This window comes from Pezoporus flaviventris, unplaced genomic scaffold (genome assembly GCF_033815535.1).
Source record: "Pezoporus flaviventris isolate CSIRO_AGI_PZ_B2104156 unplaced genomic scaffold, CSIRO_AGI_Pfla_v1 ptg000015l, whole genome shotgun sequence".
Taxonomy (NCBI): Eukaryota; Metazoa; Chordata; class Aves; order Psittaciformes; family Psittacidae; genus Pezoporus; species Pezoporus flaviventris.
In genome coordinates this window covers 44,822,940-44,880,385 of record NW_026892563.1, presented here as the reverse complement: position 1 = coordinate 44,880,385, position 57,446 = coordinate 44,822,940, and the positions used below count along the sequence as shown (strand labels likewise).

Sequence of the window (57,446 nt, the reverse complement as noted above, 5' to 3'; positions counted from 1 at the left end):
AGGGCTAGAATAGGTGATAAGAACTGCATATTCTTTATTTCCTTCCTCCTCCCCTATTGTAGCTTAGTTACAGCCTGAAAACTTGATGTCAGGTGTGTTTTAAATGGCAGTAGCTATATGTGAGCTAGAGGAGGGGAGTCAAAGCAAACAGGTAAGTCAGACAAACACTTTCTTGCAGCTCAAATTCCAGCATGATCTTCTTTGTCCTGTGAACCTAGCATCGTGCTTCCGAAGTGGAAAGCATCAAACACCTCCAAGGAGTTACACACTTAACTGATGCTCAAATTCATATATGTTTACTGGAGACAGATGCAAGCACCTGCCCAGTCCAAATATGATCGGAGCATCCTCTACAAATGCCTTTCTCTTGCTGCTCTCTGCAGTTGTATCTTGCAGTAGCCGTAAGTGATACCAATACCCTCTTTAGTGGCTAAGTTACTGTTCCACTCACAGAACTGCAGAACAGAGAAGACACCAGGATTATTGGCTTTGGGGCAGCACAGCTTGAAAGCAGACAAGCAGATAGGGACAGTAGGGCATAGGGGAACGAGCTAGATTAGTATGCTGGACAACGCTCACGGCACAGCAGTTGCTCAACTACCAGAAAGATTTCCAAGTGCCATTGGAAAAGGAGACTTTTAAGGGGAGAAGTGAGATGAACTTGCAATCGTTTCAGATCTATGTAAAGAAAGGTTGCAGCTTAAAGCTGCTCTACCAAAGGCATTGACAAGATGTTAACATAGGCCTGCATGTGGGGACAGAGCCAAGCTAAAGGCAATGACTAGATTAAATGTTCTGGTTTGGGAGTGATTCTATTTTAACTGTTTGCCAGACATCCATAGGGAATCTCCAGAGGCATGTAGAATTTTTCACATTCTTTGAATGAGAAGCAACAGTGGAAAGGAAGCCTGAAGTGAAAGAATTGCACTTAAGGAATGAGTCCTCGTGGTCTGAGTGTTCTCATGTTGAAATTGGTGGGAGTAATGAGATGCTTGGTGCCTTATCTCCCATGGAATTCATTGCTACCACTCACCTTGGGATCTGCTGCTTCTTGTGCCCGCCTGGATTGCATGGTTGCACCATGGAGTTAGAAAATGTTTTAGATGAGAAGTGCAAAGATTTCACAACAGAAATTAGGAAATCTATGGTCCAGGCTGGATAACACTGAGTTGTTCTATTGGAAATCAGCAGTACCATTAATGGTGCTGAGCACTGCACCTAGAGGCACTGTACCTAGAACCATACTGGGGCACTTGACTGTTTTAAATGGGACTTGTGTGAAGGAAGTGTCAAATGATGCTACATGAGCACGGGTGGAATTGTGTATCAGCGCAATTCAGTAAAATGATCTGCTTTCAGCTATTTACACCTATGTAATTAAAGAATCACTTTACAGTGTGGGTCAAGCAAATTGAACATTGTTGTAGTAGTAACATTGGAAAGAAACTGAGACACTCTCCCTCAATCATAGCTTTTAGACTATAAATAAGAGAAAAACCATACCTTTGATACACTGATTGAACAGTAGTGGACATTCATTTGCAATACCGAGCACTGCTGTTAAACTGTTGGGATTTGTATTTTTAAAGAGAATTCAGGTAACACGTGGGACCTTGTCACAGGAGTGACTGTTGCAGTGATGTTGCTGGCAGTAATCATTGGCTTTGTCTGCTTCTTGCACAAGGTGTGTACAATCACTAGGGGATTCAGGTTTAGAGGTACTATGAAGCTTAAATCCAGACCTTGACTGTTGAATTAAAACATGAGTTTGATTTTCCTGGGATAAAGCGTACAAGAAAGAATCAAAATGTAGAACTGTGAGTCTCAGCATAAATAAACTGTCCTCATTCTTGTTATTTTCTGTGTCCACAAGGTCCCATTTGGTCCTGAACACAATAGTATGTTGGTTATAACAATGTTAACGTGCCCTTCCCTTGACCAGGTGCTCTCCTGTGCTCTATATAGACTTAAAAATTGGTCACTCTTCACAAATACTTTCTGATAACTCGCTTTAAAACAACCAAGCTGGTTTGTGTTCTTTTAATCAAACAAAGGAACCCCCGAATAAGCCAAACAAAATCCTTCAAACCAAAACAGAAAGTGCCCAAGCAATGCACATACCTAGTCTTCATTAGGGCCCAGATTACTGTGTCAATTACATCCAATGGCAAAGCTCACCAAAACTTCAGTGTGAAAAGTTATACTAATTTATATTATATATAATATATACTAATATATAATTATATATATAATATATACTAATATAACAACTAAGGAGACTGTTACAACCATATAGTCCCTGATCTCAATACTGTTTGCAGCTCTTGAATTTACTGGAGCACAGCATCTTCAAGTGGATGCATTTTATTCTTGTGCATTTGTAACAGGCTGGCTCTGTCTTAGAATGTTCTGTCTCCTGCATTTGTGGTGAGCATCCTTAACAAATGAACTTAGCTCTTAGTCCTTAGGATCCATCTTTCTGTGTCTGACAATATAGTCCTATCCATGGGGAGATACACCTTCAAACTCCCTGGGCCTGAAGATTTTGGCACAGCCCGAGTTTGTTAAAGCTTCAGGAGATGTTTTATGATGGTTACCATCATAAGGGTCAATAAGAACACACCAGAAAGACAACTCTAAAAGTACTAGGTCTCAGTCTTTTCTCATTTTTCTCTCACTTACAGGTTCACTTGCACGCTTCTTATTAGTCATTTTAATGCTATCTTGCATTGGAGATGATAATGTACTTTTGAGATGCAGTTGTTTAAGGAATTTAAACAAGATTCATTTATCTTGGGACCTGTTGAGACCTTTGACACATCACAATCAGAGGAAGCGGAACAGTTTACAGGTTAACTCGGCTCCAGTTACATTGATGGAGGACTACATGGAAGAAACAGGAATGTTTCTGCACTGTTATGTGGGGGTTAAAACTTAAACAGGGGAAGTTTAGATTGGATATAAGGAGGAAATTCTTTCCTGTAAGGGTGCCGAGGCACTGGAATGGGTTGCCCAGGGAGGTTGTGAATGCTCCGTCCCTGGCAGTGTTCAAGGCCAGGTTGGACGAGGCCTTGGGTGATAGGGTTTAGTGTGAGGTGTCCCTGCCCATGGCAGGGGGGTTGGAACTGGATGATCTTAAGGTCCTTTCCAACCCGAACTATTCTATGGTTCTGTGTTTGTTTTACTCAGATAATGTTAAAATGGAAAATACTGACTGGATAGCGACTGTGTCTTGTTCTGTTCCCATACAGGATTCAGTTTACACATTAGTAGTTCTTACAAGCATTTTTTATCTTCCTAGAAACACAAAAGGAGTCTTATGAGCACCTTGACATAGTGGGAGAAAATCCCTCTCTGCACACACAAATGCGATTGTCTGAGCAACGGTAGCAAGCAACTGAACTGGTAGAAAGAAGAAATAAACATAAGTCAATTGACACTAGAATGTGAGGAGTCAGCACGGAACATGAGAACTTGGGTATCCTAAAGGGGCAGCAAAGAACTTCCCATAGAAAAAGAATCAGTTTTGTGGGATTTTCTCCCCCCCGTATGAGGGAAGGAGAAGGGTTCCTGTTTTGCACTTCATTAAGTATCTTAATGTCAAGCAGAGACAACGTACCTGTTCAAAATATCTAAGAGAACACCCTGTTCCTGAGTCACAGGCAGTCCTGATGGAACATGTCTCTCCACAGCATCTCCTGTCTATCTCTCCTGCAGCTGGCGAACAAAAGTGCTTTGGAAGCCGTGGAAGCCTCTAAACTGTTCATAAGCAAAAGGTGACTTTCTGCTCTCCTACAAAACTCGTACAGACTGCGACTGGCAGGACAGAGGGAAGCTGGGTTATCCCAGGTTTAATGCTGTGCCCTGCCCTGCCCAGCTTTAATCTGTGCTGCTTTAACAGTCTGCATGCGAAATACATAAGCGCTGTGAAGCATGACTGGATTTGCCCTTGGTTTTGATTTTGTCAGAGATCTGCCAATTAGTATTTGTTCCAACATAATGAAGTGGGCTGTTGGCAAGATGTAATCCTTTATTGATCCCTGGGGCTTGGCAAAACAGAAACATAAATAAATGAATGGAATACACTATGCAGTCTCTTTGGATTTTCACTTGACGTTTATTTCTGTAAGTGCTTATTTATCTCTACATCTGTTTTCAGTTGTGCCCGATTATATCGAGCATCTTCTCATATCTGTCAGCTTGGACTGCATTTACTCCTCTTCATGAACCTGAAATGAAATGGAGATAGCATACAACAGTTAAAAATGGAAGCATTGAGGGGGTGTTAGAGTAAGTTCACAAATAAATGACAAAAGCTTCTCTTCAGTAATTCTTCTGAGTTTGTATCTGAAATAGACTAGCACCAACCGAGCCAACCTTTGCCATCGTGCTTCAGCTAATAATACTGGTTTCTTGTCCTCATGCTAGAGCACACATCCCTTTGATAGCAGATGACTTCTATACAGCTCTGTTTCAATAGGTGGTGGTGGTTGTTCCGAATCACTCCCACCTCCCAGTGTTTCCAGGAGCATGGGCTCTAGTGGCAGTAGCCAAGGTATTTCTAATGCCAGAGAATTCAAGCAGTCTCTCCAGCACCTTTCTCTCCCCAGTGGAGATGCGTCATGACTTTTGGGACAGCACTCACTGCCCAAAAGTGTTTTCTGGCAGCTACAGCCATTACTAGCATCAGACTAATAAAAGCAGGCAATAAAAACCTTTCTACAGCTTCTGCATAACTGAGGCAGAAAGAGGGTACTAGTAAGTACTCAGTGTTAAACAGCACGCAGTATTAGACAAAAATGAATTACTGTCATGGTTCACCTATTCCAGTATCCATATTATTTATATGGAATCATACAAAGAAGAATATGTGGGAATTCTTTACTCTTAAAAGCTGTGAAACTTCTTTTTGAGCTTCAACGACAGCACGGCTTTCATCGTGCATGGATGTGTGAGAGGTCAGATCTTCACGCAGTGTTAATGTACCTCTGCTCTAGTCAGCGGAGCCACAATCATTTAAATCAGTCGAAGGTGACTTTATTAGTCCAATATAAAAGCAGAAACTGGACCGTTTCCTCCCACAGAATAGTGGGTACAGAAGAGAGGAGGAAGGTGCTGGGATCAAGTGGGATAAAAATACAAAAATGATACAAAAAGGTGGTTTTTTTCCCCCTCTTCCTTGACTCAGGAACTGTCAACCCCATAAAACTTAAGACGTTAAGCATGGCAGGTTGCTTCAGTTGCAAACGAAATAGGTAAAGCACTGACCCAGCTTTACTTTCTATCACTCCAACAAGGCAAGCACAGATAAGCAAAGGTTTGTTTTCAGTTCCAGACCAAGTTCTTAGGCACCTTTTAGTCTCATCACTATTTTTGTACTACCATTCTGCTCAAGTGCGAAACACCACAAATGCATTTCTAAGTACTAATGACTTCCCAGCACCTAAGTGACTAATCACTGATATTTTCTTCTCATCCAGCTCTTCAAATCAATGCAAGTTCAGTGAAAGAGCCATGTTCAAATATCTGGCAATCTGCTAGCGCAGTAATCCCCAGCCTGTATCACATACATAGAAAGCCACATCATCGGAGAGAGAAAGAGATGGAGCTTTTAAATATCCCTTGGGAAAAAGGAGAAAAAAAGAAAGAAAAAAGAGAAAACCACCCAAACTAAGCCAAAATCACCAGTTTTAAAACTTCTGGTTGCTGAACACAGAGATTAAATGACAACATCAAGAGGGCAGAGAGCATTTTGCCTAAGCATCAGGTTGTTGTCCTGAATGTTAGGCTTACCTTCATGTTAAAACAACAGGTAGACTGACACTCAAAAACGTAGCAAACAACAATTAATTCTAGTCCATGTAACAGATCTTCCTGCATACTTAGCATCCATTCTTGCGTGTTAAACACTCACATATACCCATAGAGCATAACCATACCTTTTTCATGCCGATATCTCGTGACTTGCTCCTCAGCTTATTAACTTGAGATTCGGCTATTTCAGCCCTTTCTTCAGCATCATCCAGGTCATGTTGCTGTTTTCTGTACTTGGAAAGGTACAGATTGGCTTGAGCTTCCTGGTGAGAGAAAACAGTGCAGCTGATTTCCTCCTGTCCATGCCAAACAAAGCTTTTCATTTCAAGTGGGTGAGAAGTGCTCAGTGTGAGGAGGTAACAGCCCTATGGGAACCATTTGCCTCCTGGAGAGCCGAGATTGTTGTTTTACAGAGCCCATGTTTCCAATGGCACTCTCCATGGTAAGTGAGCTGGGAGGCTCTCAACATCCCTTCTGAGGGACTAGGAGCAGAAAGTCTTCCCTGTTCCCTGCCTTCCCTTGCAAATGATACTGCAATTTTAAGATAAAATCAAATACCGTTTCTTAAATATAATCCACACACAAGCTATATACTTTATTTTATATATATATTATAAATACATTTGTACAGACAGGGTTTATATGGATATAAATACAAATATTAATACACTTGTGAGAAGTGTATTTGTACTCAAAGCTTCTATGCATTGAAGACTGTGGATTTAGAACAACAGATTTCTCACAGATAAAAAGGCCCAAATAGCTACTTACAGCTTCCTCTGCTTGGTGCTTGTAGCTCTTCACTTTTAATTGGAGCTTGTCAATCAGATCCTGCATCCTGGCCAGATTCTTCTTATCTTCTTCTGACTGTATCAAAACACCATGGGGTTGAGAGTGTAAAAAGGCCTAAAGCATCTCCCACAGTGCAATAGGTATGGGTGCTGTACATACTGTTCTAGAAGTGTATAGTTCAAAGTACAAACAAGCCATATTGTTTGATCACCCTATGTATAGGTGAGAGAAAAATTTCTATAGGACGATTGAAGACGTCAGTAAAGCTCAGGGCCAAAAGAGTGCCCTCTCCATTTATATGTATGTAAGTATAGATACATAAATACAGGTATATATGTGCGTGCTCTTTCAGAGGTATACACATACATAAGCGCAGAGTTCCTCGCTCAGGAGTGAGAAGCACTCTTGTCACTGTAAAGCAAGTCATTATTTAATGAAACAGACTTATGGGCAGGCCCAAAAATGTGTAATTTGCATATTTTAAAGTCCGTTTTGGAGGCATTTCTGGTAAAAGGGGACAGGTTTAAGCTGTCACACTCCATAAGCAGAAGGACTGGCTAATTCTGCCCGTGCACTGTATCCCAAGAGAACAACCGTCAGCCTCTGCATACGGTAGTCAAACAACAGTTAGGAGGCTCAATAATCTCCTACAGCAGATGGATGGGATTATCTTCTTAAGAACACTGTTGAAAGCAAAAGGATCAGTGCTCTGTGCTGAAGACCTTTTCCGAAAGGCAGGCAGCAACAGCAGCTGTTGGCAAACCTGCAGGAGGCTGGAGACTAGACCTTGCTGCTCAGCCATAGGTGACAGCCCTGGGACTGGGCAACCCTACACTGAATGATGCATTACAGTCAGCTGAATCCTCCTGGCTCTTTTTAGCAACATCAGCACAGCTGAAAGACAGCTGGGCTCTTTCTTCACTCACAGTGAAAATAATAGTCATCTAAGCCTGCTCCATATTAATACTGTGCTAAAACTGTCCAAATCCCAGCAATAGAGGCTTCCTAACACCAGCTATGAATGAATCAGGAATTATGAATGAATTAGGAATGAGTCAGGCAAGATGATGGTAGCCCTAGGGAGATGTTGCTCCTACCCCTGAAGCTTCCTGCAATCAGAAAGCTCTGGTAATGCTATCCTCCATCCTTCACTGAAACACTGAGGTAACTTTAGACACTGCCTGGGAGACCACATTTGTTTCCAGTGTCCTAGTGGTTACTACAGCTCCTGGCATACCTGGTAAGTCAGCTCTTTGATGCGTCTCTCAAACTTGCGGGCTCCCTTTTGGGCATCCGAATTGCGACGGAGCTCAGTCTCCAGTTCATTCTCCAGCTCACGAACCTGCCAAACCAGAAACCCCCTTGCCATTTTGCTGTATACATATAAAGGAGCACATATTGGGTCACAGTTCAAGAAAAGCTCATTTTCTCAGCATCGGCATAGAGTCAAATTTCTGAAACAGATCAAAACAGCTTTCCATTCTGCTTTTATAAATGCATTTAAGCTGCATCGGCAGCCAAAGGAGTAGACTTTGTGAAGGCCAAAGTAATTGAAATGAAGCAAGTACTGGAGAGGCTTTTGCTGTTGATGCTGGGATTTTTTTGGTGGTGGTGGTGTTTTTAATCAAGGGCTTGGTCGTCTGCTCTGCTACAACAGTTTAATGTGGCTGGATGAGGCAGGGGAAGCATGCCTCCAAGAACTGCTCACCTGAATTTTGGGGAACAGGAAACCATTCATAGTTTGGCCTCTATGAACTTAATCAGGCTGCCCCAGGGTACCTGACTGGTCCCAGGTCTGTAAGCAGGAGAAAGTGATCTGAAGTTGGACCACAAACTTACCCTGGATTCCAGTTTCTGGATCTGCTTCTTGCCACCTTTCAGGGCTATTTGTTCTGCTTCATCCAGTCGCTTCTGGAGGTCTTTAATGGTTTGCTCCATGTTCTTCTTCATTCTCTCCAAGTGAGCACTAGTATCCTGCTCCTTTTTAAGCTCCTCAGCCATCATTGCTGCCTGAAAAACAACCACGTTTTACAGCAGCTTTCCTATGCTCCTGGATTATGTCTCAGAAGAAATGATGGAAGATCCATCTTTGGTTATTCCTATTTGGATCGTTCACTGTACCCAAAGCTCAGAGCATATGTGGTGTGTGTATATCTTACCTGGCCAGAGAAAATGCAAGGACAGCCTTGGAGGCCTTTTTTTACCAGCATTAGAATATGCTGTGATTTAAGATTACCCCCTCCCTTTCTTTTTCTCTGCTTCTTTTGGTATGCGTGCTATATCGTGTCCTCATTTATAATGCTACAAGTAAGCTTGTGCCATTCACTGCAGACGTTTTTCCTAGAACTTACTCAAAATCTTGGTACTTGGAGCTCTTGAAAAGTAGTAGCTTAAAATAACTGTGAGACAACTTTCCCTGCACAGCCATAGATGAGAGCTGCCTGAGCAGCTGTAACAAGAACGCAGTTTCTGCAGCCTGTGCTGGGATAGAAAGCTCGGTGTCAACATCTTGCATAGTACCTGACCATTCTGTGAGACAGGTAACAAGGGTGCCTATTAGCTCATTCCTGCTTTGATGTTTGTGCCTGCCACCAAGAGCCGTTTACAGATTGGTACCCATCACTGAGCAGTCAGCAGAAGACAGCAGTCATTGCAATCCAAGCTGGAACTGAATCAATGACAACCAGCATCTTCTCTGCCAGGCAGTAACATTGCCTTCAGCTGACAAGCAATAAAGGCTACGGTACGGCTTTGTCCAGGAATTCCAGACACATAACTCACAGAAACCTCCAGTTTTAGCTTTGCTTTTATCTGTTGGTATGATGTGATACATCAGCTGAACTCTCAGGACATGGATTTCTCTAGGCCTGTGGGAAATGAAAGAATACCTGCCCAAATTATATCTTCCCTAGAGGAAGAATGCACTGTGTTTTCTCCTGGGACCGTAGGCCTCATGTTTTCCCAATAGACACCTAGTTCTAAGATACCTCTTTGGGATTTAGTAGCTTTGTTCCGTGCATCAGATTCTGTGTACACCAGCGCTAGGCCAGACTGAACTGGTTTAGCACATCCGGGTGTATGAGTTATCCGAGTCAAAGACCCTGAGACTCTGAGGATCAGTGGAAACTGCATTCCTGAGAAAATAAAACCCAACCAACCAAAACAGCTCCCTCAAAAAAGCCCAAAACAACGACAAGCACACACAGCAAACCAACCCAAACCAAAGCAACCTGAAAACCAAAACCTAAACATCAGGAAAAGGCACATCCTCTCTTGGCAGCTCTATTCTGTAGTTTCATCAGTTACCTCCAAATACCTGTGGGGTGCTTTGGATGCAAGTTTTGTAGCAAGCACAGAAATGGCAACCTAGGAATTACTTTCTTGGCTGTCCTAAGACCTTGCAGGACTGAAAAGAAGTGAGCAAGGAATCAGTCTACTCACATCTGTGATCGCTTTCTTTGCTTTTTCCTCTGCGTTCCTGCACTCCTGGATCGATTCCTCCACTTCATTCTGCATCTGGGAAATGTCACCCTCCAGCTTCTTCTTTTGATTGATCAGGCTTGTGTTCTTTTATTAGGTTTTCCCCAAAGGAACAGTGGAAAAGGAGGAAAAGTGATGATTAGAGACGTAACTCCTCTAAATACCATAGCACACCAAGGCTGACTGATTTTTGCAACTCCTGGATTACAGAGAGCAGTACTTGGGAAGGGAGACCCAGGTACGTGGCAAGGGCTGGCCTTGATGAGCATATGTAGTTTCAGACTGAGGAAATGTTAAAAATGCTCTCCAAGCTGTAAATATTTAGGTTTTGGTTCAAATAAAATAAATAAGCCGTGGGCTGAAACAGAAGAATTAATAAGGCAGTTTCTTTTGGGGAAACTAATGATCCATAATCAGTTAGTCAATGAGGCGATTGAAAGAGAAGCCCCATGTCATCAATGGGCTGGAGGAAACATTGCAAAAGGTTGCCAGCCTGTAGCTCATTTTCGTTTCTTTCTGACCATGATGAAGAGAAGCTTTAGTTTTGTAGCAAAAAATGTTGTTAAGTCATAGAATAGTTAGGGTTGGAACGGACCTTAAGATCATCCAGTTCCAACCCCCCTGCCATGGGCAGGGACACCTCACACTAAACCATGGCACCCAAGGCTTCATCCAACTTAGCCCTGAACACCGCCAGGGATGGAGCATTCACAACCTCCCTGGGCAACCCATTCCAGTGCCTCAGCACCCTCACAGGAAAGAATTTCCTCCTTATATCCAATCTAAACTTCCCCTGTTTAAGTTTTAACCCATTACCCCTTGTCCTGTCATTCCCCTGCATGGCCGTGTAAAAACTGCAGTGCCCATCTTGATCTACCCATCCAAGCCCAAAGGCCCCTCTTAACAAAGACCTCGGACACAGACGGGTGTGGGGGGGTAGTTTCTTGCCCTGCACAATACAACTGTTGTTAGAACCCAGCCTCTGCAGTCCCTCATTGCCAGATCCCAACTGCACCAACACAGTGCCTGTGTCACTCCCTCAAAGGAACGCCCCACCGTCCCAGGCATGGCTTGACTAAAGCAGGAAGCTGGTTTCACAGCATGGAAGAAGGAAGAAAATTTACTCTGGTTATCTTCCAGCACTGCTTTTTCTGGAAACCATTTTAAGCAGTTGGCTGATTCATCAATTCCAGCTACCTTGAAGGGAGGGAGGTGGCGTATCTACAGAGTGACTTACCTCCTCTCCCTCAGTCTCAGCCTGAAGGAGGGCAAGGTATGTCTGACCTGTGACAGCCCTGGACAAACTGTCAGTGATTCGCTGACAAGGCTCAGTTCAAACCCAGTGAGCACAGAAAAAAGCCAACCTGAGTGTGAAGCAGGTTCACACGTTCAGTGGCTTCCAGCAGTTCGTGCTCTGCCAGCTTCCTCGCGCGCTCAGTCTGGTCCAGCAAAGCCCTCAGCTCGTCCAGCTCTGACTGGAGAAGGTTGTTCCTTCTGTCAGAGACCGCCAGCTGCTCCTTCAGGTCTTCATTCACGTGCCCCGAGTCATCCAGCTGCACCTGAAGCTCCTATAACAAAGCAGATGTTTGGTTTCTTACCAGCGCATTTCCACTGCAAGCCGCTGTGCTTACATAGGAAGACCCCAGCTTGCAGAGGTTGCACAGGGCACACCTTGAGAATTTCAGTGCTGCTTAATTGGAGAAGGGCTTCCTCCACACTGGAAGCTGGATAGCATCTGTGATATGTGGGGCAAGGTGGGAAAAAGCCAGTGTGCTCAAACCCATCAGAGCTCGCAGTTCTGCCCGAGGCAGTGCTAGCTGCTTCGGTGTGGGAGAGGCGATGACAGAGGAGGTGCCTTAGCAAAGCATTTTCTTAAGCTATTACAAAGCTGAAGCAAACACCAAAGCTGAATACGCACCCTCCCTGTACTGCAGCCAACTGACACGCTCCACTTCTAAAGGACTTGAAGGCTCACACGAAAAATCACAGATTTTCAGTTCCTCGTGGTGTAGCTTTCTGTCTCTGCAGGAGGCTGTAGCCAGCAATGGTTTTGTAACTGGATCTCATCCAGCTTGTATGCAACTCTTGGAAGAAATCCTATTTTCCCTATTCCCTTATGCCAGACATAATCAATAAGGACTTTCCCTGCACATCCTTGGGAGTAGTTTCTCTCTTAATTACCATCACCGTTGCTGTTTGCTCTGTGCTAACGAAACCTGGCCTACACCTGCCATTTACTACTTGGGACTGGTAGTTGTCAGAGTACCTTTATTTGTGTCTGCAAGCCACGGGCTGACTTTGTTGCTTCTGCAGCATGCCTGTTAGCATGGCTGAGCTGGATTTCCATCTCGTTGAGGTCCCCTTCCATCTTCTTCTTGAGCCGGATGGCCTCATTTCTGCTCCTGGCCTCAGAATCAAGGGTGGACTGCAGGGAATCTATGGCGCGTTGCTGGTTTCTCCTGGAAAGGACATGAAGGGCAAATGGAGCAATTTTCCTCTCTGTGCAGGAAGGTAGAACTACATACACACAACAGTACTGCACTTGCTGAAAGTGTCTCAGGTAGCATAGGTTTCTAATGCCTCACTGCTCTCTAACTGGCTAGTGTGCTTCACACCCTCAGCTAGCTCCTGGTCTGTGAGCACCTGTATCATCCTTCTCCCATGTTTCCTTTGTCAACAAGGGAGCAAGGAGTTCTCTCAGCTCTCTTTTAAACTCAGGCAAGCAGAGGTTTGACCATAGCAAGAAGCACTTGAAGCATGGATGTTTACTGAATCAAGTTTTACATCTCAGCCTTTTTATGAAGGCGTTAGTGGAGGGGATTAATCAAAGTGAAGGTAGGCAGCTACATTCTAAGCTAGTTACTCTGAGTGCTCTTTATAGTAAATGGCATGTGTAGGCTACAATTTATTGTGTCTTAAAGTACGCTTGGGAAAAAAGCCATTTCTTACGTTACTTATAAGGGGAAGAATTCAGGAACAGAAACCTGTGTTACAGACATCTAAAGTTGGAAGAGATTAAGCCTACCCAATTAACAGGCTTGTCCCCATGCGAAAGGCAGCTTAGTGTCAATTTTAAGATGGCAAAACAAATACAGACAGGTGCTTAATTTTCTTGACTCTATGACAGTCAAGTCCCACGATGAAAGTTTTGCTTCTTACAAGCAGAGAGAACTCAAAGCACAGAACATGACTCACACAGGGAAACATTTATCTCGCTCTGGCCAAGTTGTGCTGAAAGCGTAGGAGTTCTGGGAAATTACAGAGGCAACAAGGAAAACCTTGAGGGCCTTATTGCTTCAGCAAGATACTGAACTGTGCCCTAGACTCCCAGGGAGCAACACAGCACAGCTGCTGAACAGCTTAGCAGCAAAACAACTTGTAACGACACTGAAGCAAAAAGCACTTATTAGGAGAGCTTGTCCTGAGACCTCTGTAATCCAGACATCAGCAAGACATCAGAAGATAGCATCTTCTGATGGGGATAGTATCTTCTGAAAGGGATGAAACATTCTTGGCTTTGAAGCAATTGACATATCAACCCTTGTATATACCCTGGCCAAGGTGGGTCTTGGACTTCCCCTTTCCATACCCTTTAACCTGTCTACAATGACACGCTGCTTGGATTGACAGCGTTGCAACACTGACTAATTCAAAAGCAGAGTTTTCTGAGGGACTGCGCACATACGCTGCTGAAAATCAGATTACCACTTGTGCTGGGTGGGAGGGGAGAGACAAAAGACATCGCCTTCCTCTCATCTAATTGCTTTCCATTTTTCCTGTTTATCCCTTTCACCCACAAGCTCCTCTCCTTTTATAATTCATACGTTCTGTAGCTCTGCAGTTCTCCCTGCTTACCTAAATGGTGTACACATAATGGCAAGCTCCTCACGTCCTCCCACAATCAGTGTAGCTATAACTGCATAAATTAACTGTGTTCAGATAGCAGGTTTGAGCATTGCTGAGGCAGTGCTGCTTGCACTGGCATAACTACCTATGGTCCGTTTGAATGGTTCGGGTCTTGAGACTGTTTCTGGTCTTTTGAGACTTTCCCCTTAAAGCCCACACTGTTTCCTGCACAGTACCTTATATTTTCCATTTCTTCCTCCTTTTCTGTCAGTTTCCTTTCAAACTCTGCTTTAAGCTGAGAAAGTTCAAGCTGAAACCGAAGGGTCTTACTTTCTTCATGCTCCAAAGCTCCCTGAAATAGAAAGCACCAAGAGCTTGCACACCAGGAGTTGGGCTCTGGTTGGTTTTGTTTTTCAAATGACAAACTGCTGCACAAAGATGATCCCTTCGCACTTTTCTTCCCGTTCCCAACAGCACTATTTCTTCATTGCCTCTCTCTAGGGAAGGACATGAACAACTTACATGGCAAAACAATGCATTTATTTGCTTTCTAATGTAACTTGGCAGTTGGAAAACTGAGCAGCAAGCTCCTCAGAGGACAAATTGTTAAAGAATCCATGGTTCACAGAAACAAAACCAAAACCCACCTTAGGCCCTGCCTACATGGTTTTGATATCAACAGATGTTCTCTGTTTCACACCCCTGTACGGGCACCCTCGTGGGCCTCTAAGAGATAGGCAAAAGCTACACCAAGATGGTAGCTGGGAGGGTGAAGGGGATCCACACATCCCCCAGAGCACAAAGCTCTCTCCAAATCATGAAGTGTTGAAAGCCTCCCAGTTATACAATCTTATTGGGCAATGTGACTTGAAGGAAAGAAATAACAGACATCAGCTCTATGTGACAGAGTGCAAAAATACTCTGTCTGCTCTTTCCATTTAACATGAAGACAAGTCTATGAAACAGGAGAGGCTTGTTCCTACATCTCTGTTCCTACATTTCAAGAACTAAGCTAATAGCCCCTAGTGAAATAACAGAGCCTCTGACTTCCAGGTCTTACATAACCAGCCTCAGTGGCATTCTGCCTCCTTACTGCTCGCATCAAACTGGGAAGGAAAGCACAGAATTGAACACCATGTATTTTGGAAGTGCTCTCTGAAGGGCAGAATTGCACAGGATTCCCTCAAGAGATGAAGGGAACAGAATGGATCTTCTGAAGACAAAGCTGTACAAAACCCTTGCCAACTCCAGTCGTCATGCAGCAGCTATAGGTCAGTCAAACCCACACTTCATGCCTAGGAGCCACAACGTATTAGTGGGAACAGCACACAGAAGTACTGTGTCACCAGCGGTGACTGCCAGGGACCCCAGTCCACAAGGAAGGGGGAAAACCTGCATTAAACCCTTTCTTTCACAATTCAGATAAGATACATCACCACTTTACTTTTGTTAGTTCCTAATATCACTAGCTTTAGGAAGCCATTCCACACAGCCCAGGAAAGTAAAGTGTGCCACTTCAATCCCTCAGGAACTGATGTGTTCTTTCCTGGAAAAAGATATTGATAGAGTATATAAACACTCTCCACATCTCAGAGCTGTGGAAGAAAGGCAAGCTTTTTCCTCTGCTCTGATCATGAGACCTGTTTATTTGGCTGTGAAATTCCTGCAAAGTATAAAGCATCCTGTAACAGACAAAAGAGGTTGCACAGCATGTAAGGTATTAATGGATCCCTGTCACTGGGTGATGCTTGTTTTAGCAGATATTATTTAGAGTACAATTCCAGATAAATGCAGCCTTCACTAAAAATCTCTTGCTGTGTGCTGTATTGCTTTCAGCCTGCAACACCTACTCCCCTTCTTAGCTTTGCAATGTAGCAGACTGCCAAAAAGCTGACGGGTGGATAACCAGGATTGCCAGTTGACTTGTCCTGTATTGTGGTTTACTTGTTGAAAACTGGGATGAGGCATCCCTCTTGGGTACGTGCAGACTTGTCACTATAGAAATTAATGCAGAGATGCTACATGTCTTTATGAAACTCCTACAGGGAGTCAAAGATTTTCCAAGTGGCCTGTTTTCATTTGGTTTGGGACTGCCACCATTTCTTTTAAGGAGGCTGCAGTACCCAATGCAATATTTATGACCTTATAAAACTTAAAAGTCATCAGGAGGTTTGGTTTCTTCTTCTCTAAAACCAGGAGATGGTGAATTTGCTGTTGGAAACCAGACACTAAAAATATCTGATAAAACAGTATAAGACCATAATTCTCAGCAGTTCCTCCTTCCTGAAAGACTGAAATACCCTGTGCTGAAGTAAGCAAGAACTGGATTTTCAGGAAGTGTGCAGAATATGTCTGAGCTTCCTGAAAGGGGGGGAAAAAAAACCCACAACACAACAACAAAACCCCAAAACCTACAAGGCACCTCCTTTGATAGTCTAAGACTGATGGTCTTAGAGCTGACATCTCCAAAAGTCATCAGTCTCTCTACTGGCTAGCAAGGCTGGAGGAGCTGACTGCAGAGAGGGTACGCTTGCTTATAGTCAAAACACTGGCTATGTTGTTGAGAAGATGAAAAGGGAAGACACCCTTTCCTCTCCCTTTGAGCTTTCTTTCCTTACCTCTGCTTCTTCCAGAGCCAGCTGAACTTCTGACTTTTCTTGTTCAACCTGTTTCTTGATTTTTTCTATCTCATGGAGGCTCTTGTTTCCTTCACTGATCTGATTGGTCAGATCAGAAATCTCCTCTGAAACGAAAAAAGGATGGATTTAGCCATCAGTGTGTCCCGAACATACTGCAAGTCACAGACCTGTGCCTCAAGCTGCTACCTCAAGGGCTTGTCTGTACACAAGCGCTGCCTTACTTTCAGTTACAGCAACTTCTTTTACTTGACCAACTGAAAGTACACACTTTTTGAGGTGGTTATAGTGGTTTAGTTTTAATCTGTGTTCTGTAGGCCAGCTGCACTGCACTCTGCTTTGGGAGCTGTCTAGGCTTCGTCTTTCTTGCTCCTCTCCAGACTGGCACCTCTGCCAGTGAGCTTCATGGACAGGTGAGCAAAGGGAAGCCTGCTCTCCTCTGTCTGTACCCATTACTATGTTTAAAGCCTTCATTGCCAGCATCAGCCAGGGCCTCCAAACATAACAGAAAGCTAGTCTCAAGGATGAGATGAACGCCTTTCCCCACAGCTGCTATGGGAAACCTGCATCCTTCCAGCTGTGCTGCGGTGTGGCTCTCACACTGGACGTGGGACGGGAATGAAGCCTACCTTGGAGGTTTTTGTTTTCCCTTTTCAATGTCTCCAGATGGTCCAGTGTCTCCTCGTAGGCATTCTTCAGCTTGAAGAGCTCAGTGCTGAGGCCACGGGCCTCCTTCTGAGAAGCCTCCAGCTCAGCCTGTGACTCTTCGTACTTCTGCTTCCAGTCATTGATGATCTTGTCAAACCCACGCTGCTTCTTGTCCAGGGAGGCAGCGGCTGAGTTGGCCTTCTCCAGGTCAATCATCATGTCCTCCAGCTCGTTCTGCAGCCTGTGCTTTGTCTTTTCCAGGGACGAGCACTTGGCATTGGCCGCCTCGATTGCTTCTTCAGCTTCTTGCAGGCGAGCAGCAAGCTTCTTCCTGACAGGTGGGAAGAGACAGTGAAATGGCTGAGTGCCACCACTCCTATGGTATCTAATAAAAACTGATCCCAAGCAGTGTCTCAATAAATCAGTTCTGAAAAGGAAAGCTGGGGGGTAAGGAGGAGGGAAGGGGAAATTAGGCCTCTAGAGAGAAGGGATTGTGATAGGCAAAAAAACCCAGTTCAAATGATGAATGCTGCCATGTGGCACATAATTTTGTGCATATGTGTGTAAGTGTTTGAATATTTGAAACTGAAAGATTGAACTCTCAAGCAGCAGCTTGCTACTTGCGAGCTGTAACCACTATAGTCTGGTTGTAAATTCAGATCAGACTTGGTCTAAATGAAAGTGTCCTGTTCCTCCGGTTAAGAGATATGAGGCAGAAGTCCAGTCATGCCTTGGGCTTTTGTTCATAGGGTATTTAGACTGGGAGAACAGGAGACTGGGAGTCCCAGCAAGAAAAGCTTCTGTAAAGAAAGGAGTGCTCATAAAGAAGAGCATGTAGATGCTAAGTGAAGAAAGTGGGAAGTGGGGAAGACGCTGCAGATCAGAGACCCACAGAGGGAGGTGCTGGAGATGCTCAGAGACCTTGTGCAATAACACTTGAGTCTGGTAGCTGGGAGTGGCGCTGCACAGCACAAGCCAACATGACTTTGTACCCTGCCTTTCCAGAGAAGCCATCATCTCCCTGCTGGGAGGGGAAGTCAAGACCAAGGGAGCATAGCACTGGGCCACACGAAGCAAGTGAGCGTGCAAGATAACCAAGTTGGGTAATCTAATCTCGTTAGTTCTTAAACAAACCCCAGTATCCACATCCATCACCCCAGACAAGGGCTTAGCAGAAACACTGACCTGCTCAAGAAATTGAAAGGGAGGACAGCCACAAATGACATCAATAAGCCAGAGGGATTTTTCCAACCAGTTTGTCCTATTTCCTTAACACTATAACAACAGAGAGCACAATCCTGCCAGCCAAGGGCACAATGAAACCCACGTAATCCACTTACTTGGCATCCTCCAGCTCCTCAGTCCTCTGAATGGCATCAGTCTCATACTTTGTTCTCCACTGTGCCACTTCTGCATTTCCCTTGGAGAGAGCCCGCTGCAGCTCTGCCTTGGCTTCTTGCTCCTCCTCATACTGCTCCCGCAGGAGATCACAGTCATGCCTGGCTGCTTGCAGGGCATGAGCTAGGGCATTTTTGGACTGCAGGGATAGAAAGGTCACAGCACTGCAGGGTTACCTACAGCAAAACTCAAACAGCCCTAGAAGCTCAAACAGAGGCTTAAGCCTTTTTGTCTTTTTGCCTCTAGGCTTGACAGTCTGGATCAAGTGAGGTAAGAGGCATTTGGAGTCATCCCTAACTGGTGACATGCTGAGGAAGCTATTAAGACTGAAGATAATTTAACATCTTTGAAGAAGCATACTAGATCTGAGATTTTGGCTATCCTACTGGATAAGATTTATGTAACAATTATAGATGCTGATTATTCTCCCAAGCTCTTCTTTTGTGACTTGCCTCAGTCAGTGGCAGGAGCATTTGTCAGTACAATTACCAGGAAGCATTCTCACTCCTATGTTTCATTTCAGACTTTATCCAGGCTACAAATGAACAATTTTCCCCATTTCAATTCAATGAATCGGACACAGTCAAAGAATTACCTTGGTTTCCTCTTCCAGCTGCCTCTTAAGCTCCTCAATCTGTTGCGTAAATGATGTTTTTCCGCGGGACAGCTGACTTATCAATGACTCCTTCTCTTCAAGTTGTCTTATAAATTCACCTGCCATAGGATATAACCAAGAAAAGGTAAGATAATGAAATGACAAAGGCCCAGACAAAAATCAAAGTCCTGCCTGTCCAATTCTGCTGAGGATAAGAGCTAGCAGTGATTGTGTCTGGCCATTTGTGAAACTTCTTCCGAACCTGTAACCATCAGACACTTCACATTTCCTTAGGGTTATGTTTTTTGGGGTGTGTGTGTGTGTGTTTTGTTGTTGTTGTTATTATTTTGTGCTGCCAATTCATTAATTTTAGTTCAGCTCATGGATCAGCCTAGGCTGATGCTTACTTTCATGTGCAGTTGTAGCTGGTTTTGTCTGTACTTTTCTCCACTACTTTACATGCTTTTCCAGACTTCTTTTCAGAGGGCTGCAAAGCACACTGAGAACCTCCCAATGACCAGCATACAGAGCAGAGAGATACGTTAGGAAAACCTGATTTATCACATGGAGGGCATCACTGCGAGGTGGAAACTGCAGCTTTACAGGCATACATAGTACTAACTAGGACTACATAGTACTAACTAGGACATACACAGGAAATGAAAAACATGTCTTTGTAAATACACAGAGCATGCTGTCTGATGAGGATGCAGTGATTAAATAGTAGAACTATGGCTAAAAAGGTAGCAAGCACTTAGAGGATATGTGGCATTTTTGGTCGGATGTAAGCATCTTCTAGAGTGCAGTGCCCAAGGTCACACTGAGGACGATGGCATCCATAAAGACAGAAGCAGTATGCTGACTCCTTTGTCTTCCTTCTACTACTGCAACGTAGATGTACATGTCCTTGTTCCGCAAACTGGGTACCTAGCCAGTGCATCCCTTTCAGCTCAGGAGATGGTATCACAGTATGCTGGTAAATACAGTTATGGGTTTGCTTTAAAAGGCAGTCCGAGGCAAGGTCTCCCCACCAAGGTGATAAAAATATTGAAGATACGAGTGTCAAAAGACACAAAGCTACTGCTCCATTCAGCAATCCTAACCCAGCCATCTTCAGAGCAGATGCCATTGCACAATACAGCTCACCAATGCAGTGCTGAGGCACACCTGGTAAATCACTGGAAAACAGTCTGGCCTGACTGTGCACATACCATTCTCACTCTGGAGCTTTGTCTTCTGAGTAGTGAGGTCGTTCATGAGGCGAGTCATTTCCTCCAGTTTCGTTTTTGTCTCATTCAGATGATCTTCGTAAGTGCGACAAAGCTTCTCTGCGTTCGCCTGATGGGAACCAGGAGAAAAGACAATGAAAGCTGTAGCCTCCAGGCAGCCATTTGGAAGCTGCAGCATTCCAAATGGATCCATGTTTTGTTTGTTTGTTTTTTTTTCCAGAGGAATGGCAGATAGCAAAACCAAAACCACCACAGCGGTAGGGCAGGGAATAGGATCCCTGTGTCTACAGTCCCAGGCCAGGGGACTCCCCATCAGACCACCTTTCCCCCTTTGTTTTCCCTGAAGTGTGTTCTGAATGGAAGCAGCAGTGTAAAATGAGTCTGCAAGAACTTCAGAAGCAATCACGTGGCTATGAGGTTGGGGCATAGCCTCCTCATAATTGCTAGATGGGAAAATCACCTCCAATGAAAATTGCTCTACTGATTCTGCTTTAATTGCTATTTATCATAAATTGAGTTTGATTACAGCTTTCTAACTCGCAGAATACTGAAATTTCACCACTTGCACTGAAAGAACTCTTTAGAATGCTCTGAAAGCTACCAAGACTGTCTAATCAGGAAACAAAATCCAGAATTCAGCCATAGGAAGTAAAAATACACATGGTAGTCACGCGAGCCTTGCTTTGCACTCCTTGCTAACATGTCGAAACTGTGAACCAAAGGAAGGATTGATATAATCTATATTGTACACCTGCGGTTCATAGTCACTGTTACTGCATCTTGGGTCAAGATGACCTCTAACAATAAGGAATTCATGAGTAAAACCAGGTCCTGGTCCTGTTTCAAAGTAGAACACATAGGATTGGTAGCACCAAGGATGAGTTCTTTGACAGCTTGGCAACGTGACCATTTGATTAATCAGCTTGGCAAAAGAACCAACTTCTGCCAAGTTGAAGGTGCCCTGAAGTAAACTGCCTTCTTTATAGTACTAAAAATCCCACCCACAGGTCAGGAAGACCCCGACCCAGATTAAAATCCCTCCTCTGAGCATTTACAGTGATTAGAAGCCCTATCAGGTACCCTGGGAAAGCTTCAGACCAACCTCAGCTACACATGACCTTTAGGGGTTTGGGGAGTCTCAGGACCCTTACTTTTCCCTTGACCATCTGCTCCATGTTAGACGACAGATCATCCACTTCCATCTTCAGCTCGCTTTTCTCCTTTTCCAGCTTCTGTTTGACCCGCTGCAGGTTGTCCAGTTGCTCCCCCATCTCAGCCACACTGTCTGCGTGCTTCTTCCTCAGGGTGGCAGCCGTGGCTTCGTAGTGCAGCGTGGCCTCCTCGAGGTCCCGCCGCAGCTTCAGGAACTCTGCCTCACGCTTCTTGTTCATCTCCAGCTGGGCAGCCGTGGCTCCACCAGCCTCCTCAAGGCGCTCACTTAGCTCCTCCAGCTCTCGGGCCAGATCCGATCTCTGCTTTTCCACCTTGGCTCGAGCAGCTCTTTCTGCCTCCAGCTCCTCTTCTAGTTCTTCTATGCGAGCCTACAAAAGAGACACAAACACCTTTGCTGGCCTTCGTGATGATTCCCATAAGACCGTGAAGAACCTTACAAATTAGAATCATAGAATAGTTAGGGTTGGAAAGAACCTTAAGATCATCCAGTTCCAACCCCCCTGCCATAGGCAGGGACACCTCACACTAAACCGTATCACCCAAGGCCTCGTCCAACCTGGCCTTGAACACTGCCAGGGATGGAGCATTCACAACCTCCCTGGGCAACCCATTCCAGTGCCTCAGCACCCTAACAGGAAAGAATTTCCTCCTTATATCCAATCTAAACTTCCCCTGAAGTTAAACCCTCTGCCAGCCCATGCTTTACAACACAGGAGTACAGCAGGCAAAGGACTTGGCCATTTGTGCCTGGAAATCAGATCTTAAACTAGACTAAGGATGATGAGTCACATCTTTCTCACAGTAGATTGCTCTACAGGATGTAGTTCAGGACATACAGGTCAAGCGCATTGACTTTACACTCAGGTATTTGACATTTAGCTGAAGTACAGGAGAGAAGCTGATTGATAGTAGGAGTAGCAGCAACAAATTGTCACTAAAAGGGACTCGTTGTTCCCATTTTAAGGGTTCTGTGACCAAAATAACTTCTCTTTAGGAGCATTGAGACAGGATTTCAGATACAGCAATATGTAGAATTGCTTGAATAATGAATATTCATTGACAGCAGTCTTTTTTTTTTATGACATTTATTTTGACCATATGACATACTTTATGACCAATTTATGCAAATGTTCTTTATTGACAAACAAGCAGAGCTTTGGGTCAAGACATTAGGTTTGGACTGTGCTGACTTTCTTTGGCCTTGTCATTTCAGTTGAGAATTTCCTGTGCATTTGAGTTCTTCCCCTAAATTTCAAAGCCATGCTTATCACTGCTGCATCTACCCTCAGGTCCATGAGGGTACAATATTGTTTGGAACAACATTGTTTGCTTAAAGCACAACACCAGGGCCTTCCAGCCTTTGCTTAAAACCTCTAGCATTCTGTGGTCATATGTCTACTACTGGGACAGAACCACTATAGAGCAAGCATCCTGAGGGGAAAAGGAGTGGTCTGGGAAGCTGTGGAGTTGCAGCACTTTGAGTCTCCAAGCTGAGCTGCAGCTAGCTATGAAAATATCTCTGCAAAGCCCTTCAGTGAAGCACAAACAGAAACATCCTAAGATATATGAGAAAGAAGCAAGCTAACCTGAAGTTCCTTGATCTTCTTCTGCAGCTGCATCACAATAGCTTGTTCGTCTTCTATCTTGGAATTCAGCTGGCTCATTTCAAATTCTTTCCTGCCATGGAAAGGAAAATTCCACAGTGACAGTTCTCCCTGTAGTTTCAACTTAGGCTTCTGCAATTTTTAAGGAGTTGCTCAATAAAACTTTTAACTCATCTGAAAACTAAAGCAAACCTCATGTATTTCCTGCCGATTTGCAGGAAAGCACATCTTCCTCTGAGCAGAGATTTCCAAGGCAAGACTCTGCATGCATTTGGGCAATATATTTCTGATTCTTTGTGTCATAAATATAACCATCAGGTCTTACTGACATAGCTAGTGAGTGTGAACACCTACTTAGAGACTGAAAAATATAAGTAACCTTTTTCTTTCCAGTGGTGGAAAGCTTCATGAATTGGAATGTTTCAGGCATACTGCGCACAAGTAAGAGTGACTTTTCCCTTCCTCCTTGGCTCCACACTCGTTGTGGAATTTCCTTTTACCACCATCAGAGCAGGGTGACACTGAAGGCTCTGAAACTGCTTTCATTGCTTTATTTTGTATAACAGAAACAGTCTCTTACTTTTTTAGCTTTTCTTCCATCTGCAGCTTATCGTTCTCCAAGTCCATGACACTCTCTTGGGTCAGCTTCAAATCCCCTTCCAGTTTGCGTTTGGCCCTTTCTAGATCCATCCTCACTTTCTTCTCTTGTTCAAGTGAGCCCTCAAGCTTTAGGAACAAAGTAACTTATGAAGGATATTGAACACAGATGGTTTACAACAGTCAGATGTATGCTGAGCTGGGTTTTGTGCTGAGCTCTAGCAAGTTGCAAAGCAGAAGTACTTGAGTACAAGCATTCCAATTAGTATTTTTTGTTTTCTAGCAGCCAGTGGGCATGTGGGCTATGGAAATAATATAACATAAGGGTTATCCATGCTTTACATTTGAGCAAGCATTACAATTCTCTTACTAGCAAAGTTCCGTTTGACTTCACGCTAGTTACACTGCTAATGCAAACGGAGTGGATTTCCCCTTGTTACTGCACTCCCTTCAGAGGCTGAACTACACAGATAATGTCTTATAGCATTCCTGTAATTATACCTTTTACAGACAGTACATGGACTGCATTTCTAAATCGATTATTTCTCAAAGGACAGGAATACAGGACAAAGTTCTGCAGCATTCCAGACTCAGGAAAATTGTTAAGTGCTGGACAAACAAGCTTGGGAAAACATGAAGGTAGAGCCAACCTACATCATCCACTTGCTGTTCCAGTTTCACTTTAGCTTTGCTTAGCGTGTTGACCTTGTCCTCCTCTGCTTGTAGGTCATCCAGAACCTGCTGATGAGCTTCCTGCAAGGACTTTTTCTCCTTAGTGAGTTTGCTGATATTCTCATCAAGAGTCGCCATTTCTTCTGTCAGATTTTTGACCTGTGAGAAAGGAAGGTGTATTGGTAGGCCTTTGAAGCAAGGGGTTATTATAACCTGGCTCAAATGACTGTCTGTACTGAACTTGGATGCAGGAAGACAATGGGAAGAAAGGGATCTCTCCCTCCTTGCCCCCCTGTGGATTTTTGAGTGAAATTGCCATCAGGGAGCCGATGTGTGCCAGTTCTTGTGGATTTAGTACATTCTTTCAAATATACTAAATTCTTTTCAGTGTCACCCTCATTGTGTTGGAGTCCAGCCTCTGATTCTCTCTGGGAGAAGTGGGAGATGAGCTTTACATTTACAGGCTCTGAGAAGAAGAACTGGAAGAACTCATTGTTACAGCAGAAAATTATATGCACAAACTAGACATAATTCCTTAGCTGAAATGCAGCAAAACTCACTCCAGAAAAAGGGAAACTTAGGGCTCAGAATTAATGCCTTTTCCCTTATAAGGTCTAATAACTGTGCATATACTGATCCTTCAGTGTGGCCTGTGTAACAGTCGGTGTAAAACCATCAGAAGACTGGTAGCTCTCGTTATAAAGGTAATCCATACCCAACCTCTTTTGAATCTATACCCAACATCTTTTGAATACAAGGTGAAGTCCTAAAGGTACCTTGTTTTCAGTAGCGTGCTTCTCTTTCTCTACTTTTGCAAGTGTTATTTCCAGATCATCAATATCCTTCTTGAGCTCAGAGCACTCATCTTCCAATTTTCTCTTCTTAGAAGTCAGCTCAGAATTCATCTCTTCCTCATCCTCAACCCGCTCCGTCAGTTCCTTGACTTTGGCCTCCAGCTGAATCTTGGATTTAATCAGCAAGTCACATCGTTCCTCAGCATCTGCCAGAGTGTCTTGCTCCTGGTGTGGCACAAGGAAGAGGACAGCAGTGACTGCTTGGCCTTTTTAATGCCCCATTTGTCCCCTTATCCTGTAAGCGGTCAGAGAGTCTGATCCAAAGAGTCTGATCCCATGCTACAGAGAAGCATAAGGAAAATTTTGTACTCCTGATTTCAGGAGACAAAGCTGACAAGTAATTAGTGGAGCAGGATGAGACAACGGTAAACATGGCTAGTGACATATAAGACTCTTCCATATCTAACTGCCATGGACATTATCTTGAACAGAACCTCTTAAGATCTGCATTGCTAACCCACCTGGTTATATGCTAGAACATTTCAAATGAGCAACAGCTTATTTTAATTGGATTGCACTAACACTTTGGTCTGTAAGCCTTTGAGTTTCAAAGAACACCATAAACGTATGAATGCACGTGTCTACTCACAGCTTGGAGCTGGAGAAGCAAATCATTTTTTTCCTGTACTAGAGAGACTTGCTTTTCTTCAAGTTCCTTTCTCCTGGCTTCTGACTTTTCCAGGGCTTCCTTCAGCTTCAAGAACTCTTCCTTCATATTGGCCATCTCCTTTTCAGTTTCTGCGGTCTTCAGAAGAGGCTTGATCTTAAAGAAAAGCTTCATCCAGGGCCAGTTCTTCACAGCCATAAAAGCGCGGATGTTCCACTGAATTACAAGAAGGGCATCCCTGGTTCAAGGAAACAAACACAATTCCCTAAAGCTTAGCATGATTTGATAAAGTGAGATTCATCTTTTTTCATTTTCAGTCAGTATTACGGCTTTGTTCTCAATAATATTAGAAACTTGTACCGAGTTCCAAGCTATACAAGAAACTTCCTCCATCTCTCTTGATTTTCACCGGAATTGCAGGCAATTATCATACAGTTGCTATCACTTTTATCACACATCCACTTTAGACCTTTAATTTAGGGTTAGCTATAGCCTTAGGGACTGTAATAATGGCTTTATTCAACACATAATTAAATGGTAATGACTATCATCCACTAAGATTTAAGGAGGTGCCTTCATACCTGCGCTCCACTATCTTCTGATACTCAATCCGCATCAGTCTGCCACGAGCTCTTGCCTGGATCATTGTCAAGATTTTCGCCAGTCTCTCATCCCTCATTTCTTCCAGGTGGCCCAAGAGACCAGCCTTGAAGAACACCTGGTACATACACAGATGTCATTTCACCATAGCTAGAGACTGAGTTCTTGAGTTACACAGATCTTACTGAAATCCTTCAGAAGAATGGTATTTTTATTGACACAATATAAAGTCAAAGAGTAGAGAGGGCCAAATACTACTTACACCAGGGACTGCAATGTACAGGTCCAAAGATACTTTAAAACCAGGTCTCATCTCCCCAGCTTTGAATAGGCCAAAGTGTTTTATTGCTACAATTTTATTGCCACAGTACTTTTCAACAGTGGCAAGGTTCAGAGCAGGTCAGCCGAACCACAACTCCCAACTCCAGAGATCCCTGCTAATAGGATTGTGTCATAATTGCACATGGCCTCATTTCAAAATCTGCAGCTCATTTTGTGGTCCATCTCTGTTTGATTGTACCTAGATTATATTATATATATTACATCAGCTATTGTCTTATGCAGGGTGAGGCACGGAGCATCAGCTGTTGCTGCATCCACTTTCAGTGTTGCTGTAATATAAGCTTCATGGAAGCTTGAGCCAAAGAAATGAATTTCCACTATCACAGCTTAAAAGTAGTATCACTTTGCTGCTGTATTGCTGGTTTCTTGTATTATTAACTCTTCATTAATCGTCACCACCAGAAACTGTATAATGTCTATTCTGCAAATTGGATACTAGGTCTCCCACTTTTCTCTTTACATAAGCAATGATGGTCTTTGCTGGTTACCTTGGTGTGTCCAAAACGATACTGGTTATGGTCGACATCTAAAGATGCCAGCAGTTTTTCAGCAGCTTTTCTGCTATCCACAAATGTATCCTCTGGGATTGCGCCTGGATTCAGAATGCGGTATCTGTTTAGAACAGATGAGCAATGAGTAAAAACTGGCCTAGATTATGCTTTGCCCACCTCCAATCTTAGCCCAAATTAAAAAAAAAAAAAACCAAAAAACAACAAACCCACCTAAAAAACAGTAATTTAAAATTAACATAAAATCAGGATGATTTCCTACTTTGCATCTACACAGACACAAGCAAGAGCAGAATTCTGCCTTCCATGTTCAGGCAAGCTGAATAGAAAATAACCTTGAATGGAATAAAATACCTCAAGATAAAAATGCAAAGACGTGCTTTGCTTATTTTGACTGATGGGTTAGGACAGGAGACAACACAGCTCTGCGTTACCTTTGTTTGAAGTCAGCATAAAGCACCCTATTTGGGAAACCCTTACGGCAAATACGGATGCCTTCCAGGACACCATTACAGCGGAGCTGATGCAAGACAAGGAAAGCATCCATTTCACCTACAGGGAAAAAACAAGGCTAAATTACTGGAGCTTCTCCACAGGGCTTGATCTCCATTTCACTGAAGGAACTGGAAAATGTGAGGTGTCACTTCCTGAAAAAGCAACACCACTGCATAAGGTGAACAACACAGACAGTATGTAAATACAATCTGGTGACTTTGTACTAAGTAGTGGAATGACATAGTTAGAATATACAAAGTTTTAAGACTGTTTTGTTTTCCATACCTGGAGTTTTTGATTCATTGGGGATAATGCATCGTACAAAGTGAGGGGATGTAGATTTTAGGTTAGTCATCAGCTTATTTAAATTTTCCTAGAACAGACATATGAAAACCACAATTAGCTTCGGTGGTTTAGTGGGATTCCAAACACTTATTTCCTTGGTTTATTGGTTGTTAAGTTTGTTAGTCATATTTCTAAATATCTTCCAACAAAATTAGAAGCTTACCAAAATTATTACACATAAATCTGTTCAATTAAACCAAAGTATGAATTGACTTAATTATAGGAATCCACATCAGCTTTAGCAGAGCCTTAAGAAGACGTGTTCTGCTTATAACCCCAGAAATGTCAGAAACCAGATGAACAGCAAGCAAGATGCAGTATCATCCTGCAGAGCATTTCTGTAAAGCCAACTGCATTTTTGCCTGTTCACTTCCCCACTCAGTAAGGATGACAAATGATTCAACCTGAGCTTAGCAGCTAGCAGTTCCTCATGTGCTGGAAAGTAACAGCTCTTCTATTTGGGGAGTATTAAATGACTGCCTGAGTGATGCTTAGTTATCTTTACACTTCTTCAAGTGGTAAGATACAGGTCTCAATTTCCTGTGATTTCCCTTCAGAAGGAGTACCTCCAAACAAGATAGAATGGCATGACTAGTGGGAGGTAACTACTTCCTTCCCTACCTGAGATTTACCTACATTACAGCTTCTTCAGTGTTACCTGTAAGAAATGGTGCTAATGGTAAACTACAGGCCCCATTTTTCTGCACACATGGTCCTAGCAACAGCTTCCCCTAGGAGCATGTGCCAGTCCCAGCAGAAGGGAACTGCTTAGGAAAAAAGAGGCTTTGTGCCACTCCATTCAACAACTTTTATTTCCCATGACTGCTCTAACCCTAAGATCCAATTACAATCAGTAACCAGATAGGTACTGGGAAATTACTTGTCATCAGTTCCTATTCCAAAGACATACATGAAGATATAAGCCACAGAATAAATGATAAAGTTTGTTCACAACATTTTGTGATGGTTTCTCTAATAGAATAAACCCCACTTAATCTCGTGAATGCTCAAAGAAGATAAAAATGGAGCAACCCCTAATACATGGAGCTTTAATAACCGTATTCACTTAGCCAAGGCAAACAACCCAGGCCCTGAATCAAATTCTGATGTAGGATGTAAATTTTTTGGTCCATTACAATCCTTAACACTCCAATGTATTGTCTTAACAAAAACCACCAGGTGGGGAGAGACAAACAAACCTTGTGCAATGAGGACACTGTTTGGAAGGAAGCACCTTTCTTGCGTTTCTTTTCTCCTCCCTGGTCAGCTACGAGGGAAAGAAAAAGGGATTAAAAAAGTCACAGTCTCCATCTCAGTAAGGGGGGGCAGGCAGGGCATGGGAGACAAACTGTTCTAATAGTGCAATTCCCTTTGGATGCAAGGCACAGCTAATGACTTGGTGGCTCTGATTGCTCAAGTACTATACGAAACATTCTGAACATCAAATGTGATATAGCCCAAGTCTGCAGCTCTCTGTCCATGCTTGGGATTTTTGTCAGACCCCTGCAAGCTTTCTGGCTTGCATTTGCATCTCAGATCTACAAAGCATCACTTGTCATGCAGGAAGTCCATAAATATGAATAAGGCAGAAAAACAACTTTTAACAAAGTGAAGGTATTCAGAGTTCGTGAAACAGCCTGTAGGGTGAGGTGATGGAGAAAAGGCTGAAGAACAGCAATGCTCATGGAAAATCTAGACTGTACATTGTACTGTATAGACACCGATCCTCACGTGTCTGCTATACAGACACTGAACTTGCACAAGTAACATTTGTCTAGAATAGAGGAAAATGAATATTTGTAATATTAAATATAGTAACCTTACCTCCCTTGAATTTTGCTTACAGCTGCAGAGTCAAAATCACTCTGATCCTCTAAAAGAACGCTAGCTCCTGACATGACATTTACCAAGTTTCACGGGAGCCAAACGTGACCCAGAAATGTACAGCGATTGCTGTGGCTTTCTAAACACCGGACTATTAGATCATTCCCAGGAGGTCTGGCATTCTGTCACTTGTCAACAGTAGTCAACAGAAAAGGAGTGAAGAGTGCAACGTGCTTGATGCAATTATCCACAGCCTTTCTCCCATTTGAAAGTGACACTGCTGAGACTGGAAGAGGCTAATCTGCACAGGCTGTTCTTTTCTCCTGATGCTGAAGAAAAGCAAGGTAGTATTCTGACAGACAGGAATATCCCCAGGCAAGTAGGCAGCTAGTAAGTTGCAAGACTTTGCTAGTGGCAGGGGTTTTGTTATTTGCATTCAGCTCCATCTCTTATTCACATTACAAGGTCTGCAGCCTGCTTCCTTCCTCAGAAAGTGTCTTATGATTCATGACAACAACATCTATAGAAATGAGATTACTAATAAATAGGCTGTAAGTGATTGCAACTTCAGGACATTAAGAGCTACATCTTTGTAATGAATGGCAGTCCTATTCACTTAGGATCAATTTTCTGGATGCTAGCTACTTGACTTCTCACAAATAAAAGAGTTTTGTGTAATGCATACAGCTTAAATACATTCTTAGACATAAATTAATCTTGTCAAACAAACAACAGGGGGCAAAAGAGAAGATTGTATTAGCAAAATCTGCTTTGGCCAGCATGGAGTGGTGTTCGGGTACTTCCAAGTGCGTACTTGCCACTAATCCAACAAAATCCAACAAAATATTCCAAAGTTTTTTTTTGTTTGTTTTTTATTTTATCTTCAATTCAGGGCGGAGAGCAAGGAGCACCACAAGTGTGGGAAACCAGAGCTCGTCTACTTCATAGGCATTTCTGTACAAAACATCTTGTGCAACACTTGCCTGCGTATCTGAACACTTGCATGCTCCAGCTCCCCCACTGGAGCATTCACAACACACAGAGATCCTTGCCAATACTGCTCTGAGCTACTACGCATTCAAACTAGCTGAGTTAATGGCCTCCTTGGTCTAACTGGCAAACTCCTACAGATGCTGTGAGAATCTGAATAATTAGTCACTGCCTCATTGAGCACCGAGTCAATTGCAGTGGAGAGAATTGTTTCTGAAATTAATTCCTGAGCACACATCCCAGAAACAAAAGACGCCCCATACGAGTTGATTCTGCTTACCGCTGTCAGCGCCAACATAGCTTTCAAACAAGCTCGCCAGGAGTTTGTTAGATGATTTTTGGAAGATGCCTACTACAGTTTCGTTAAGTGGGTCTTTGTTCTTCTCGAGCCACCCGATGATGTTATAGGGAACCTACAACGAATCGGAAAGAAACCAGAGGTTGCAAATGTTCCCCTTCACAGCAGCCAGTAGTTCCGTATGGTTTGCCTTGAAGCTGATGAGCCTTGGTGAAGTGCTGCACTCAGAGCGGTGCCAGCAACCCATTTTTCCCTCACTTCCCCTCCAGTTCTTTGCTTCCTAATTCCCAAACCTCTCTTCCTAATAATTACCATCTGAATCCCACATACCCCTTCATAACTATATGGTCCCTCCATCTCATGGACTCCATGCAGTTGGCTGTAGAGATACATGTCATCAGCATCCCAGGATCCCTACTAATAAGTGCTGAAGTGTGAAATGCACAAGCAATAATTCCACTTTGCAGCAGCATGCTACTGTGGAATAATTAAGGTTTTCTGACAGGAACTTAATGATTAAAAATCCAACTTCAGGACTCCGCCACAGCTCCATTTAGTGGGAAAATATGTTCCATTATTAGTGTCACAAGGGGATAGAAATCCTAATTTTCTTTACTGAATACATTAACAACTACAGATAAAGACCAAGGTGGGCAGGTATTTTGCTTATGAAACACAAAATTAGCTTCATGTTAAATTGTAATTTGAAGTTAATGGCATCAGGAAAGCTCCAGCTCTGCTCAGGCTTCATCTCAGCTCCAGCTGGACAAAAAATTTCCTGTATCCATCTCTAAATCTTTCAGCCCATCTGCTCTGCAAACAGAGCTTTGAAACTGGCCAGGGTTTGGCTCAGGTTTGGTTCTGGATTGTGTTCCCATTTACTCCATCATCACTGGACCTGTCCATAAAACCTTGCCAGCAGACTTAACCATGTTTCCTTTTGCTACTTTTACACACTGGTCCTAATGTGAATAAAAAGTGATAGCAAACCTCTTTTTTTTTTTCTTCCCTGTTTTTCTACCCCTCCCTGAAATTAGGCAGAAATCACTCAGTTCATTCGTACAGGGAACCAAGATGGAAAGTAGACGCTGCTGCTGTTTAATCACTAGTCTTAATGTGATTATAGGAAAAGTGATAAAGTCAAGGGCAGGCATATTTTCAGCTATTAGCCTTCCTCAGTCTGTTTTATTTGTGTATCCAAGGACCAGGTATCCTGGAGTCTGGTGGCATCTTACTGTGTTGCAGTACTTGTGCAGAGAGAGTAGATATCTGCTTTTATTCCTCTTTTCCCCTCTTCATCATTCCCACCCTCCCTTGTTGTGTGCTACGGGCCAAACCCCACCTGAAAGACCTCTAATGCAAAGTCTACCCAGCAGCAGAGGAACTTACTGAACCAGCATAATGAACAAGTTCAAAGTGAGCTTCGTATTTCCTTTTCTTATCGGGCCTGGGCTTCTGCAAGTTAGGTGACTTGCCAAGATGATTGTCATAGAGTTTGGCTTTGAACGTCATATCTGTAGCTTTCGGGAACATGCATTCCTCTTCAAGGATAGACAGGATTCCCAATGGCTGTGGATTTAAGAACATCTTTGTTGGAAAATGCTAAGGCTGCCTGCTTTCAGCAGCAGTGCAGCCTTTAGGTTTGATCTGATGGAATTTTAAGCCTCTAAGATTTCTTCTTATACCAGAGGAGGAGGCCTTTGTCTGTTCTGTTAAAATAGTAACCACACCTTTCACTATTCTTTATGCCATGTTTGCCTTAGGAGGCTTTATGATGACTTCCAGAAAGGGTTTGATTTACCTTCCAGGACAGTTGGACTAACTAGCATTTTAGCATCCATGTTGGAGGAAAAGATTATCTAACTTCCTAGCACCGGACAGGTTGTTTGAGGGACTAGGACCACGTGCAGGTGTCCTACTCCAGTGATGGTGATAAAAAAGGCACTTAATAATTAGCCTTTCTCCTCCAGCTATTCCAAATGTCCTGCTAATGCAAGACTTAGAATTCCACTTTTCCTCACGGATCAGCAAGGTTAGATGCATGCCATAAGACATGGCAGAAAGATGCACAGCGACGGACAGCTGTCCCCACCAGGACCACATTAGACTCACAAAGAAGGGAAAAAGAAAGGCATATTCTACAGCAGGGAAGTAGTGAGAAGGAAGCAATAGTTCCAGGCTAGGAAGAGCACAAAGGACTTCACACATCAACACGTAACGTAGGAAATGGGAACCTCACAGGGAGAGGGACATGGCATGTGACTGAAACACAGCATTTGCCCCGAAAAGCAAGTCTGATGTTAAGGATATGTGAAACAAAGTAAATGGAAGATAGTAGGCACAGAGAAAGGCAAAAGTAAAAACCAAGGAAGATTATGCAGCCATACAAATTAACAGTTAAAGCTTGTGGTTACTGTTGGCTCTGTAAGGCAAACTTACAGAGGTAAAGCCAAGTAGCCACAAATGCCATAAACACTGATTTTAATTTAATTCTCTACTGCATGTACAAAGGCAAGAAACTTGTCCTGCTGTTTATTCTGCTCTGTTCACTAGGCCTTGAGGGCATTTCCAAGGGAAGTATCATGAAGAAAACCAATTCAGTAAATACACCTTAGTGCTCCTGTACATACCTTCTCAATCAGATCAATGCAGGCCTGCAGGTCCATGCCAAAATCAATAAATACCCAATCAATGCCTTCCTTCTTATACTCTTCTTGCTCCAGGACAAACATGTGATGATTGAAAAACTGTTGCAGTTTCTCGTTAGTGTAATTGATGCAGAGCTGCTCAAAGCTGTTAAACTGCAGAAGGAGATAAAAAAGAAGCATTTGCACCACAGTTAACTACAGTAAAGGCTTGGTGGAACAGCAAGAAGAAATCTGTTTACATCTAAAACCTGCTAAACGGTAACTGGTTGAGAAACTACTGGGCTAACACCAAAGGTAAAGCAGGAGGGAGTTCAGTAGCAGGCTGATGGCTGCATCATATACTGTCCTCCAAAGTGTGAGGATGCCCAGGTTTGTTCAGGTTTCTCAAGGATGCACATGCCTTTCCTTCAGCAGCATGCCACACCAGTCCTGTAAAGCGCAGCCAACACGGCCTTTGCTCTGCTGCATACAGAGAGCAACACACAGCAGCAACAGCATGAAGCACTTCAGGCATAGATTCTGAGAAAAAGAAGTTGTGATGTGTTTTTCTCACATACAGTTCTTTACAATGATGATGCAATCACAGAAATGCCCAGGTTGGAAGGGACCTCGAAAGATCATCTGGTCCAACCTTTTGTGGTTAAGGGGGCCTAGATCAGATTTTATAGCACCCTGTAATATCACATCTTGAAAATTCCAGTGATGGGGACTTTACCAAATCTCTGGAATGGTTGTTCCAATGAATGACTGTTCTCACTGTAAAACAGTAATTTCTTATATTGGGGTGAAGATACAGCTCTCATATTGAGATACAAAAAGGAAGAAATATCACACCTTATAAAAGGTGTTTTCTCTCAAAGAGAAACAGAGGGAACAATGCATTCTCCTAAACACAGCCCAAAGCATGCAATATGCTTTGTCTTTGCTAAAGATTATCACCCTCTTCCTCCCCAGAAACCATCACCCTGTCCAGCTGTGCTAAATGCTCAGTGTTTTCTCCATCTATTCATGGAAAAACCCTTGTAAAATCATACACACTATTTGCTTTAAGGCCTTTCTCACCATTTTGCCTTCTCTTCATATAGAAAAAGAAATACCCACCCAAGAGCTAGCATTTGGTACCTTTTACATCCTTCCAACATGTCCTCACTCATTAATACTCACGTCAAAGATTTCAAACCCTGCAATATCCAGGACTCCAATGAAGAACTGTCGTGGCAGCTTAGTGTCCAGGGTCTTGTTGATACGGACCACCAACCATTTGAACATTCGATCGTATACTGCCTTAGATAAGGCTCCAACAGCATACAAAACCTAAAATAGGTTTTAAAAAATATCACTGAGTGGTACAGAATTCACTGTGGAACACAAGGATTTCAGAGCAGTAGCTTATTTCAATCCCTGCTTACGGTTTAAATGAAGTCTCACCGTGGTTCTTACAATTACCAAGGCATGCTTAATACTACTGACAGCTTCTCCTATTATCTATGCTGACTTTTCTTCACATTGTTAAGTATGTGTATGTATACTAACATGTACATAAAGTGGTAGTATAGTAACTCTTGGGAAACAGCTGGAAAGCAAGTTGCAACTGTTTTCATCTCTTACGTTACCATGGAAGTTAGGTACCAGAAAGCTCACAGGCTGGATACCAGCCATGCTGTCCATTACTACTGCCAAAATAGGGGAGATCTGTGCTCAGGTTGCTTATTGCCATGTGCTTCTAATTTTTGAGGGATGTTATGGCATAATCAGGCAATAGGGAAAGTCTGTCAGAAGTCTCTTCTTTAGCTTATGAACAACTACACCAATAGGATAGACCTCTCTATAGCAGTTTTCTGGTTTCTGAGCCTGTACCACAGCCTGTCTTTGAATAATTTTCGTTGCAACCAAAATGCTGCAGCATTTTCTATGACATGGCTACAGCTGCAGCAGTACCAACCAATGACTTTTGTCTCCTAAATTAAGAGGTACCTTTAAGTGGATATTGCCTTTAGCTGATAGAGGGCACTAAGAGTTTAAAATCATGGGAATAATGAATGAATGATGAGCGAATAAATAATCCATGGCTCAACTCTTTCAGATTACTGTCCTCATCTAGAATTAGATGTCAGTTCTCATGCGGTTTTACTGCACCTGGTTTCCTTCAGTTGCTGCTACTAACACATCAGAAAAACAACTCTATCAAAGGCAGTGCCAGCCACTATTCCTTTGTCAGTCCCTTTACAGTTTCCTGCACTTACACTGTCTATTCCCCCAAGTTGGGGGATATAAAATGAGAACAGGTACCAGAGGCACATGTTAATGCTTCTTGCTGCTGCCTGCCTCTCTGCGATGCTACAGATGAGCCCTCAAGGCTTGAGGGACAGGTATCCAAATACCCGGAAAGTGTCTCCTTACCTGTTCAACACTTTGACCTTTGGTCACGTACTCGTTGCCAACTTTCACTCTAGGGTGCAACAAACCCTTAATCAAATCGGAGGAGTTGATTCCCATTAGGTAGGCAGCTTTATCAGCACCTGATCAAGAGAAACAAGGTTTCAACTGGCTTTGAACTTGTAAGTGGAAACATGCCTAGCCAAGATAAAAACCAGTAAGTATATCCACCTTCAGAGAAAAAGCAGATAAAGGCCTTGTTCTTCAATGCTTTATGTCAGGTGTGCCTGTACTATCCCTTGTGATGGAGATCATCTAGCTATTTTAGACCCTAATTACTGCAAGAATCACACTTGAGATACTCCTCAGGTATAGGGAAAAGAACGTTATCTCCATGCTGGTTATAGGCAGTTTTAAGTGCAAGAGGAAGTAAAGAAGCAAGACCTGAAGACATGAAAGAGAAAGCTAAGGCAACGACTTTTTACAAGCATGTTGCTCAAATGGTCACGAAAATGGAATTTAATTGGGTTACTCTGACTTGTGTCTATTCCCCTTCTACTAAGTAAGGTTACCCTCCACTGAGCAAGTCAATGCTCCGAATGAAGCACAGCACTCCTGCTGAGCAGGAGATACATTGTGCAAGATCAAAGCAAACAGGCTCCTACTTCCTCCAGACAGTGCGTGATACATGTCAGACTTCTGAAGGCAACGAGTAATTTTAGGTGTTATTCTTACTTTCAGTGCCATCAGCCTCTGCCTGCTCTTCTCTGGGTCTTTGTTTGAATTTCATGTTCCCAAAGTGCATGATGGCACCTGTGAGCTTGTAGGAACCAGACTTCTCATCAGGCACAAATCCCAAAATATCCATGGCTTGCTGTGAAAAGGAAATGCAGATATTTTGTCACTTCCCTGTTCAAAAGCAATCGCATTTTGCAGCTCTGCAATCTATCTTTGCATGGCAGATATGATGAACCTTCCAAGGGGTGTTATTCTCACTAAGCAGCCACTGGAACGCCCTGAAGATCCGACAGTGGCTGGGGAGCAGGAGGAGAGCTCCTTCTATCTAGCATTTTCTACACCAGAATTATAAGACACAATAGTCTTATATATGGGCATTACATGGAACATGGCCAGATTCAAAAGTGTAATAGTTTATCAGGCCTCATGCTTCATAGTATGAATGCAATTAAGACCCATTGCTGCCTTTACTTTAGTCCAATAGTTACAGTGACAGAAGTTAGGCTGCCACCAGCACTTTTCCTCTCCATGTGCACCTTATCTATGAAGCAGAAAGTGAAATCAATACAGGCTTACATCCGTTGCCAACAATTCTTCTCCATCATCCAAGTTGTCCACCGTAACTACCCCTTGTGAGCAAAAGTGGTAGTCATATGGGTTGGTAGATACCAGTAGCATATCTGTAAAAGAACCACTGAGGTCAAAACCTCCATCCATTCAGAATATCCCAAAATTACTGAGATTGAAAGATCTGACATACATTTGTCTCTGCACAACTGTGTATAAAGTCTTCTGTTTTGTTGGTGGTTTAGTGGGGTATTTTACAACTGGAGGGCAACAACTAACTCTTTCATTCTATTGTCCAGTCTGAAGAGAAAGATTCAGAGAAAACAGGAATGAAAAGACCATGGGAATACTGCATACATATCTATTAGGTATGTTTTGCAGTATACTGAATCTATAGTTTCCCATAGAGCTCTTCACTTTGCCTTGCATGCCAGTAGGTGTAAAAACCCCATCTACGTGCAGAGGAGAAAAAGATTTTAGTATGATCTAAGACAGACACAACGGGCATGGTTCCCCTCTTACAACAGACTCACAAAACAGCAACATCGAGGACTCCCTTCAGAAGACACTTGGCTCTGGAATAACAAAACTGAATATGGTTCTGTGGTTCTCTGCTCTTTCCTTTTCCTTCACATCAACCCCCCATATGTAAAGCTCTTTTCTAGAAAGCTAGCTGGCTCCAAAGCTACAGGGAGAGTCCTGCTTCCTTAAAGGAACAGAAAGTTTCATCCACATTTAGCACATCAAGGTTTACTCTAGATTTCAATCTTTTCTATACATACACACATACCTGTATGTCTAAATACGTAGGTACGTGAATATGTATCTATCAATATATGTGTATATAAAATCTTATTATCTATATCTGTCTTTGCTATGTAGTCATTATGTTATGTATTCATTTATCTACATTTATACTTATCTACCTTTATATCTGTATGGGGTTTGGACACAAACACATATATTTCTTGTCTACAAAACAGAAGGCCCCATTGGTTTCAGCCTCTTCAAGAGCCTGCAGACATGCTCCTGTTGGCCAGAAAGGTGTGTGCTTGTAGAATATACAGATAGCTTATGAGAAAGGGCATATTTTCCCAGCACAGGGATTCACATGGGAATCCAGTACAATGCTTCCTTGAAATCTTTCCCATAATTGTCATTAATTAGGCCACATAAAAGCTAAGAGGGTTAGGGACTTAACTGCACACTATCAGGATAATAAGACTTCAAAACAGATTATGATTGCTATGGCTTAGTAGGAGTTTAGCGGAGCAATAAAGTGACTCTTCAAGGTATTTTATGAAATGTGTTCCATCAAAGCACGAATTAAAGTCAGCAAACCACATCACTTAAATAACTATTGAAGGTTTTAGTCAGAGCATTAGGAGATGGGAAGAGAGACCTCATCTACTCTCTGCTCTTCCCCAGCAGGTCTATGGTACTGCACTCAGCCAGGGGAAGCTTAAAATGGGTAATCACCACGTAATCAGCAGCAGCCAGCTTTGCATATTCTCTCTTGCTACATAACATGCTAGGATGCCAGTTTTGGCACTTGGGGCAGATAAAGGAAACTAGCTTTTCTTCATGGACCTGTAAGGCAATCTCCTCATATGTGAAAAAATAACAGATCATTAAAGTTTTATCACCACAAATGCTTTTGGAGGTGTAGCATTTTCTGGATGTTCTGAGACCTTGGATTACACACCTTCAGTGTGATAGTTTTTTCCCTTTAGGTTGCTACCTATTGAAAGTCCTGAGTCTCACATTAGAGAAGCGTTTAGGTTGGAAAAAGCCTTTAAGAACATAGAGTCCAACTGTTACCCCAGCACTGCCAAGTCCACCACTAAACCATGTTCCTAAGCACCACATCTACATGGTCTTTTAAACACCTCCAGGGCTGGTGGCTCACCCACTTCCCTGGGCAGCCTGTTCCAATGCTTGACAACCCTTTCAGTGAAGGAATTTTTCCTAATATCCAATCTAAACCTCCCCTGGCACAACCTGAGGTCACGTCCTTGTCCTATCACTTATTCCCTTGGAGGAGAGCTGGACACACACCTTGCTACAACCTCCTGTCAGGGTGTTGCAGACAGTGATGAGGTCTCCCTCAGCCCCTTTTTCTCCAGACTGAACTACACCATTTCCTTCACTACACTTCACTTTATAGGGTACCTGCATCAGTATATCACAGAAAATAGGTCTCTCTCGCTGCCATTGGAACAGCATCTTTGAAAGAATATATTTGAGGGTGGAAGTTCTGTTTCCTCAAGGAGATGTATAAAAGCCTTTCTGCAGATGGGCTTGCCCCCTCCTCAGCCACTGTCTATTCAGCTGCAGACTGGTTCTTACAAGCTGTGGATCTATGTAATGCTTACCCAGTAACTCTGGTTTCTTCCCTGACAGGATCTGGTAGAAGATGTGATAGTCTCTTTCACCAGGCTGCTGGAAAATCACTCGGGATTTCTCCAGTAAATCTAGTTGCACAAATGAAAATTCAGTGAGTAAGGCCCTCCAAACTTTCAGATGAGCAATTGTATTTTTGAAAAGGAGAAAGTTTGCTGCTTACAGATCTCAATATCAGCAGATGACAGCTTTCCTGTGGTTCCAAAATGGATTCGGATAAATTTACCCTAATTCAGACAGAAGAATATTCTAATTAGTGCATATAGTATACACAGAGGGAAACAAAGGATGCTGCTTGAAGGCAATCATTTGGCCCAAAGAATCAGCTTATGCTAACTCCTTGGTTCTGCACAGGCAGATTTTCAACAAGAGATATCAAACAATGACACTACACTTCTCCAAGCCTAAATCTGTACATACAGCTATGTAATCAGCTTGTGGGGAAAGGATAACAGTGTACTTATCTGCCAGGGTAAGATATAGGAATGCATCTAAGCTTGCAGTTTCATGATGCAGGTTTACTGTAGTGCTGGACTCAGAGCAATAAGCCTTGGCATAAGACACACAGGCTCCTTTTTTGACTCCTCATTTCCAGTCCTAACTTACATGCAACTACTTACATCAGAAAGGTGCTGTGATTTTACTCTGCTCTGTCCATTAAATTTGCACATTCATCCCCCCAAACTCATAAAAAATGAGCAGTTTTCTTTTAACTTCCCATATTCAATCACACCAGATTTTAAACCAATTAATTTCTGTTCCAGCTGACAAACTCCATATACAACTGTGTAGCTTTCCACAGATGCTTAAAAACTCTGACCCTCTGCACCCCTGGATCTGTTAGGGAAGCATGGGCTATAAACTCAGGCTGTCATCCTCGTGCCATTCCTTTTGGACCTCTGAGCCAACGTTAACCAGATGTGGCAGAGGCAGAGCTCCTGAGGGGATGGCTCTCCTACAAGCCAAATGGAAATGAGGACAGCCCCAAGGTCGTGTCAGCACTGGGGGACAAGCAGGGGCAGCTTACTCAGCTATAAAGGCAGACAGCATGAATCAAGGTAGGAGTACTACTGCAGGTGTAAGTCTGCAGAGAGGTGAGATGTTGGAAGGGTCAGGGACTGTGGTATATTTTTACTTAGTGACAACATCGAGCTATTATAGGGAGACAGAATAATTTAGGTTAATGGAAACCATGGTAGAAAAAAAAATGCTATGCAGCAGAGGCAGTCCTGGGCAAGATCTGCCATTGCTGTTCAAAGGACTTCATAAAGCTAGGCTTTGCTTATCTCCTGATCTTGTACAGTTTAAACATTTATCCATGGTGGACATTTCTTTTTATCTTTAATTCTTCCAGTAGTTTTCCCTGATGAAATCCTAGCGTGCTATTCTTACACTGTGTGGAAAACCAACCATTTGAGCAGACAAATGAAAAGCAATTTACAAAGGGATTATTCCAGAGACGTTATTAACTGGCCATTGTTGAAGAGGACACACGTGACAGACTTACAAAACGTGAGGAGTTGTCATTTCTCAGAGTTTTGGCATTTCCAAAAGCTTCTAGGGCTGGGTTTGCTTGAATGATTTGATCCTCCAAGGTTCCCTAGAAATCAGGGTTGAAATACTATTGAGAAACCTGCAGGCCACGAACTCAGCTGTCGATTGTAAGTAAGTCAGCCACGCATTCACTTAGAGATGGAGCAGATTTAGCTCCACCATAGGGGTACAGTGTGAACGGCATAATAGCAAGACTGCCAGTCAATTATTGTTTAAAAGACCTCAAACATTTTGCTGCTCTCTACTGTTTTGCTTTGCAGATTTTGTGTTTTATGCCATCTGCACACGAAAGAAATCACCATATCCTCCCATGTGCTGTGAGGCATGTGAGGACATCCAAGGGAATGTGTGTAGGAGAGGGGCTATTAAAGACAGTGACAAGCACTAAAATGCATTAGATTTGAAAGCACTCAGAGCTTGTAATATCTGAGGGGTTTGAAGATGAGAAAAGCATTAACTGTCACTCGCACAAACTTCATTTGGCTGAAGCACGCTACTTTACTTTAACTGCCTGGGCTTCAGGGATCCTTTGCTAGGGAACTGTGTGAAGTGAGACACTGAGGTTTATGACACGAACTGACAGAGCCCAGTACTGTTTTCAGGTGGAAAAGGTAAAACAGCAAAGCTGATGACTTACCCCAGTTTTCGTAGCTGGTTGCTGTCAAAAGAGGAACACAATGGAGAGGAAAAAAAGAAAAGAGAGAGAAGGTGAGTACCAACATGAAGGACACCACAGAAGATAAGGAGACGAGCGTTAGGGAGGTTACATGTCTAGTGGGCAACAACACCAGCAGGACTTATTGAAGCCTTCCTTCAAAAAGCACATGCAGCTCTGACTTCATGTTCACCATACATCACAAAATAGCCAAGTGCTATTCCAAGTTCCTACCCAGGTTGTTGGTTTAACTCCTGCTCCAACCATCTACCTAATTTTGTTCTGGAGATGTTCCACAATGAATCAAAAGGCTAACTAACTGGGCATAGAAAAGAAGCAGGTGCCAGTTGGTAAGAAGGAAAGGATGCAAACAGACCAGATGCAGATGATGCTGCACTTGAACTCTTGGATTATTTGGGAAAAAAATAATTAAAAGAAGAGGGTGATGATAATGAAAATAAAACGTGAACTGAGCAGATAAATTACATGGAATACCTTCCAGCTGTAATATCTGTTCTTTGCACAATTCCTCCATGAGCACACAAGGTCTCAGACACCATTATGAGCCCTAACCTCACTGCATGCAGGAAGCTGGTTCTGGACCAGTCAATCATTTGTTAAGAGAGTCTTGCAGGCCTCAGGTGAATGTACATTAGATTTTGGTGATGAGAGTTATGCATACAGAATCCAAGCCTGGCTGAAATTTTGGCCTTATGAATACAGCTCATAGGAGCCAGCTAATTCGCCACAAAAGAGCGACGAGCCTTCAAGTGCAATGAAGCTCACAGTTAATAAGCTCATAGCGACACAAGATGAAAAGCAGTGAATACTGTATTCATGCTGGAACCTTAGAGAGCACTTATAAGCAGAACAGCACTTGCACAAAGAGAAATACGGGAAAGCCGATTGGAAAAAAATCCTTTGTCAAAACATTCCTTTTTGTGGACAAAAAAAGCTTTCGACAAAAGAGATATTTTGATGAGAAATGATAATCCTGGTCCTTTCAAAGACTATTTTCCATGTGAAAAAATATCACACCTCTTAATCTTTGCAGCTCCACCATCTTTTGACCAGATTTAACATGATCAGAAACATGCTGAACACATGCAAAACCTAAAGCTCCTGGAAAAAAACAGTAGCAACAAGCAGCTGTTCAGAACCAGGGGTGGTTTTATTGCTGCATTTGGAACTGGCAAGTTCAAGTGAGCATTGCCTTTCTACTTTCAGAACAGCATGCTCTCAGTAATGCTGTTTGGAAGCATCAGTATCTTTTCCCAGCAGTTGCTTTTCTTAACCATGCCTGCTGAGGTGTGCACATGGTCCAGTGTTCAAGATGCAGAGTTGTGATGTTAGTTGTATGTAACACAAACCCCTTGGGAGTCTCAAATGAAACAGCCAGCAGCAGACTTACGTTCTTTTTACCAGGTTCACCCAGGGCTGCCACTGTTGCAAAGTACTGGATGACACGTTTTGTGTTGACAGTCTTGCCAGCACCGGATTCTCCGCTAAAGGAAGGAAGAAGATAACACAGGCACTTGCTCAAACAGCTGTAACTCATCCTTTCACCCTCCTGTCCTACCATCTCCTCCCCTGAGAACTGTACACAGGCAGTTCTCAGTATCACTGACTGATTTCTGCAGCCTGTTGTTTGTCCATTTCCATTGAAATCCCATTAAACTGACTGAACAAAGAGGCAAATGCCTACGACAGCAGCAACTAATTCTTAATGTGACTTAACGTCAGACATCTAGTACACTAAGCTTCCTTTAAGGGCACGAAGTTTTGTTATAAACGCCCAGACTGATGATCTGAGGTATACATATATACAGCTGATGAGTTAGATAAGGTACAGAAAAGCCACAGTGATTTGCTGGCATTAGCCACGAGCACATGTGGACTGTGCAGAACTATCCATCTTTCATGCTTGCCAGTAAATGACATGCCTCTTCTTTCCCACCTTGGTCATCTCCCTCCCTTTAGATGTGCCTAATCAACATTCTTAAACACAGCAAGCATTCTTAAACATGGCATTCTTAAACATAGCATAATCAAGCATTCTTAAGCATAGCAAGAGCAACCACGTTGAATAGGAGTCTTCCATGTATGAAGAGGGCAGCCACAGCAAGGCTAACCCTAGAAGAGGCTTCTTTAACTTCCTGCTGAGTTGTTTTCACACCTCCTTGGAATGAGCACCAGAGAGGGGATCAGAAATGAGCCAGCCTCCATAAAACCCTTAGCTATTCCTTTCCCATGGGGTTCAAGACAGCCACCTGATTGCCAAATTGCCAGTTACTTGACTTGGATCAAGTTCTGGGCAATTTAGCTGAGCTTTCAAGGGACAACTTGTATTTTGGTAGGATTTTATTTCTTCTAAGTTCTTCACAGCAACAGAGTCTCAGATCAGTCACAAAAGAAGCACTTACGTGATCAGCATAGACTGATTCTCCCGATCTGTGGAGGGGAGAGAAAACATACAAACTTAGTAGGCTTAGGAGGCTGTACAAATTGCTTATTATAATTGCAAATGTATATCAACTATTCCAAAATCAGTCCTTCAAGGACAGGAGAGAATCACACAAAGCAAAGATGGAAAGATAAACTCCAGTATCACCTAGTCTGACCTCCGGCAGTGGAAGTTCTAGCCCTGCCCTGAATCCTCCGCTCGTGTTTTGTTCAAGTCAGTATTAAAGACCTGTCAGTCAGTCATGTTCCTCCGGTGTCTGGGAAACTATAATAAAGAAAGTAATTTCCTGCCATCAAAATCTTCCTTTTATTACTCCTGACTATGTCTTCTGTTCCTCCAATATTAAAACACCTGAATACTAAACACTAAACCCCAAATAATTCGCTGTTTGTTCACAGGCCATTCCTTACTACGCATACGTATGCTTCTTTAGTTAGCCATGTGCTTTATAGTTTCATGGTGTCCCTGCTATTAGTGGCCGAGCCAGAAATAAGCATTTATTAGAACACTTTGCAACCTTAATATATTATTAAGCAAGTTCAGCAAATGCTACATCATAGCCACTTTCCAAGCTGAAATTTAGGCTGTTGAGCCCAAATTTGTCTTTTCTTTTTTAATTATTCCAGTTAGCATGACTGACTACCCATAGGGCAGCCTGACCATTTCTCACCCTTACTTGATAAAAGAGTATCTCTTTACAGCCACACACACACATCCCCTCTGCCCAGTGCTTTCTGTCCCTTCGCAGCTGCGGCACTTCACGCTTTATTAAAGCCAGGTAATAGCAGGATGCGTTCCTATCACATTCCCTTTGGGATTTACCCTGCTGCCTCGCAGGACCTGGTGTGAGCACATCACTGCTGCCCTCTGCTGATAAACTCCTTTTTTTCCATTAACTTGAAGGTCAGAGAAAATTTCAAAGGAAAATCTGGAGTTTGTTGCCACAGGGCTGGTGCCCAGACCCTCGGCAGTCAGCGCAACACTGAACCATGGCAAGTTCATGCAAGCGATGTGGATTCCAGGTTGTATGGGCCTTGAAGCGACCTGGTCTAGTGGAAGGTATCCCTGCCCATGGCAGAGGGGCTGGAACTGGATGAGCTTTAAGGTCCCTTCCAACCCAAACCATTCTGTGATTCTGTGTGTGCGCAGCAACCCTAGGTAGCTGGCCTTCACTAATCTTTGCAAGCGTTATGTCTTGTAAGTGCTAGAATACTGAGCATAAACGGACAGTAAGTTTGGTTTTGAGGTTGGGAAAATACTCACTGGTGTTTGGGGCATGGCTGTTACAAATGGATTTACCTACTTCAGACAGCTAAATTGGTGCACCTTGCAGATAATCCATATGGCAGAGTTCACTGTTACCAAAACTACACAGGGACAGTTAGGGGAGCTTAAAGTTATATATATATATATATATCAGTATATAGACATATTATATACGTGCACATTTGTTGGACACTGCAAAAGCTCTCACAAACTTCCATCCAGTACCAGAGATGTCAACTAAATAAAGCAAACCCAAATCTGAAATCAAAGAGTGCCACTTACTACGCAGCATGTCGTGGTACGCGTTATCAGCAATGGAGAAGATGTGGGGAGGAGCCTCTGTGCGCCTCTTGCCTTTGTATGCAGCAACCACCTCCGACTTGTAGACAGGTAACCACTTGTAAGGATTTATAGTCACACAGAACAAACCGGAATAGGTCTAGAGAGGAACACAAAACAAAAGTAACAAAAACTGTTCACGGAATAAAAAACAAACTCTTAGTTAACCAAGGAGGACCTGGAGTTGCCAGCTTCTGATTTGAGTTCGAACTCTGAACTAAATTTCAGCCTTGGATCCGGATTTCTAAAGCTACTGGTCTGCTAAGTGACTTCTTACTGGCAATTGATATCAAAACTACAGATATTAAACAGTTTTCTAAAGGGGAAAAAGTATTTTCAAGATAACCACCAGAAACCAAAACAGCCCCTTCATCAAAACAAGGGACCATCAAAGAGGCCATGTGTCTGATTTCATGCCTTGCTAGCCCCCAAGAGTTGTTTCCTATTGAAAACAGCCATTACAAACAAAAGTTACAGCTTTCCTGTTGAATTCCATTCTTAGGAGGAGAATCTCCCATTATGGATTTGATGTGAGCACTCTGGGGCAATATCTGGTGGGTGTTTAAAAAGAAAACAACTTCATAGCGTTATTCTGCCAAAGCTATAGAGCTTTTTCCAGCTTTTGAAGAAAAACAGTTGGTAAAAATCTATCTTCAGTTGCTCTTTGGGCTGTCTATATCAGTTAGCTGGGGCCTGGTCATTCTGAGGAAGAATGAGTTTTCAGTTGTAGCCCCAGTTATTACATGGGTATAAGCAGTATGTGCACATAGAATGATGAGCTCAGTGGAGTCTCAGGTGAAATCCAGGTATCTTCCTCTAAGAATAGCATTAGGACCTGCTTCCAGAATGGTCTTATTTTCTACAAGGAAAAGAAAAACCCCAACTGGTAAATGGATTAAGGCAAGATGCCAAATTTAATTTTCTACCTATACTGAACTGCAAGCAAAGCAGTGCTTTAGGCCATACTTGTCCTAGAGGGGCTATTAGAGGAATGCAGAAAATGTTTAACCATCAGAATTTAAATGGGAAAAAGTTGGATTCACTCCTTCGATAAACACCAAAAGCCAGAACAGGGATTGGCTAGAAAACCTATAGATTCCCCTAACTGATTTCAGACACAATAGAATGCAGCAAACTGAGAGCAAAAGTTTGGCCTCATGAAATTAGATGTTATTGAAGCTTGTTCTGGTGCTGACAGAAATTATGTTAATGATGTCATGAGGAAGATACAGAGCAAGGGAAAATGCCAGAGCGAAACAAGACAGATGTCAGCACTGAAAATGAAGGGAATAAAATTACTGAACTAAAGATAGGCTCATACTTAAAAAAAGTTATGTGTGTGCTCTACGCTTGAGGCATTGTTTCTTAACAAAGAAATCTCCATGGCTGGTATTGGCATGGATTAATATTAGGAGAGTAAAAATAAACTAGGTCTCTCCAATGCCTTGACTGTTGGAAATATGTCCCATGACATCCGTCTCCTAGGCAAGCAAGCAAAACCAATAACAAGACACCATCTTATTCATTGTTTTGTCTGTATTCAGGCACAAGCCAGCTCCAAGCAAAAAAAAGATGAGCAAGACCTCAGTTTTACGACTTATTGAAGCTGTAAACTGAATGTGAAGAACACAACAACATGTTAAAGGGTGAAGTCTGCCCTTGCAATGAACCTTACATAGATCATCCAGTTGCGGTAGCGCTTCCTCAGGTTGTACAATACAGACGCTTCGTTCAGATGGGTCAGCATAGCCATGTCCTCAATCATGTCGAATTTGGGAGGGTTCATGGACTGCACGTCATCTTCTTTTATAGTCAGGGTCTGCAAAAACAAAGGAGTACAGCCACACTTGGAAAACACTGGGATTTTCTGTTGCTTCCCACACCTTACAGGAGAACATGTTGGGTTTTCCCCCACAAAAGGAAGTCCTTCAGCTCAAACCCAGCCTATGAATGTGACACTGTTTGTTTTCACTGCTATCAGAACAGGGGAAGGCCAAGATGATAAAAGCAAGGAGGATGGTGGTATGGCTGCAAAAGGAGACATGGCATTTAGCTACAGCCTGGGCTTCTACCCTTGGGGCCAAGCCAGAACTAGCTGGGTGGAATACCTCCACTCACAGACTTCCTGCTGCTGTGCAGTGGCTGATGTGAGTTTACCCCCCACCGCATTGCTGCTTTAACGTTGGTGGTTTTTTGAGTGTCATTCTGACATGGCATCAGCTACTGGGGCTTCCCATTCACAGACCATTTCATGAAACAGGCAACTGAGCTTCAAGCAGGACAGCTAATTTCTGGAGCTTGCTGCTCCAGCCTGACACAGATCAGACAAAACCAGCTCTGTACCCTTCCATCTTCTGTCTGCACAGTCACTTTTCCACCACTGGTTTCTGTAATTTCACCTTCAACATAAGCTTTCTTGTCATCAGGAACCCAACATTTCTTCTTCCCTGCGAAAATAAGGAGATGGAGGTTTCACAGCCTTGCATCAAACAGTAACACCATGCCTGCCTAAGTGGTACTGCTGGGTTACTTCTCTGCACAAGCAACACAAAACCTCTGCGACCGCAGCAGATCCACAGTGTTGGGAAGCTGCTTAGCCAAGCAGGAGGTGTAGGGCTCCCAAATGTTCTCTGCCCTTTGAAACTGCCACTTGGTTTCCTCTAGATCCTTCCAGCACAAGGTGTCAAAATATTTCATCAGTGCTGGCTAAGCCTCAGCCTCCACGGGAAATCCATAATCATCATCACCAGTGTGCAGATGGAGGAACTGAGATCCAAGCCCAAATTAAGGCGTTTGCTAAGAAGTCACACAGAAAATTGTGATCTGAGCGAGGAACTCAGCCCACACTATTTGCCTGCCAGCCATCAGATTTAACCTTATTCCTGCACATTCTGCAGAGGTTTGCCTTGAAAAGCAGAAATCTTAATAACTCACACTGAGTTATGTATGTGGCTTTTTACAGTGTGGAGTAGCTGCACTATGCTTTAGGTTTTTAGTTACAGCAACTATTCTGAATAGCAAAATGCTGTGGTTATTGCTGTATATATACTTACTATGACACCTTAGGGCACATATAAACCCATTGCATAAAAAAATTGATTATGGGAAACCAAAAGCTAACATCAGATTGTCATGCAGCCTGCAAATCAAACAGACGTACAACATAATGAGACATCTAGTCAGGCCACAGAATCTCTTTCACTCCAGGAACATCAATGTGTGGTGCTTCTCTTTCAGATGGACAAAGACGTAATCCCCACTTTAGCAGATCAGTACAAATACACCTCGCTTCTAAATCCAGTTAATTAATTACTTACCATAAACTGATAGATTATTTCTATTCACTACTATCTGGGGCTTTTTAATCACTTTGCAGAATAAAGAAACCAGAGCATGGTTGAACCACTTACCTCAAACAAGCAGAGGCAGTACAGCAAGGACAACAGAGGCTTTGCATCCTGCTTTGGTCTGCACTCCCAGAACTACACTTGGATGAAACCCTTATCCACTTCAACCAGCCACTGGCAGCCTAAAGGGTACCACAACTCACCATCGAAGGCGACGGTCTGCGCCATCATCAGCTCCTTCTCGCTCTTCCGGAGGTAGGGAGCAGCCTCCCCGAATTCCGACATGTCCATCATCTTGGCAAGGGTTCAGTGTGGCACAGCTCAAAGAGGAAAGAGCAAAGGAGCTGGTCTGCCAAAGAAAGGGAGGGGGGAAAATAAACCTCTTTCATGACAATTGGAGGCAACACAAAACAGCACAATGTGGCAGGAGGCTGATCAAAGTGATGTTTGATTTGAAACGCAAATACCTAACACAGATTTGGGGCTATGCTGCACCCTTAGTTAAATCCTTCTCTGGCTCAGCTTACTTGAAGCCAGACAGATCCTGGGGAGTTCAAAACACTGACATGGGTCACAGTTATCTCCACTGGAGAATTTAATCTCTTCCTTGTGGCACAAATGGTGCTTAAGAGCAGGAAGGAACATTTGAAGCTCTGATTTTAAAAACCACTTAGCAGGGGCCTGTTCTGGCCCTTTATCTCTCTGGGGCCATGCCACTGGGCCACTTCAAGCATTGTCTCAGGCAAGCATTTTCTGGGAATCATGGAGCAAGGCTTCCCTGCTGCAAACTGAGAACTGCTGCAAGGGTGTGAGCTACACCCTGGATGTGGCTCCAGGGATGTATGCCCACGCTCCTGCTGGAGAAAGCCAGCACTGGAGCTGGAAACAGCTCTGCTACCTGCAGCACACTCCTCTGCTTGCATGAATTAGCACATTAGAAAAACCAGGACTGACACAGCTCGGTGCAGCTTCCCAAGTTGCTGGTACCTCCAAACTCAGCAGCCCTGCAGCAAGGCATAGCAGAGAGCAAGTGTGTCTGCAGTACTGATGCAAGGGCTTTGTATTTCTTTTAGATTGATTAGTCCAGCTTAATACTTACACTTGTTGTCTCGAATGACAAGGCCATGGTGTTTAGGAGCCTTTTACCATGAGAGGACAGGGAACACGGGTGTAAAAGTGAGACCAGTTTGCTGGGTTTGTACTGCCAAGCAATTAATTTGATTGTGTAGTCTCTAAAGTGATCATACAGATATGTTTTTACTTATCTATTATTCTATATACATGCACATATAAATATTTACACAGAGCTATGTAAAATACTCAGGGTGCTGTCAAGAGAACACATAAAGAAAGATCCACTGCTAAAATGTACACACCATTTAAGAGTTTCAGATCTATTTGCTCTACAATCAAGACACCATTTGACTGCTATTTGAAGCTTTAGAAGTGACCCTCAGATATTGCCTCGTCCCTTAGTTCACTTACTGTGCAGTATCCAGAGCAGCTGGAGGAATTTTCAAGAGCCCTATCAAGGCAGACACTGTAGTCTTTCAAAATCTAAATCCATTTCTTTCTAACAAAATCCTGGTAGGGATAAAATCTCTTCATCAACCCAGGCAGTTTTGTTGAGGGTTTTTTCCAATACATTTCTTCTTTGGGAACACAAAGCCCTAAGACAGCAGAACTGCCACACATTTTACATCCAGCCCTCTCCCGCAATACAAGCTCGAGACCTTCTGTCTTGTTGCTGTACAGCAAAAACTTTCTTCCTCACTCGTAGCCTTAACTTTTCTCCTTTTCTAAAGATGCGGGACCTACATAAGCACAACTGCTGCCAATTATTGTAACATCATCTGAGCGGACCAACATTCCCAACGGAAGGCACAACTCCAAAGTAGCATGGCAAAGTCTGCTCCCGTGGGGAGCGTGCCTTGGCTCTAGTGGAGCAATGGAATTACATCAGTTCATACATTTAAGCAGAACAGCGTTAGAGCATGTAAATGCCATTTCCCATTAAACATGCCAGTGCCAGAGGAGCCACTCCAGAGTTAATCTCTAGGAGTCGGGACAGATTCTCACAAGTCCTGATATACACTAAAGTGCTCTAAGCTACTCTGTTGAACCTAGCTCCATTTGCAGACCTCTTAGGGACAGTTACTCAGCTATCACCTTCTTATCTCTTCTCTTCCCCCCACCATATATTGAGGGGCAAGTGATGGTGTAAAGCAGCACTACAGGGAGAGAAACCTTTTATCTTCAGCAGTCTCATGTGCTTGGAGTTATGACAGAGGTCAGAGCCCAGGCAGCGCATCTCTTGTGGGTGCGGAGAACTCAGTGAGTCAAATCCATTGCCAGGTAAGAGAATTGGAAAGGTTTAGTTTATGGTCATAGTATTATTTTTAAAAGGCAGTGTGGTAGGGAAAAACAAGACAGAGCTAAAGACATTTACTTTCCTTTCAGTCTGTTCTAGCTAACAAGAAGAGTCAGCCCTTGTATATGACCATTGGAAGATCCTTGAAAACACGAACTCCTTGTAGAAAGCCGCTACTGTTACACAAAGTTAAGTGGCACACCCAGGACCACCAATAATCTGGTGGTGCATTCAGACTTGGAAAGGAAGCTCCTTGTCTTTCTTTGCTTGGGCTGTTTGAAGAGCTACTGTAGTGCTAAGGGCTCATCTTCAACAGCAACAACAGGAATCGCCTGTCTTTGAAAGGGAGCCCAGTAATTCTCCAAGAGTTGTAACTCAGGTTGGATTAAAAAACTCCTTGGACCAGGAGACTGCTTAAAATTGCAAAAGGCATAAGCCATCACCTCTTCCAGATGATAGAGAAGGCAGAAAACATGATTTGCAGGTACTGGCTAATCAATGCATAATTACAGGGGACCTGACACTTGCCTGAGCGGTTATTCTAGCTGGCTAAATGAATGCACTAATGCTAGAGAGGAAACATGTATTTGCTATCCTAGCATTCAAGCAGCATCCTAGGGTGAGTAGCATAAATTATATGTTTAGTGATATTACTACTAAAGCCTTAAGCCACATGAAAACTTTAGTCACATCAAACCCACGGTACAGTGTTAGAGCACAGCTGGCCACCCGCCTTTAGAAGTGAGAGAGGTTGGTACTCACCCTGGAGAGCACACAGAAAGTGTCACGGCTCTGCCTGGTCCAGACTTTATATGCCCCTATCTCAAGGTCACTGGTGATAACTGTTCAAAGGCATCTGCAGTTTTCCTCCATGCCTATATTTGTCTGCTGGATCCCGAGTGAGGAGACAATGCCTGGGGAGGGGACACGTGTGGCTGCGCCCTGGTGAGGGGAGGGGGGCAGGAATGTCAGTGGGGAGCGGCACGCTCCTTGCCACTCCATTCTTGCTCCATGACTTCATGGAAGAAGCTTTTCCTGCTTCTGTGTTTTCACAGGGGCAAGTGTTGCTTTTCCAAGTGCCTTACAACTTAATTACCGTGGGCTTTCTTCTTTGGGGTGGGGGGGAGGAGTTGAGTGAGTGGAAACTCATACTCTCAGATATAACTCCCCTAGAATTTGAAAATCAAAGCTTCTTGCACAAGGGACAAGTGGTTACACAGGGAATTTGGTTATATGAGCCAAACTGCCTTCAAGCAACAAAGCTAGGATGTGGGTTCTCACATCCCAGTCAAGTGCTTTAAATCCCTTCCTGGGCCCCAGAGGTTTAAAAGCCAAGCCTATAGGCTTAGGTTTGGGATACACAGGTATTCTCCAGTTCATGAACAAGGCAGGACGGTGAATAAATTAAGTATATTGATTCTGCCTGGAAAGTGAATCACAGATAATGAACAAAGTAGGCATCAATTTTAGTGACTGCTTTGCTTCAGGAAACTCATTTATAAGACTGAGTTTAGGCAATGTCTGGCCTTGTTATAGTAAACTCATTTTTCCTGTAAAACCAGCTCCATAAGTAACTCAGGTTTCATTTCACTTCAACCCATAAATAGCCAAACAACTGACATGTGCAGATTGATCTGCTTTTACCACCATGGGTATATATAGGTTCCTTTCAGTTCTAGCATAAGCTGAATATAAAAGCACAAGGAAAAATAAGTATTGTGGATAATGTTTGTTAGCCACAAAGGAGAACAATGAATCAGGGCTTTATAAAGCTCAATTCCAAGGAAGAAAAGGGAGGCAAGGAGAGAGCTTACCCACAGCTTCACTGAATTCTTTGATGCCCACAAGAGCAAATGGTTTGGTTTGTGACCAGACAAGAAGAAAAATGTTTGCGTATTGAGTCTGCTATTTGGGAAGTCATTTTCCTGATGACTGGACAGCGACAGGTTGCACGGACAAAGCAGGTTTGTAAGAAGCAGAGCAATTTATGGGAGCAGATGGACGTGGCAGGTCTGAGGACCTGGGTGCTTTAGCAACGTGGTATTTTTAGCATTTGGGGAACGCAACCAAGAGACAAAGAATCACTATGGCTTTACTAGAGACATGCACATCTCAAGACAGGCTTAAGTTGAGGAGAGAGACCTCTCCTAAAGCTGGGGGTGAAGCTTTCAGTCCTAATCTGGATATATCTGTGAAAGGAACATGCACTTGAGCTGAAGATGAGTGCTGTTTGTCACACTCCAGCACTTGAATGGCTGTTGCGCTCTTCTCCCTTGGTTCCTTAAACCAGATCACTTCCCACCCTTCCCAGCCTGCTCCTTTGGAGGTGCTCTGTGCCCCACAACACGGATGTATGTTGATATAGGATCTAACTCATCCCCTTTTTGCTTTATATCTGACAAAACAGAAAACAGAGCTAGTAATCTCAGGCTCCTTAGGTGAATGGTGAGTGATGGTGAAACGCTCAAGCAGACACTCCTGATTTGAAACAAGGTAAATTGCATGCATCACCAAGATTTATAGATGCTGTTAATCTGATGCGAAGACTAAGAAAATGATTATCTCAATGCCACGAGGATATAGCATGCTGATACCCCTCTTCCTGCTCCTCTCTCACATTGCCAGTAGCTTTACTTCCGAACACAATATTCCTATTATCATGTACTTTGCTTAGAAGAAGGCATCTCTGTACAAATGTGCTGCTATCACATTTTTCCTGTTCTGCAAATATTCAGCTTTCATCAGTCCTTTACGAACACCAAAATCTCACTCCCACGCCTCCCTTTTCTTTTTTGGGGCTGCAAACAACTGTTTCGTAGCTGATGCCAATGCAATTTCAGTGCTGGTGTCACTTAGAAAGGGACACAGCCAGCACTGGTTCAAACATGATCAATCTATTTTTCCTTGCTAGCCTGATGTGAATTGCGACTGCACATGTTATTTCTGCCTTTCTGGGGTTGAGTTGCTTTCTTTCAATGTGCACCAAAATTTGCAGCACATTTCCCCTAGATTAAATTGGTGACACTGACAACTAAAGACATTTGTCTCTCACAAGGGCTACTTTTAGAAAGGTTAATGCTGGTCACTGTTTCTAGGGAAACAAGGGACTTCGATAAGAGGCCCTTGTGACCAACCTATTTTTAATAACATTACATATTGGAAAGGAATGCAATAACGTTTATCAGCTCTAGACATGGATAGTGTCAATATTGTGGTCTTATATAGAAAATTTGGCATCTGGGATCTGTAAAAGCCCAGTTATGAACCCCCTCTATTTTCTTCGGAAAAAGATTGACCAGCCAGGTGTGTTTTGACAAAAGGAGGCCTTTAGACTACTAATAAAATGTGCGCTGCAATAACCTGGCACTCATGAAAAGCAAGATCAACAAGATAAAAGGATGCTAGTTCAAGATACAGATGCTCAGAGAAAACATCTTCTGAGTCAGAATCCTTCGGACTGCTTTATAAGCAAGCAGACAGACTAACCCTCCATGAGGTGCACCTAAAGAGATTGAGAACCTGTTATTTACCTTGAGGTGGTGGTTGCTTGTTTTTAATCACTGGTCCCTGCTGCTATTGCAGTCTCCATTTAAAGGAGAAAAGGGAAAGAGCCAAAATGATCTCGTCAGATGCTTTTTGAAAGAGAAAGGCTATCCATATGGGAATAGTTTTAGCAGAAGAAAAATGTGAACATCATACCCAGCAGCAAACCTGGGGCCATTTTGTATGAAGGGATGCATTTTCTCTTGTGAAGAATTATGCTTTAGTTCTTCAAGCCTTTGAGGCCCCAAAGAGAAACTGGAGGGGGAGAGAAGCTTAGCTTTAAATATAGTTGCACTCCGCTACATCTCTAAAGGCTAGGAAAATTGGCACTGAACAGTACATTTAAAGTGTGTTTATGACAGCTCGATTCACATTATTAGAAGTGGGGATTTTCAGGTTTCTGCAAGCTGTTGTGCTCCCCCTGCTGCAGTGCACAGGCCAGGCAGTGGACACAAGCCTTTGCAACCTGAAGAGGCAGCGGGAGCTTGTGTTCAATCTCCTTTCAGAATCATCGTTTTAAATAGTTTCCTCCAACTAATTCTTTGCTGATAGCAACCATGTGGTGTATAGTATAAAGGAAGTTTAAATTTCCCTATGGGAAAGCATCTTGTCTCATTCAGGCATGCCTGGGGAAATAATTTCTAAGTCATCAAAAATGTTTTAAGCGCCTTTTAAGCCACCGAAATCCATGATCTACTGCTATTAGCATGCAGACCCCTGAAACAGAATACCACTTCCCACTTTGAACAGCTTGAAACCACCAGTGACTGTGGAGAATTAATGCACAAAACCACAAGAGGCAAGTAGCCGATGCCATTAGCTTGGTAGCGCAGAGCAGCATCCATCCCTGCGCCAGCCGGCCCCCAGCTCTCATCCTGTGCCAAGTGCCGAGCTCCGGACTGCATCGGCATGCTCCCTTCCTAACCCAGGCTAGGATAATAAACATTTCAGAGCTGTCACTGCTGCCTCTCCCCTGCTGACATTTGATCATTATGGTATCTTAAGAACGTTTAAATAGGTCAGGGTTTTAATGGGAGAGCTCGGCTTCTGGGAGCAAGACTGACAGGGCTTTGAGAGCAGATTAGCAGCACTGATAAATCAATCTCAAACTGACTCACGACCCTAAGGAAAGTAGGAAGATGAAAACAGTAAAAAGTGAGCCTAACCGAATAAATGGCCTCAGCTCTTCCACTCTGGAGATGTACCGGAAAAGGGAAAGAAGAATTTTGCCATGTGCCTTCTCTCCCTTCTCTCTCCAAAAGCTGATGTTCCCCCATCCCATCTTCAGGCTTCAGTCTGAAAAGACTGAAAAGTCTTCAGTCTCCAATAATATTGAGCAGCCCTCCATGCCTGTCAGGTCAAAGAGTGTGCAACAGCATGTTTTCAGAATTGCTGTGCATAGTTTTCCCAACTCTCACCTATCTTAATGGCCATTAGTGAGTTTTGGCTTCCCACCTCCACTTTAAACAGCCCTGCATTACCCATAACCACTGAAGGAAGGCAGGGAGTTAAAAGCCCTAATCATGTATGTAAGTAGTTCAGGTTAGTCTTTTCAGCACTCATCAAGCAAGCATTTATTTGCACAGCACGTCATTAGAGTTACCATAGCCCATTCACCAATTCTATTATGCCTTTCTGAAGCTAACAGTCAGAATACTTTAGCCTTGATCAATGCGGGGGGGGGGGGGGGATAACAATTTAAAAGAATAATCCATAAACATCTCTCTAGGGTTTGTATTACACAGACTGGCTTCAAAACCAAGGTACTTCATTACCCCTACTTCAGCCTTTAACTATGATGCATGCTCTCTGCTCAAGCTGCCAGAA

At 43.2% G+C, this 57,446-nt stretch overlaps 1 protein-coding gene across 1 annotated transcript; it reads right to left on the bottom strand.

Annotated features, from left to right (window-relative positions):
• Nucleotides 1-14,077: 14,077 nt before the first annotated feature.
• On the bottom strand, nucleotides 14,078-52,951 carry MYH15 (myosin heavy chain 15). Its single transcript, XM_061454501.1, is given in 34 exon segments — nucleotides 14,078-14,284; nucleotides 16,551-16,675; nucleotides 17,198-17,547; nucleotides 18,557-18,753; nucleotides 19,210-19,328; nucleotides 20,421-20,547; nucleotides 21,590-21,979; nucleotides 23,198-23,288; nucleotides 23,796-23,941; nucleotides 24,467-24,643; nucleotides 25,261-25,503; nucleotides 25,928-26,183; nucleotides 26,527-26,663; nucleotides 27,376-27,499; nucleotides 27,831-27,948; nucleotides 28,177-28,264; nucleotides 29,436-29,503; nucleotides 31,331-31,463; nucleotides 32,738-32,917; nucleotides 33,979-34,149; nucleotides 35,161-35,310; nucleotides 36,397-36,515; nucleotides 37,108-37,246; nucleotides 37,687-37,790; nucleotides 40,053-40,151; nucleotides 40,244-40,307; nucleotides 41,588-41,701; nucleotides 43,701-43,794; nucleotides 44,713-44,740; nucleotides 46,302-46,458; nucleotides 48,034-48,177; nucleotides 48,702-48,805; nucleotides 49,909-50,054; nucleotides 52,839-52,951. Coding segments are annotated over 33 exon segments (4,854 nt in total). The 5' UTR covers nucleotides 50,000-50,054; nucleotides 52,839-52,951.
• Between the last annotated feature and the right edge of the window lie 4,495 nt (nucleotides 52,952-57,446).